Source organism: Coregonus lavaretus, assembly GCF_964263955.1.
Source record: "Coregonus lavaretus genome assembly, chromosome: 18".
NCBI classification, from domain to species: Eukaryota; Metazoa; Chordata; class Actinopteri; order Salmoniformes; family Salmonidae; genus Coregonus; species Coregonus lavaretus.
In genome coordinates, this window is record NC_140005.1 from 24,677,241 (window position 1) to 24,749,329 (window position 72,089).

At 44.7% G+C, this 72,089-nt stretch overlaps 2 protein-coding genes, 1 long non-coding RNA gene and 1 pseudogene across 4 annotated transcripts in view; 2 read left to right on the top strand and 2 right to left on the bottom strand.

The window, feature by feature from the left end:
- The window catches only part of LOC311145602 (nuclear factor 7, brain-like), a 730-nt pseudogene extending 545 nt beyond the window's left edge, over positions 1-185 (top strand). Inside the window, exon 1 of the transcript in view lies at positions 1-185. This exon is cut by the window's left edge and continues 545 nt beyond it. The product of the transcript in view is annotated as a nuclear factor 7, brain-like (transcript).
- A 29,822-nt stretch (positions 186-30,007) lies between these two features.
- On the bottom strand, positions 30,008-34,783 carry LOC311145744. The gene is made up of 3 exons (XR_014614626.1): positions 34,701-34,783; positions 33,846-33,919; positions 30,008-33,572 (listed from the first exon to the last, which is right to left on the bottom strand). It is a non-coding gene; the product is annotated as an uncharacterized lncRNA (long non-coding RNA).
- Positions 34,784-37,717: 2,934 nt separating this feature from the next.
- On the top strand, positions 37,718-55,056 carry LOC311145421 (uncharacterized protein). The gene is made up of 8 exons (XM_084181657.1): positions 37,718-38,171; positions 39,133-39,163; positions 43,709-43,795; positions 46,232-46,358; positions 48,877-49,016; positions 50,285-50,466; positions 50,574-50,700; positions 53,011-55,056. The coding sequence occupies exons 1-8, from the start codon at positions 38,019-38,021 to the stop codon at positions 53,214-53,216; spliced, it is 1,053 nt and encodes a 350-aa protein (XP_084037783.1). The 5' UTR covers positions 37,718-38,018; the 3' UTR covers positions 53,217-55,056.
- Positions 55,047-58,935, bottom strand: LOC311145422 (transmembrane protein 179-like). The gene is made up of 4 exons (XM_084181658.1): positions 58,602-58,935; positions 56,746-56,883; positions 56,458-56,536; positions 55,047-56,317 (listed from the first exon to the last, which is right to left on the bottom strand). Exons 1-4 carry the CDS (start codon positions 58,901-58,903, stop codon positions 56,135-56,137), a joined length of 702 nt encoding a protein of 233 aa, XP_084037784.1. The 5' UTR covers positions 58,904-58,935; the 3' UTR covers positions 55,047-56,134.
- Positions 58,936-72,089: the final 13,154 nt, after the last annotated feature.

Sequence of the window (72,089 nt, forward strand, 5' to 3'; positions counted from 1 at the left end):
CCAGCCTAAGACTTGAAGATGAAGGACAGAGTCTCCCAGACAACCCAGAGAGGTTTGATACATATTGTGTCATCCTGGGTTCAGAGGGGTTCACTAAAGGGACACACTTCTGGGATGTGGAGGTCGGAGAAAGTGATGACTGGAGGGTAGGAGTGGCCAGCAAGTCTGTTAGTAGGAAAGATTGAAAAAATATGTATAAATGGATTTATTTGTTCTTCAATTAAGGAGACAATGGGCAAATGTTTTCTATGTTTTGGGTGGTTAACTTCCATAATATGGTTGAATTTCAACACTCCTCAATGACCATTCCTGGTGTTGTTGGAGCCCTGGGGCATATAGGGATGAGGATGGCGAGACATGGAGAATCTGCTCCGTCACGCAGTTCTGCCTCACCTTGTCTCAATCTCTCCAGCCTGTCTTCTCTCCTTTCTCCACGGCCCAGTCGGCCTGATGGCATCAATAGAAATCCTATTCAAAACCATACAGAAGAAAAGCTGGAAATCAATGGCTTGCATATCACCTGATTAGATTGCTGTGTGTGTGTGTGTGTGTGTGTGTGTGTGTGTGTGTGTGTGTGTGTATGTGTGTGTGTGTGTGTGCGTGCACGGGCATGTTGTGAGAGACCAGGTGTGTGGGGCATTGGGCCCGGCCCCGCGGGCGGCAACTCCTCTACATGGGAGACGGTAATGATATTACCCCGGCCTGCAGGACCCCACACAGCAGACACAGTGATCAGATTAAGGAAAAGGACACTGTAACTTCATCCCTGTCTGTCTGTCTGTCTGAGAGGAATGGATCTCCTCTGGATTGGCCACCCTCTCTCAGGGTACTGTAACAACACAAGCCAAGTGCAGTAGGCCTACTGTTTTTTCTTGAGCCTTCAGACCCTGACTCTACCCTGACTTTAGCTCTCGTATCTCTCTGGCGACTCTGCGTCTGTGTTCCTGTGTGCCTGCCTGCTAAGCGAATGTGATTGCTTTGGGAATCGTGGCGACGCGGCTGTTGGGTGTGTGTGGAGACTGGTTGGTGTGTGTGGAGGCTGTTGGCTTAGTGTGGAGCCTGGTGGTTGTGTGTGGAAGCCTGCCCTAGCTGAAGGTGGTGGGCATGGGGGATTGCTCGTGTAACTTTGATGGATTAGTGCTCTCATTGCTAGCTCCAGTGATTAGGTCACCGGCCCAGGAGACAGAAAAAAACGTCTGCTGCGAAATGCTGATGCTAGACTTACTCACCGATTATGTCACTGCATCAATGCTAAGCAGAGCTCCAAAAAGTCAGAGGGCCTCCATGAATAAAAGGCCAGAGTCCCCTCAGAGAGGAAGGAAGCAGATTTCATGGAATCAGCGCATAGTTGGCTTGGTAAAATACTCCCTCTTCTCTCTTTTATTTATCTGAAGTATTCACTAGCAGGGTATTTACAACCCTCCTCCCCTTCAACACACAAACACACAAACACACACACACACACACACACACACTGTAGATCCCCAACCCAACTCTCTTACCACCAAGCAGTGCCCTCCCTCACTATAATGAGATTCCTCTCTTCACATGCAGCCCACCTTCATTTGTTCAGTGGTGAAGTCTCTGGCTGTTAAAATGAATTATTGACTGTACAGGTTGTCTGACTGTTATCTTTTTCCCTGATTCATGTTCAGGGAGAGGTATAACCAGTGTCTCTTGTCATTATTCCATCTGAGACAAACAGATCTAACCATCACCAGAGAGGAGAGGAGGCAAAATAGATGTATCATCATATGAGGGTCATCCCATACCTTCCCAGAGACATTACTGTACCAAGAGAAATGATTGCATTAGGGTTTATGGGCTATTACAGTAGAAGCTATGGCATCAGGTGAACACGCTCTCTTCATACAGCCAAACGATGCCATGGTGACATCCATCTATCCCACAACACTTTAGCGCTGGTTTCATGTTACATAAATGTGATTAAGGAGGGAATTTTGTTTATTTCTCTTTTATTACCACTTCTGAAAACACATAATATTGTTCTCTATGATAGCCCCATTTTCCATGAAGGGCCCATTTCATAAGTTAAGTGGTACGATTAAGAGCTCTCTATGTTAGAGAGGGACATTTGTGTTTTGCCGGTTTCAACATGTTCCTAATGACAGACCCAGTCAGATATCTGGAAATATTAACTTGCTATATTATATTGTGCATTGCCATCATAATCAGACTGGACTGTATGCCTAGCAGCAGCTTCAAGTTCATTATTCCCCTCCTTCGTCCTGTCTCAGGATCACTTATAGGTCACTCTTTTACAAATAGTTTCATGGAATTATTGATTTCTCTGTGATATGTAACCACAAATTTACTACTAATTTCAAACAGTAACTCTGACAATGTGGATACTCTTTGTACATTTTATCCAACTGTATTCTGGAGAAAGTTCATAGTATGTGTAAGGGATCGGGGGTTGGCTGGGTCTAGACAGAGTCTGACACTTCCCCGATCTACAGAGAGGGGGAGTCATCAGACTCGACCTGAGTTCTGAGCACACCTGTCAGTAATTAGTGTAGGATATAAGGTGTGCTCAGAAGCTCAGTCGGTGCGCGGTATTGTTCCATTGTGACTTGCTAAGCGTTTTGTTCCGAGAGAGAGAGAGAGAGAGAGAGAGAGAGAGAGAGAGAGAGAGAGAGAGAGAGAGAGAGAGAGAGAGAGAGAGAGAGAGAGAGAGAGAGAGAGAGAGAGAGAGAGAGAGAGAGAGAGAGAGAGAGAGAGAGAGAGAGAGAGAGAGAGAGAGAGAGAGAGAGAGAGAGAGAGAGAGAGAGAGAGAGAGAGAGAGAGAGAGAGAGAGAGAGAGTTTGTTGTTTTTGATTACCCGTGTATCCGACCTGTGCCTTGTTGTTCGACTCCCCGTATTGCTTAATCCTCTGCTTGTCTACCCCAGTGATTACCGTCCTCTGATCCTGTGTCTGTGACCTCGACTACGACTAAGCCCGCTCCCTTGGTACCTCTGCCTGTCTCTGCCTGGCCCGGTTTTGACCACAGCCCGCCCGACTACGATTAAGCTATTCCCTTGTCTGTACTCTAATAAAGCATCGCAATTCTGCGATTGGATCTTACCACTCTGTCCGAGTATTCATTACAGTGCATAATCACATTGATATTAATATCTTTAGATCACATTTGGTCAGACTGTAGTGTCTGCTCAAATAAAGCAGTCAGCCTTCCCATTTCCACATTGACGCCACAATAAACAATACCAATAGCAGACATAAACTGTGCTGGATAGGAAACAATGGGAGGGTATACATTAGCTGTAAACTAAAGGAAGAGGACCTCCAGATGTAGTAAAAGCCTGGGCCATGTGAAGCAGAGGCGGCAGCAGCATCAAGATAAGACTGGTGTTCTCTCTGTTCTCCATTCTCTGGCCTCCTGCAGAGTCTTTTGTCTGAATACATACACAACTGTGGATGGATGCTTTTTATAGCCCATGTCATGGAGAAATACACTCCTATTCTCACTGATTGCTGTTGCCTGCTGGGCATGCTTATCATGCTATTGTCATTGTTTTATTGGTGTAACGAATGGATCTGGTAAGAGGGCTTCTGCCAAAGCCCTGCACATGTCAGGTGGACATGTAAAATAGCAGGCTTTTGTAGTTCAATAGTTCAGGTATAGAAATGTACAATGTTGGCTGTTAACACAATAAAGAATCTTCCATTTTCAAGATTGTGTGTTAGAAAACAATACAGTGTTGACATATGCATAATAGTTGATGATCATTTCTTAGGAATGTTCCAGTAAATGAAATCAGTACTGCTGTAAATAAACTCCAAATGTATACACTTTTTTTTCCCAGATCATTAACCAAATGATTCATCACTGCTCTGTATATATTACAGCCTGCAATATAGATTTGTTCCGGAGCCCTCTGACTGTGATCGTGTTCAAATGAAGTCTCGTCTGCCCTCTTCAGGTCTAGTCAATGAATGAGAACAGAAATATCAGTACAGTAAAACGTTATGCAGATCCTCAAGGAGACTACTCTCCTGAACTCAAACCTTCTCCCAGGGCGCATGTGTCAAACTCATTCCACGGAGGGCCGAGTGTTTGCGGGTTTTCACACCACCCTTGTACTTGATTGATGAATTAAGGTCACTAATTAGTAAGGAACTCGCCTCAACTTCTGTAATCTCTGTCACCTGAGGCTGTTGCCCTGATCAAGGGCCAGTCCGCCCTTCCCCCTTTGAGGGGCTGAAATGTGTCTTATACAGAATGAAACATGTGTTAGAGTAATACTACCACATCCATGTTTGGTATCTATCTAAAGCTTGTCCCCGAGTGGCGCAGTGGTCTAAGGCACTGCATCGCAGTGCTAGCTGTGCCACTAGAGATCGTGGTTCGAATCCAGGCTCTGTCGCAGCCGGCCGCAACTGGGAGACCCATGGGGCGGCGCACAATTGGCCCAGCGTCTTCTAGGGTAGGGGAGGAAATGGCCGGCAGGGGATGTAGCTCAGTTCGTAGAGCATGGCGTTTGCAACGCCAGGGTTGTGGGTTCGTTTCCCACGGGGGGTATAAAAAAATAAAAAATGAAAAAATAAAAATAGTTATGTAAGTCGCTCTGGATAAGAGCGTCTGCTAAATGACTAAAATGAGATCTCTGATACTTTCTACATTATATGGATGTATGATCTCTGTGGTCATTTGTATTGGTTCAGAGTGAACTCTTAACTACTGTATGCAATATGTTATTGTCTTTCTCAGGAATTTTCCCTTATCTGCATTGTTCCCATCTCCCTCACACCTTTGGGAAGATGGGGTGTTGTGCTCACATCCTGTGTAGTAGTAATAATAATCATTTGGTGGGTGGTTATATTTGTCCTATTTCAAAGATGTACAAGTGTGTATTACACACGTTTTTTGCATATCCCAACTCCCCCTAAGAGTGGGGTCATGGCTAGGGTCTGCCATTGTCAGTGGTGACCCTGGAGCAATTAGGGGTAAGTGCCTTGCTCAAGGGTACATCGACAGATTTTTCACCTTGTCGGTGCAGGGATTTGAACTAGCAACCTTTCGGTTACTTGCCCAAAGCTCTAACCGTGGTCCAGTGTGGAGGTTGGCTTAGTTTGAGGTTACTGTAACTTGGTATCGTTTGATTGGTCAGTGGTGGTCTGTTTTGGTTTGGAAAAAGTCACACGTTCGGATGGATATAAAGGGAATGAAAAAGTCATTATTTTCTCTCTTGTTCTGTTATCCATATTGTTATCCGTATTCAAATGTTTCTCATGAGGGCTGCTTGGCTCTTGGCCTGAGTAGGCCAGATTTGCTCATGTTTGTCTTGTAACCGAGATTGCTAATGCTTTGTTAATGCCAGTAATGCCCTGTAACTTATGGTTTTGCCTTGTATTATGGAACTCGTTCATCCTACAATGTTAATTAAATACTTGCATTACCATTTCTTGATCTTAGTCAGCTAAACTCAAAATACTTGCACATTGTTTAACTATAATATTAAATGGAGTCAGATAGTCAGATGTATTGCATGTAGATTGTAAAATATTATTTAGCCTTACAGCTGTGTCTGTGGATGCCATCATCTGCATTTCCGACATGGCAATTCCCATCCAGGGGGTTTGATACTCTGGGGACTCCCAGAAAATGACACCTTTCCTCCATATCATTACATCTGCCGTGAGCCTTTAGCACTGCCCCATTACTCCACCACTGTGGTGTCTATCGCAAACTCTGCAACTGACACAATACTGTACAGCTACTGCACTGCTATACTACCAGAGCAGCACAGCCACTAAAATCACATTTTATTTGTCACATGCGCCGAATACAACAGGTGTAAACCTTATCGTGAAATGCTAACTTACAAGCCCTTAACCAACAATGCAGTTTTAAGAAAAATAAGAGCTAAGAAAAATGATATTTTCTAAAAAAACGAAAGTAAAAAATTAAAGAGCAACAATAAAATAACAATAACGAGGCTATTATTAGTCAATGTGCGGGGGTACATGTTAGTCGAGGTAATTGAGGTAATATGTACATGTAGATAGGGGTAAAGTGACTATGCATAGATAATAGATAATAAACAGCGAGTAGCAGCAGCGTAAAAAGGGGACGGGGGGGGACGGGGGGGTCAATGTAAATAGTTCGGGTAGCCATTTCATTAGCTGTTCAGCAGTCTTATGGCTTGGGGGTAGAAGCTGTTCAGAAGCCTTTTGGACCTAGACTTGGTGCTCCGGTACCGCTTGCCGTGCGGTAGCAGAGAGAACAGTCTATGACTAGGGTGGCTGGAGTCTTTGGCAATTTTTAGGGCCTTCCACTGACACTGCCTGGTATAGAGGTCCTGGATGGCAGGAAGCTTGGCCCCAGTGATGTACTGGGCCGTACGCACTACCCTCTGTAGCGCCTTGTGGTCGGAGGCCGAGCAGTTGCCATACCAGGCGATGATGAAACCAGTCAGGATGCTCTCGATGGTGCAGCTGTTTTTGAGGATCTGGGGACCAATGCCAAATCTTTTCAGTCTCCTGAGGGGGAATAGGCGTTGTCGTGCCCTCTTCACGACTGTCTTGGTGTGTTTGGACCATGATAGTTTGTTGGTGATGTGGACACCAAGGAACTTGAAGCTCTCACCCTGCTCCACTACAGCCCCGTCGATGAGAATGGGGGCATGCTCGGCCCTCCTTTTCCTGTAGTCCACAATCATCTCCTTTGTCTTGATCACGTTGAGGGAGAGGTTGTTGTCCTGGCACCACACGGCCAGGTCTCTGACCTCCTCCCTATAGGCTGTCTCATCGTTGTCGGTGATCAGGCCTATCACCGTTGTGTCGTCGGCAAACTTAATGATGGTGTTGGATTCGTGCTTGGCAATGCAGTCATGGGTGAACAGTGAGTACAGGAGGGGACTGAGCCCGCACCCCTGAGGGGCCCCCGTGTTGAGGATCAGCATGGCAGATGTGTTGTTGCCTACCCTTACCACCTGGGGGGGGGGCCTGTCAGGAAGTCCAGGATCCAGTTGCAGAGGGAGGTGTTTAGTCCCAGGATCCTTAGCTTAGTGATGAGCTTTGAGGGCACTATGGGGTTGAACGCTGAGCTGAAGTCAATGAACAGCATTCTCACGTAGGTGTTCCTTTTGTCCAGGTGGGAAAGGGCAGTGTTGAGTGCAATAGAGATTGCGTCATCAGTGGATCTGTTGGGGCAGTATGCAAATTGGAGTGGGTCTAGGGTTTCTGGGATGATGGTGTTGATGTGAGCCATGACCAGCCTTTCAAAAAAAAAAGCACTTCATGGCTACAGACGTGAGTGCTACGGGTTGGTAGTCATTTAGGCAGGTTACTTTGGTGTTCTTGGGCACAGGGACTATGGTGGTCTGCTTGAAACATGTAGGTATTACAGACTCGGCCAGGGACAGGTTGAAAATGTCAGTGAAGACACTTGCCAGTTGGTCAGCGCATGCTCGGAGTACACGTCCTGGTAATCCGTCTGGCCCTGCGGCCTTGTGAATGTTGACCTGTTTAAAGGTCTTACTCACGTCGGCTACGGCGAGCGTGATCACACAGTCGTCCGGAACAGCTGGTGCTCTCATGCATGCTTCAGTGTTGAAGCCGGTGACTGATGTGGTATACTTCTCAATGCCATCGGATGAGTCCCAGAACATATTCCAGTCTGTGCTAGCAAAACAGTCCTATAGCTTAGCATCTACGTCATCTTGTCTGGGACTTGCATTAATGGTTCACTATATTAGGTTTTACCCGTAATACACATCTAACCTAATATTCAGTGGCCTCAAGTGACCTCAGAGAACGGATGCAATTATGGCAAACCTAATGCCTTACTGAACAGCACTGTACTGTGGGCCTGTTTCAGTCAGCCGGAGAGCAGCCCTGCATATGCAGCACTGAACACACATCCCTTCATGATTGTATTTACAGAGTGACATCAGAGTATAAAAAGGGACGGTTAATGGCTATCAAATCAGAGAGAGATTGTTTCTCACAGAATAAACTGACACAAGCACTGCTCCCCTCAAATGTTCCTCTCACAGGCATACAGTCAGAGACCCCCATCATGCCAAACACAAATAATTGCCTTCTGAATCAGATTGACTCTGGGGTTCAATGAGAGTTAGGGGGAATGTGAGGGTGGTAATATCAGAGATACACCCATCTGATTCAGGATTACACACAGCTAGGGCCCCAATATGGAGTACTTAATATATGGACGGGCCCAGAGTACCAATGTCTGGTTGTGAGTTATGACTTCATACAGTAATCTGTGTAACTATATAGAGGACCTCCATAGAATAGAATGGACCAGGAGGATTAGAGAGGGACTCTTATTTCATTCCCTAGTAACATTATGAAGGGTTTATCCCATCTGATGCACCAGTCCCTTCTGACAAGGAGTTAATCAAGCCAGATCCATCCAAACCCCAAATGGTTGGTTTGGCGCAATGAATGTGAAGTGGCTTGGGAAGATGGATGCTTGGGTTTAGTCAACTCCATGTTGTCTTGGAATGGAGAGGGGTCTTCCTGTGATGGTCTAGGCTCTTCTGACAAAGAATCAATCAAGCGAGATAGCCTGAGCATTGTGCACCGAGTCCTCTCATCCCAATCAATCTACTGTGAAGAAGCAGAGCACTGGAGAGGAAGGATCAATGGTTTAGTGATGTCCATGGTGCTATAGAGGGTGCTTTCGCGCCTGTGATGGTCTATTTCCCTTCACAAAGAATTATTCAAGCGACATCTATCCAATCCATGTGTGGAGCTGTGTGGTAGTGGTAGTAGTAGCTGGGACGATGAATGCTTGGGTTTAGTTAAGTCCATAATGCCATTGAAGGAGTCCTTGGTAAAGAATGAATCAAGCAGCATTCTCCAGAGTAAATGTCACTCCAATCCAATCTACAGATATACACCCTAAACGGGATCACTGTGTTTGGAAAGATTAATGGTTGTCCAAACTGTCTGTCACTTAAAAAACAGGAAAAGGACCTTTCTACAGTCCTAGTGTAAATCCATACTGTAGTAGAGATGGTTGTGGGGACCTGGCTGTGTGGCCCTATAACTGGCCACTGTAGAGTTGGGTATCATCAAGCAAAAAAGGGCCATTGACACTATTGAAGATTCCATTGAATTGACTTTGAATGGTAAATTCAAGACAACACACTGAGAGGAGTTAGATATGCTTGAGGTGGTGTGAGTGGAAAGCTCAGAGTGCACACGCTAATGCTGGATGTTTGTTTTGTGTGATTGCTTCTTGGTTGTATTTCCCCCCTTACCTTACAGCACTGGAGCGATGAAAATGGAACAGAAAGCAGCATATTGTTGGGATACATCCGCCAGTGATAAAACTAATATTGCAGGATAATTATCATGGATTTTTACAATATGCTGAGCACATTTCTCCTGGAGGGGAAACTGTCAACCGTTTGCAGATGAATTTGGGCTTTTATTAGCACACAGTAAAATAAATGCTTCCAACTGGGGAATTAAAGCAATAGCCCAGCTTTATAGTCAAAGGAATCTGTAATATAAAAATGAACGCTTGAGTGGTGGCATACTAATGCACAATATGGGGGAAAATAGAGGTAGTGGATATATTTTGTTTTATTTGAAGCCATGGATTTAAGTCTACTGCTGCTTTTAAAAAAATATTTTAAGCTTTGCACGTTTTCCCTTTAGGTTTATATCAGGCTGAGAAAGCCATGAGGCTGACTTTTTGCTAAAACCTTATGTAGATGTTGTCCAATGTTTTTTCATAATGACATAATTGTGTTTCATTATTCATTACTGGACCGGCGAAAACCACAGCCACCCCATTGGATAGGACTTCCTTGTTGGGTCTTTGGGGAAGGGTTGGGACTGGCTCCCCAAGCTGAACTATATCTCAGATTGTGACATGATACCAAGAGTCCTGTGGTAGAGAGTCCACATCTTAGTAGATCCAGATGGGAGGTGTAGGAAATAAAAGCGTAGATCAATAAATCTCTGTGTGTTTTTAAACCGCTTCGGGGGTGTAGTGGTCCTCCCAGAAGAGGACGAGGTATGGAGGAACAGCCTTGTGGGACGGTAATCAAACATCTCTCGTTCCCAAAACAACAACAGATGAGCCGAGAGATGGGGGGATACGGGATTTAACCACAGAGAGACTGTACAATCCTTGTTTGTCTTTTGGCCTGTTATTGTATTACATATGTGATCTATTGCCTTTATACTGTTTCTGATTATTGCACATTCATCAGATATCATTATAATAATATATGCCATTTAGCAGACACTTTTATCCAAAGCGATTTACAATCATGTGTGCATACATATTTTACGTATGGGTGGTCCTGGGAATCGAACCCACTATCCTAGCGTTGCAAGCGCCATGCTCTACCAACTGAGAGACAGAGGACCAAAGCACTGTAGTGGACATAATGACGATATTGCAGATTGTGTAAATAAAAATACAGTTAGTGTAACCATTTTTTTTAAATATTATTTTACCAGGTAATTTGACTGAGAACACATTCTCATTTACAGCAACGACCTGGGGAATAGTTACAGGGGAGAGGAGAGGGGATGAATGAGCCAATTGGAAGCCATATTATATCTCCATTCTCCATCACAAATAGAGCAATCCCAGCAGAGGTGGTGGTGATCCTCCAGGATAGTCTCTCTGATTCCCAGTGTGGTGTGTGTCCTGTCAGCATGAGCCATGGCTGGGAGTGGGGGATTGTTCGACCAGAGAGATGTATGGATCAGGAAGCAGTAAATCCAGCCTGGGCTTCCATTTGTTTACACCACCTGTTTCCCGCCAAATAAACTCCTAGATTTCCCAGGAGAGCTCCTGGCCCCCACGCCGCGTCCTCCGTGGACATGCTTTACGGGCGGCTGTGCCAGATGATAACAGTTAAAACACCATTTTTAAAAAGGTGGGTGTGTGTTTGGGAAGAGGTGGTTGGGACTCAGACACAGCTAAATTAGTAGCACTGAACGAGAGGACATCCCATAAATCGCCAATGCCGATCATGCCATTCATTCTGTTGAATAACCTGGTGTGATTCATTTCACAGGCAAACTATTACGCTCAAATTTTACTTTAATCTGTCTCCTGATTCATTCATCAAACCCTGCATCAGCAAGTACAGGAGAGAGGAATCTGTTTTTCAAAGCAGCATCTAAATGCTGTGATTGATCATGAATTAATTACATTTACATTTAGTCATTTAGCCAATCATGTGTGTGAATCTGATGTGGCAGAGTGGAGTCCCATCCACAGAATAGCTGCTGGGAATGTGAGTGTAAATAGTAGTGCTGAGCGATTAGTGCTTTTTGAGGTCAGTTTCGACATTAAATGCACTATGCATTGTGTGGGTTGAATGCTGCAACAACACTGAATAAAACAATTAATAAAAGTCCCATGATGGTAGTGACTGCCCATTACTGCTTATCACTTATGAATCATAATTTATTCACATTACTTTACTTTAACAAAATATTTCAGTTGTTGTGTATATTACATTTGTTTTATTTGATGACTTTATTATTTAATTACAAGTCATCGCATCTCTTTAGAGCTGCTGCCTATGCTGTCTGACAAAATCACTATTTCTAGTTCTTCAAAGTAAATAAGGCATCCTTTTATGACTGCTGAATACCAACTATCAATCACTTAGATCTTGTATTTTCAGGTAGAGATACCTCGCGAAGTAACTGCTCTCTATCCCTCACCATCCCCTCTCCATCTTGCATTCTTCTGTCTCTTTTACATAGCAGGCGTAAAAGAAACACAGACCGGACATGTAGGTGCAATGGATTATGGTCATTGTAGTTAATTACCATGTTGTCTGCGTTAAACTATGTCGAATATTGGGCTGTTGGAAACTACAACTCCCTACTACATCGCACAGTTCGGGCTTTCTAGAGAAACTGAACGAAATAGAATTCAAATACTTGAACCAATGTTGTTAAATTAGTTGTTTAAAAACTGTAATTTCAGTTAATCGCTCAGCACTATTAAATAGGTTCCAACTCTACTTGAGCCCATGAGTACACAGTGACAAATGCAGCATTGTGTTTATATCAAATGGACTGGTTTTGAATCTATGAGCTGATTTCAATAGCTCCTATTTTAAATCCAAACCAGGCCTCACCACAGTCCATTTTGTAGCTCACAAGAGCATTTAATGAAAATCCTTCAAACATTTTTGTTTTATTTATATAACCTTCTTAAATTATGTAAGATTAAATCTTGACATTTATTTGGGATTTTATCTTAAAAGATACTAATTTGGAAGGAAAACATGCATAATTATTGGTCAGAACTTTAGCATCCAAGCTCCAAGTTAAATCAAGTTGTTTACTCTGCAGCTCCTGCTTGATTTTTATGTCTTTCTGTCCGAGTGTTTTACTAACTTGGTGGCTCACAGACAACATGACATATTTCACCAGTGAAGGACGTGACCCTGGTTGTTTATTTCCCATGATGAAATTGTCCAGAGTTTGACACCTTCGTAAATAACCCGTCCATGGAGCCACCAGCAGCAGCAGCACCCACCCTCTGGTGACCATTGTAATTATTACTGTGTAATCAAAGGTCTGCCCTGCAGTCAGCAGGTACTGAAGGAAAGATCATTAACTGCCAAATGTGCAGTCAAATGGTACAGCAATGGGATAGGACTTGCTCTATTGTCTATTTGCCAAGTGAAAATGCATTAACACTCAGATGTTTTCCTAACTAACTGCATCTTTGACAACAGGTTGACATTTATTAGGATGAGTCTTGTCCTTCAGGGCTGAACTGAGCGATTTCTGCTAGATGGGCCAGCTGCAAAGTAAAATATTGTAAAAATGCATAAAAACATTCATTTAAGGTTAGGGTTAGGCATTAGAGTTAACAGTGTGGTTAAGGTTAGGGTTAAGGTTCAGGTTAGAATCAGATTGTATGACTTTGTGACTGTGCCAGCTAGGGACCACTCTGCAGAGCTGCCTCCAGAACAAGTTCATGAAAGAAAACGCTAACCTGCTCTTTGACATAGCCTCAAGTATGTCTCAGTTGGAAGATCTACTGACCTGGTGGACAGAGTTAAACATCCTGGTCCTCTGGTGCTGGATGACCTTGTCCATGGTCCATGGTCTCTCTGGTCTAGAGACAGAGAGACTGAGCTTTATTGGACCAGAACCTTGGCTGCATGGGTTTCCTGGACATCTCTGTTCCCCCTGTGCTAATGCAACCAACCCCCCTTTCTGGAGCTAGGCCACTTGCTGCACAGATAGGAGCCTTTCACAAACCATATCCTAGGTTTGAGACGTCTGTTTCACCAGGGCCATGCTAATCTGATTAGAGTTCATTAGCAGACCTGGTCATACACAATTTCACAATTTTGATCAGATTTTCCATCAATTAACAGACATTAGCTGTCTGTCTGTTAACACCAGACCAGCTGAATGACCACAGTCACAGGAAATGTGGAAGCTGCTCTTGCATTGTTCTTGGATTCATTCATGTCTGGGTTCATGATGATCGATTTTTAATGTAATCTGGTTGATGCAATGGACTCATCGCATGCAAGCTCAATGACTGGACGGGTACAACAGTGAAGGTCTTTATATCCATGCATCCATCTACAACAGATAGAGAATGTACAGCAGAGCAATAGGAGTATTAGCCTATTTTATAACACTTCAACTGTATAGCCCTCTTCTTTATGATGATGCTGTACAACATGCTGTATTATCACAAAGTAATGACCCAAAGTATTGTCTTTTTTATTCCCTGTGAGATGTCATGTTGCTGTTCAGATCTGCCACCATCCCATGCTCTGTCAGCACAACTTACTGCCCCAATGCATCCACAGTATGGGCACTCTATAACCCCTTCCCCCCATGCCTCCAAGCCTGTAAGAACCCATGTTAGAAGGGAGAAATTAAAGACCCAAGCAAACGGGATCAATAAACATATTATGTGTGGTTGTTAATGGAAATGTCCTCAGCAGAATCCTCACAGCTCTATCGAACGATGAGCCAATATCGCTTACTCTCTAAACCACTCACATATAGAATAGCAGCAAGTTTCATGGAGTGTTAAGTAGGTTACAGTTGCATTAAAAAAGAAACTGACCAAATGTTCTAGCTGATTGAATTTAACTGCCCCTCATCTCAGGGTTGAGGAGGAGGATCAAAACTTGTTATGATGGATTTGGAGAAAGAGGGATTTGGGGAAAGAGGAGAGCTTAGAGGATGAGTAACACATAAACATTTACTGCGTGGGGTCTCGGGTAGCCACTAGCCTTCGATAATCTCCTCTTTATTGAGTTACCATAAAGCCAGGCGTGTTTCTCTGTAAATCCTGTATCAGTGGTTGATTGACCGTAACGCTGACCATATAGCTCCTGATGCAACAGCAATGCAGGGTCACGGTCATGTCTATGGTTCACTGAGCTGGAGGTGAGGCAACACTTAACCTTTCTATCACGTGTCTTCTTCTCTGTATCTGGCAGGGTGGCTGTACCTGTTTGGGCTCAGGCTACAGGAGCTCTTATGAGAAGTTTATGTTTGACTTGCCCCAATGAAGAGGAGGTGTACCTTCCTCAATGTCATAGCCAGTATATTAGGCCACTTATACATATAGTGATGTGAGTAATGTAGTATCTGCAACAGTACTGCCCAATCAGCAGTGCACCAAGCATTGTCTGTTATCTATGTGTCAAGTACAGTCACAGTGACTCTGGCTGACCAACTGTATGAGTGCTATTGTTACCACCTGATTTTAACTCTCAGCTGAAATTAACAGTATCACTCTTTAGTTCAGTTAAAGTCAGCTACCAATATCTTACAACAAACACTAAAGGGATTTGAAATATATGAAAACAGCTTTAAGTAAATTAGCAGCAGTAAAGTGAAGTAGATAATGTGCTCTGTGTATTCACACATTTCATGGATTCAGTGCAATGTGGAAATAATAATGAGGACAAGATATTTTGGTTGATTTAACAGAGAATTGTGCAGCCTACGTTTTAGATTACAGATATATTGAATTAGCACATCTCTGTGCTGGAGCACAGGGATTATCTCGTTAAACAGAGCCATGTATTTGAGAGCGATTGCTCTGAGGCTTAATTCCCACTGCAATAGAAATCCTCTAATATGCATAAAAGCTGTCGAAACAGATTCATCCTAAACATATTTTTTTATTTGACAACTCCTTATTAAGTCATTTAACAAACAATATGCACATAGGTGGAAAAGAGGGTTTGAGATAATCAGTTTGACAAATTAAAATGCAGTACTTCCGTGGGAGAATGGTTGCAGTTAAGAGATATGGGGCGGCAGGTAGCTTAGTGGGTAAGAGCGTTGTGCCAGTAACCGAAAGGTCGCTGGTTCTAATCCCCGAGCCGACTAGGTGAAAAATCTGTCGATGTGCCCCTAAGCAAGGCACTTAACCCTAATTGCTCCTGTAAGTCGCTCTGGATAAGAGCGTCTGCTAAATGACGTAAATGTAAATATACACTGAGTGTACAAAACATTAGGAACACCTTCCTAATATTGAGTTGTATCCCCTTTTGCCCTCAGAACAGCCTCAATTCGTCTGGGCATGTACTCTACAAGGTTTCGAAAGTGTTCCACAGGGATGCTGGCCCATGTTGACTCCAATGCTTCCAAGTCAAGTTGTCTGGATGTCCTTTGGGTGGTGGACCATTCTTGATACACACGGGAAACTGTTGAGCGGGAAAAACCCAGCAGCGTTGCAGTTCTTGACACACTCAAACCGGTGCGCCTGGCACCTACTACCATACCCCGTTCAAAGGCACTTAAATATTTTGTCTTGGCCATTCACGCTCTGAATGGCACACATACACACTCCATCAGAGGAGGCTGGTGGAAGGAGCTGTAGGAGGATGGGCTCATTGTAATGGTTGTAATTAAATAAATGGAACGGAGTCAAACATGTGGTTTCCATATATTTGATATCGTTCCATTAATTCCATTCCAGCCATTACAATGAGCCCGTCCTCCTATAGCTCCTCATACCAGCCTCCACTGCAATCCATGTCTCAATTGTTTCAAGGCTTAGAAATCCTTCCTTTAACCTGTCTCCTCCCCTTCATCTACACTGATTGAAGTGGATTTAACAGGTGACATCAATAAGGGACATAGCTTTCACCTGGATTCACCTGGTCTATGTCATGGAAAGAGCAGGTGTTCTGCAGACTACTCTGATGAGCAAAAACAGAGACTGTTATATCCAACATTGTACCCCTGGCACAGGATGTTGACATTGGACCAAATGTTTGGCGTTCAAGGTATCACACAGGTGCTGTACCACAGTTTAGACTCATTGAGGGGAGATTTTACATTTACATCATTTAGCAGACGCTCTTATCCAGAGCGACTTACAAATTGGTGCATTCAACTTATGATAGCCAGTGGGACAACCCCCAATTTTATTGTATTTTTTTTATGGGGGGTGAGGGAAGAAGGATTACTTTATACACTGCTCAAAAAAATAAAGGGAACACTTAAACAACACAATGTAACTCCAAGTCAATCACACTTCTGTGAAATCAAACTGTCCACCTAGGAAGCAACACTGATTGACAATACATTTCACATGCTGTTGTGCAAATGGAATAGACAACAGGTGGAAATTATAGGCAATTAGCAAGACACCCCCAATAAAGAAGTGGTTCTGCAGGTGGTGACCACAGACCACTTCTCAGTTCCTATGCTTCCTGGCTGATGTTTTGGTCACTTTTGAATGCTGGCGGTGCTTTCACTCTAGTGGTAGCATGAGACGGAGTCTACAACCCACACAAGTGGCTCAGGTAGTGCAGCTCATCCAGGATGGCACATCAATGCGAGCTGTGGCAAGAAGGTTTGCTGTGTCTGTCAGCGTAGTGTCCAGAGCATGGAGGCGCTACCAGGAGACAGGCCAGTACATCAGGAGACGTGGAGGAGGCCGTAGGAGGGCAACAACCCAGCAGCAGGACCGCTACCTCCGCCTTTGTGCAAGGAGGAGCAGGAGGAGCACTGCCAGAGCCCTGCAAAATGACCTCCAGCAGGCCACAAATGTGCATGTGTCTGCTCAAACGGTCAGAAACAGACTCCATGAGGGTGGTATGAGGGCCCGACGTCCACAGGTGGGGGTTGTGCTTACAGCCCAACACCGTGCAGGACGTTTGGCATTTGCCAGAGAACACCAAGATTGGCAAATTCGCCACTGGCGCCCTGTGCTCTTCACAGATGAAAGCAGGTTCACACTGAGCACATGTGACAGACGTGAGAGTCTGTAGACGCCGTGGAGAACGTTCTGCTGCCTGCAACATCCTCCAGCATGACCGATTTGGCGGTGGGTCAGTCATGGTGTGGGGTGGCATTTCTTTGGGGGGCCGCACAGCCCTCCATGTGCTCGCCAGAGGTAGCCTGACTGCCATTAGGTACCGAGATGAGATCCTCAGACCCCTTGTGAGACCATATGCTGGTGCGGTTGGCCCTGGGTTTCTCCTAATGCAAGACAATGCTAGACCTCATGTGGCTGGAGTGTGTCAGCAGTTCCTGCAAGAGGAAGGCATTGATGCTATGGACTGGCCCGCCCGTTCCCCAGACCTGAATCCAATTGAGCACATCTGGGACATCATGTCTCACTCCATCCACCAACGCCACGTTGCACCACAGACTGTCCAGGAGTTGGCGGATGCTTTAGTCCAGGTCTGGGAGGAGATCCCTCACGAGACCATCCGCCACCTCATCAGGAGCATGCCCAGGCATTGTAGGGAGGTCATACAGGCACGTGGAGGCACACACACTATTGAGCCTAATTTTGACTTGTTTTAAGGACATTACATCAAAGTTGGATCAGCCTGTAGTGTGGTTTACCACTTTAATTTTGAGGGTGACTCCAAATCCAGACCTCCATGGGTTGATACATTTGATTTCCATTGATAACTTTTGTGTGATTTTGTTGTCAGCACATTCAACTATGTAAAGAAAAAAGTATTTAATAAGATTATTTCATTCATTCAGATCTAGGATATGTTGTTTAAGTGTTCCCTTTATTTTTTTGAGCAGTGTACTATTCCAGGTATTCCTTAAAGAGGTAGGGTTTCAAGTGTCTCCGGAAGGTGGTCAGTGACTCCGCTGTCCTGGCGTCGTGGGGGAGCTTGTTCCACCATTGGGGTGCCAGAGCAGCGAATAGCTTTGACTGGGCTGAGCGGGAACTGTGCTTCCGTAGAGGTAGGGGAGCTAGCAGGCCAGTGGTGGATGAACGTAGTGCCCTCGGTTGGGTGTAGGGTCTGATCAGAGCCTGAAGGTAAGGAGGTGCCGTTCCCCTCACAGCTCTGTAGGCAAGCACCATGGTCTTGTAGTAGATGCAAGCCTCAACTGGAAGCCAGTGGAGTGTGCGGAGGAGCGGGGTGACATGAGAGAACTTGGGAAGGTTGAACACCAGACGGGCTGCAGCGTTCTGGATAAGTTGAAGGGGTTTAATGGCACAGGCAGGGAGCCCAGCCAACAGCGAGTTGCAGTAATCCAGACGGGAGATGACAAGTGCCTGGATTAGGACCTGTGCCGCTTTCTGTGAGATGAATTGGAGTTGATGAGGCCACAGTGTTGGGATTCGATGGCTGTTTGATTTGAGTTGTGATTGAGATTCTCCCTGGTACGTTCCCAGGGGTGGACACCTGTCAGTCCTGGCAAGCTCTGCTGACTGCATCCATTCTATTTAGCCCTGATCAGCTCACATTGCACAAACCAGGGGCCTTCGCTTTCCCAATGAAAGACTCCCAGAGTCATTATTTTTCCACTCGGTCACACTAACTGGGAGAAATAGGCCAAATCCACCAGCTTGAATGGGATGGCCGGGTGGGCCACACCTGCACCATGACGCAGAGAGAGGGGGAATGAGGGAGGGAGGGAGGAGGACCATCAAAGGATGAAGACATCCAGAACCTGCAGGTGTCTTGTTAGTGCTTGGCTGTGATTGGCTGGTGGAGTGTGGTCCATTTTGCTCATCTCCCAGAGGGAAAAGCAGTGGCCTGTCACACCACAAATGCCATCAGGTGACGACCTTCACTCCCCTCCTTTAGATAGAAAGTTCTAAAGTCAACATGAGCCCACCCAGTCTCAGATATGAGGTGGACTCGTGAGAGAGAGCCATTAACCCACTCTCAGCTAATGGCTAATACATGAGCTAAGAGGTCCAGTCAAAGATTAGCATAATGACAGATAAAATATGTCCAACTTTGGTTAATCTTACGTGGAGCATGGTTGCCCCATTCTGTATTGCCTTATTCTACAAGGTATAATTGATTGGTTTGCATGTCATGGGACTATACTGAGATGCATTTATCCCTTAGTTAAGTTGTGTTGTACATACAGCTTAGCTGGCACTGGAATGGTGCGATTCTACCATAAAAGGATTACATTTCCCCCTGGTTCTCACATCATTTTCTCCACTTGGGTCGAAGAGCTCACATAATCATGGTCATGAATTAGTGTGTGTGAAGCGCCGCAGGACAAATGGCAAACAAAAGGCACAGGTGCTTGCTGTTAATGATGCTGTGTGCAATATGATCAATCAGATCTCTAACCCTGTGGGGATGATGATTCTGACGTGATTCACCATCGGTCCCAACAGGCTGAAGAACACCTGTGGCAGTCTTTGTCCACTGTTCCCTACCAGGCTTTCATAGCAGGCCAATAGGAGCTGCTGTCACAACACAGCTGAGGGTCGGAGAATAGAGAGCAGGATATGATTGGCAGAGAGGAGAGGCTAATAGATACCACTGAGGGGAAGCATCAGAGAATGAGTGGGAGAGAGGAGAAGTACAGTTAATTGCCCCGAGCCTGATGCTGTCAGAAGCACCCAGCAAGCAGATCAGATAGGCTTTCACTAGTGTATTATGTAATTGTGTGAGACTGATTAATTCCACAGTGGGAGGGAAATGGCATCCCAGAACACTTCATATTGTCTCCCAATTAGCTCTCCACACAGCAACATTAAGCCCACGCAGTACGCTCTTCTAATGCCAGTCTGCACCATTCTCCTGGCTGTGTACATGGCTTGTCATTAGAAATAAAGAGCTGAGAGGAGCAGATATTATTCTACAACATGGAAATAACCATTATGAAATCTCCAAAAGTAGGACACATTTGCAGTTGCTCTAAACACTGCCTCTGTGTGTAGGTACTAGAGGGTCGGTTATGTGTGGTAGACGATTGAGGCCCACTGAAGCTGGAAGATGTTCCTCAATAATCCACTGGGGGGCACTAGAGTGGAGCAAAATATTAAACGCTCACTTCAATGCCTAGCAAATTAATGGGATTGGTATTTGCAGTGTAATGACAATGATCATCATTAGAAACACATTAATTTTGTTGTACTCAATGTGAACATTTACAGAGACATTGGGGCAGACCTCGGATGTGTACTAGCCATTATAATGAGACAAATGAAATGAGTGTGAAAGGAACAATTAGCCTGAAGCCAAAACTGAACATGATCTATGAAGAACAATAGTAAAGGGCTTGCTCCACTGTGCCCAAGGACGGGGTTTACTAGAAAAGCTGACTGGCTCTCAAAATTGACCAAAAAGTGAATGGATGATTTATGAATGTGTCATAGACATAGCTGGGATTTGTTTTACAGTACTTACCAGGCCAGTGTTTGTCAGTAAAAGTCATTGGGTTAGATAATTAAGTAAAAAGAGACAGATGGTGGCAGCATTTACTGCTGATTACATAGAGGTCATAAAAACCTCTTCAATAGGAAGGGGATGTCCGGGCCAAGCCTATAAAACTCCCCCAGCTTGAATCCTGAAGGGAATTCTTCTGCTGCCCAGCCCAGGGCTTGTAAGGCTGCTGCACCACAGTAGGGGAGACAGGAATGTCTACCTCTGCATTTCTTGATGGAATTAGAGCAAATATTATTCTTCATGATTTAATAGCATCCTCTTTCCTTGTACCTCCTCATGTCTTTGATCAATGGGGAAAGTAGAGGAGGCAACAGGAAAAGTACATTCTAGATCATCTCTAGGCAGGGTTGAGTGTATCTTATACATCCTCTTCATGTCAGTTAACTTGACATATTGTAACTTGGGACATATCCACTGTCATTTGCTGAATGTAACATTTTCCACAGCACAAAACCATTGGTTGAGAGAGGACTGCATACTGTAGTGTATATCTGTATGGTGCAGTAAATATGAACAGTATGTGCTGATGTAGGGACATGCGCAGTGATGTCCAACAACACAAGGACACTAGAGGAGCAGATTCCTTCTCTGAACTCACTGGACTATACAAATTGGAATTCTCCAACAAATGTTGTTCTGTATGAATTAGCTTTGGTTTATATCCTCAGGATTGATCAGACCCTGGGTCCACAGATGGCAAATGTTCGCTTGGATTAATAATAATAATAATAATAAGCCATTTAGCAGACGCTTTTATCCAAAGCGACTTACAGTCATGTGTGCATACATTTTATTTTACTATTACTAGTGTTTAAGTCAGTACTTATTGCACTATATAGCTAACACTACACACACTGATCACTGAGGACTGAATTCATAAAGGCTCAACACCTTGCCCTCCGATACTGTGCAGAAACTTTTCGTAAGGTTGCATCTGAGAAATGAGTGTACAAAACATTAGGAACTTCTCTTTCCATGACATAGACTGACCAGGTGAATCCAGGTGAAAGCTATGATCCGTTATTGATGTCACTTGTTAAATCCACTTCAAATCAGTGTAGATGAAGGGAGGAGACAGGTTAAAGAAGGATGTTTAAGCCTAGAGACAATTGAGATATGGATTGTGTATGTGTGCTATTCAGAGGGTGAATGGGCAAGACAAAAGATTGAAGTGCCTTTGAACGGGGTATGGTTGTAGATGCCAGGTGCACCAGTTTGACTGTGTCAAGAACTGCAACGCTGCTGGGTTTTTCACGCTCAGCAGTTTCCCGTGTGTATCCTGAAGTGGTCAGCCGGATCTGAACACAATCAGACCACATAGCGACTTTTGTGCGTCTAGACCCATCTTTTCAATGCGATCTTCATATTCTGATAGCAGAAGTCGCATGTAAGTGTTAAGTATAGACACAACTGGTCCACCACCCAAAGAACATCCAGCCAACTTGACACAACTGTGGGAAGCATTGGACAGTGTCTACTGATCACACTGATGTATTTGTCCAGGAACCTTGCAAGACAGACAGTCAATATTCCATTTACAGGTAGATTCCCATTGTAGGGCCATTGAACAGTTGAACATCAATTAAAGACCCTCATACTAGAGGTTGTATTCAGATCAACACCTTTAAAGACCCTCATACTAGATGTTGTATAAAGGTATCAACACCTTAATACGGTCATCAAAACAAGTTGCACCATACGTACAAAATAGGGTCTGGGACACTGCAAGACTTACAAATCTAAAGCATTGTATTTAAAATGACTGTTATACTGCATAAGAACTAAATTAACTAAATAGTATGAGACCACACAGATGTGTTAATGTAAAGGCTTTCTTTTTTCTCTCTTCATTATAAGCCCATGCAGTCAACAAGGAGTGGTCACCCTAGGGACATTGGAAAAGGCATCTGGCGTCTTTATTGTAAAATGGAGCCGTAGCCATTTCAATCAAGAGCGATATTGCCAACCCAACCTCTCAAAACGTGACTAGAATTACAGTATAAATGAGGTTGCAATAATACAATTAATTATTTAGGCTTGCAGCTTTCTCTTTTGCTATGATAGCATCCTGCTGTAACCTTATCAGAGGACAATGGCATGTAGTCACCTAGAATTACTTTGAACCTTTTCTGTGGGATAAATACAGTAGGGTCTTGTTGTTCTGATACATGGAATGTTAATGGTAGCCGAAAGCATGTAATGCTGGTTGGGTTTCCCATGGCATGGCTTTCAGCCTGTTGTTACATAAAAAAAAAAAAACATTTTAGTCATTTAGCAGACGCTCTTATCCAGAGCAACTTACAGTTAGTGAGTGCATACATTTTTCATAGAGAGAGGAACATCCAAGGACTCATCAGATCAGGCAGGTGTCTTTTCAGTTTGGTTGGACTCTAATTAGCAGATGAACCCTGTTCTGTTTGAATTTGGACACAATGGCCTCAACATTGAGAGTCCGAGAGCTGCTCTCCATCTCCATCACATCAGAGGCTCCTGCTCTGCCAGCTTACTGAATCGTCCCGCGTGGCGCTCCCTCCCTCAGTCTGACCTGCCCATGCAGCTTTAATGCTCTCTGATCCATTCACAGCCATTAAAATCCCATCCTGTGCAGCAAGATGGATCTGAGGTAAATGGAGACTGACTGGCCATTTGGTTTGTGTTTCCCCATTAATTCGGTTCCCAAGCCACCGTGGCTCTGCAGGGCTCTGCCGTCATAGAAGAGGACAGGCCAGGTCTGGATGTCAGGACCCATTCATATTCAACTAGATCAGGGATGAGCAATTTTGATGGGAGTGGGGGCCACAAGAAATCTGAACTCATCATGAGGGGTCGCAGTGGCTCGCAGGTCTGCGCACTGACATCTATACCCACACATGGAGTCAACTGATTTGTGCAGTTAATCTACTTAACTCAGTGAAGATGATATATGGCGTCATTCCGTCTCATAATTCAAAGAAGCAGATGGAATGTTGAGAATGCGGAGGATCATGTTGAGGAGCTGAGAGATAGTTGAGAGTTCAGAGAAAAATGTTGCGTGCCCAGAAAGTGGAATTGAGAGCAAGAAATTAAGTGTCGAGCTCAGCATCTGTTAGGCCTACTGCTGCTAGGTAGCTCTCTCTCTCTGCTCTCCCCCTCCCCTCTGTCTGTTCTTAATTGCAGGAGTGAAGTCTGGTGTGCGGGAGTCAGGGTTCCAGCTGCAGCTCATTCACCATAATCACCTCAGCCTTAAAGACCCGGTCAAACTTGCCACTCATCGTCAGATCATAGTCAAGACGACCATGTTAGTCTCGCTGCTGACTCAACATGCTTGTTTTCGTTCTTTGTGTTTTTGGCCTGTTCTATTTATATTTCTCCTGTGCCACAGATTATTGGAACCTGACTCCTGCCTCCGCTTCACTCCTGCCACCACCATCCTGCTTTCCACTACTGGACATCACATTTGGACTCACCACGGACACTAGGACGTTACGGTACCACTCCTGCTCAGAACCCTGGATCTGTTACCCTCCCTGTAGACCTGGACTTGCTCTTCCCCTATTTTTGGAAACCTGGACAATTTAACTTTGAAATAAACCTGTTAAACCTTCTCTGGCTCGGTGTAGTTGTCTGCATTTGGGTTAATATTCAGTTTAAATCGTGACAGTATGATCTGACCAAACATGAACCCAGCAGACAGTAGCTCAGATACCACCCCAGAGTTCACTCAAATTCGGACTGCCATAGCCAATCAGGGCATTTTACTTACCAACATGATACTTTGTTTAAGACTATTTCTGAGAACAGTCAGATGCTGCTTAATCAGGTTCAATTACTCACCAATCAAGTGTCTGCCCTTACTACCCAAGTTAATACTGCACCCCTCGTTCATGGCATACAAACTGCTCCTTCTCCCGCTCCGCCTGTTTTTCCTGCTCCTCCAGCCCAGATCAGAGAGCCTTTTGTTCCTGCTCCAGAGCGCTATGACGGGAACATGGGAACCTGTGGTGATTTTTTGACTCAATGCTCGTTAGTGTTTGAACAACAGCCACTCACCTACGCCTCAGAAAGATCCCGTATTGCCTACCTTATCAACTCTACTAGCGGTTCCGCTCGTTCTTGGGGATCAGCGGTCTGGGAGAGTCAGTCGGACGTTTGCAACTCTTACGTTGCCTTCACCACTAAGATGAGGAAGGTTTTCGACCACCCCGTACGGGACAAGGAGACTGCTAAACGGTTGTTTTCTCTTCGGCAGGGGTCTCGCAGTGTGGCGGAGATGGCAGTGGAGTTTCGGACTTTAGCGGCAGTGAGTGGTTGGAATGACGAGGCATTACAAGGAGTGTTCATTAATGCTTTGTCTGAGACTTTGAAAGATGAATTGGTGTCATATGATGAATCGCCTACGCTGGATAATCTTATTTCACTCACCATCAGGTTGGATAATCGGATTCGGGAGCGCCGCCGTGAGAGGAGTGTTAGTTCCAAGCAACCTGTCTGTCGTCAACCAACTCCTCCCCGCCTCTTCCCTACGGAGAAGGCCGAGTCTTCCCGAGTCAATACTAGGAGCACTGAACCCGAAGCCATGGAGGTGGGTCGTGCACGGTTGTCCTCAGAGGAGCGTGCACGTCGAATTCAGGCTCGTGTCTGCCTGTATTGTGGAGAAGCTGGTCATTTCGTTCCTTCCTGCCCAGTTCGTCCGGGAAAAGGGCCGGCTCATCATTAATGGGAGAAGTTTTGGTGAGCCGAGCAGCGGATTCTTCCTCTTCTCCCCGCATTCTGCTCCAGGCATCCCTCCAGTGGCAGTCCCAGAATTTCCCTGTTAGTGCGCTGGTTGACTCTGGTGCCGATGAAAGCTTTTTAGATCGAGAGTTGGCTCAACAAATGGATTTAGAGACTGTTCCTATGGACCGTCCGCTGCAGGCTAAGGGTCTAAATGGACAATTGTTGACCCGTATTACTCATCAGACTGTCCCTGTTTGTCTCAGAGTGTCGGGTAATCATCAGGAGAACATTCAATTTCACAGAATTGACTGCCCACAGACCCCCCTGGTCCTTGGTATCCCCTGGCTCATAAGACACAATCCACACATTGATTGGGTGACAGGTAGAATTGTTTCATGGAGCACATTTTGTCATGTTAACTGTTTGTGTTCTGCTCAGACCCCTGCCAACACTGTTCCTCAACCTCCACTGGAGTCCATGGATCTCTCTGCTGTCCCTGACGTGTATCATGACCTGGCATCCGTTTTCTGCAAACACAGAGCTACTTCTCTTCCTCCTCACCGGCCATACGACTGCGCCATTGACCTCCAGCCAGGAGCCCCTCTCCCTAACAGTCGCCTGTACAATCTCTCCCGCCTGGAGACGGAGGCTATGGAGAACTACATTCGGGACTCCTTGGCGGCAGGTATTATTCGTCCTTCCTCGTCACCTGTAGGAGCGCGATTCTTTTTTGTTGGGAAAAAGGATAAGACCCTCAGACCCTGTATTGATTTCCGTGGACTTAACAACATCACCATTAAGAACAAATATTCTGCCTTTAATTAATTCTGCTTTTCCCCTCCTTCATGGTGCAACTATCTTTACGAAACTGGATCTACGAAATGCGTATCACCTGGTGCGTATTCGTAAAGGCGATGAATGGAAGACTTCCTTCAACACACCCTTGGGACATTTTGAGTATCTGGTTATGCCTTTTGGTTTGTCTAATGCCCCTGCTGTTTTTCAGGCACTAGTGAATGATGTCCTTCGGGACATGTTGAATCGTTTTGTTTTTGTCTATCTGGATGATCTCCTGATTTACTCAAAGTCCTCCCAGGAACATGAACTGCATGTGCGCCAGGTGTTGCAAAGGTTGTTGGAAAACAAACTATTTGTGAAGATGGAGAAATGTGAATTTCATGTGTCTGAAACCTCTTTTTTGGGTTACATAATAGCTCAGGGGGAGTTGCGGATGGACCCAGCTAAGATCTCTGCTGTCACGGACTGGCCAGCCCCCTCCACCCGCAAACAACTTCAACGATTCCTGGGGTTTGCGAACTTCTACAGGAGGTTCATCAAAGACTACAGCCGCATTGCTGCGCCACTCACCGCTCTCACCTCCATCTCACTACCGTTCGCTTGGAATGAAGGGGCCGAATCAGCGTTCAAAGAGCTGAAACATCGCTTTGCCTCGGCTCCCATTCTGATGCAGCCTGACCCCGACCGCCAGTTTTTCGTGGAGGTGGACGCATCCGACACTGGTGTAGGTGCGGTGTTGACACAACGTTCACCTGAAGATAACAAACTGCATCCCTGTGCTTTTCTTTCACGAAAACTTTCTCAGGCAGAGAGGAATTATGATGTTGGCAATCGTGAACTGCTCGCCGTTAAGCTGGCTCTCGAGGAGTGGCGGCATTGGTTGGAGGGGGCGGAACAACCCTTCATCGTTTGGACGGATCATAAAAATCTTGCATACATCCAGTCAGCGAAGCAGCTCAATCCCCGTCAAGCCAGGTGGGCACTATTTTTTGGTAGATTCAATTTTTCCCTGTCTTACCGTCCTGGGTCACGCAACGTCAAGCCTGACGCCCTGTCTCGTGTTCATTCTGCTGTTGATACTGGTAGTAACCCTGAAACCATCTTGCCTCCTACCTGCAGTATTGCTGCCATTACATGTGACATCGAAGGAATTGTTAGACAGGCTCAACATCTACAAGCTGACCCTAGGAGCGGTCCTCCTAACCGGTTGTTTGTCCCTGAGTCTGTTCGCTCCCAGGTACTTCAGTGGGCTCACTCGTATCCCCTTACCTGTCACCCTTTGTGGTCCTCTGTAGCTCAGCTGGTAGAGCACGGCGCTTGTAACGCCAAGGTAGTGGGTTCGATCCCCGGGACCACCCATACACAAAATGTGTATGCACGCATGACTGTAAGTCGCTTTGGATAAAAGTGTCTGCTAAATGGCTCATTATTATTATTATTATTATTATTATTATATTATTACTCGGATCCTTGACTTTTTGCGACGGAAGTTCTGGTGGCCCAGGATGGAGGCGGACACTCGAGCCTTCATTGCTGCTTGTACGGTATGTGCACGAAGTAAGAACTCCACCCAGGCCAGCGCTGGTCATCTACGACCTCTGCCAATACCCAGCCGTCCCTGGTCCCACATTGCATTGGATTTTGTCACTGGACTTCCCCCCTCGTCTGGAAAGACTGTCATTCTTACTGTAATTGATCGTTTTTCTAAGTTTGCTCATTTTTTGGCCCTACCTAAACTGCCTACTGCCAGAGAAACTGCTGATATTTTGGTTGAATATGTGTTCCGCTCTCATGGTCTACCCACTGATATTGTCTCTGACAGGGGTCCCCAGTTTGTCTCCCAGGTATGGAAAGCTTTCTGTAAAGCTTTGGGCATCACATCCAGCCTGTCCTATGGATATCACCCCCAGACCAACGGGCAAGCCGAGAGAGCGAACCAGGAGATGGAGACCGCTCTCTGCTGTGTCACAGGGTCTAACCCTGGGTCATGGAGCTCCATGCTCCCCTGGGTGGAATATGCTCATAACACCTTGACTAACGCTTCCTCTGGTTTGTCTCCCTTTCTGTGTGCTCTTGGTTATCAACCTCCCCTGTTCCCTTTTCAAGAGAGGGAACTGGCGGTACCCTCGGTGCAGTCCCACATGCGCCGCTGCTTCAAGGTCTGGAGGAAGGCCAGGGTAGCTCTGTCCCGAGCTTCGTCGTACATGCAGAGGCAAGCCAACCGTCACCGGTCCCAGGCTCCCGGTTACTCTCCTGGTCAAGAGGTATGGCTTAAGTCACGTGATCTTCCATTAAAAGTGGAATCTAAGAAGATGGCGCCGCGTTTTATAGGACCGTTTAAAATACTGTCTATTGTTAACCCCTGCGCGGTTAAACTACAGCTTCCTGCCTCCCTACGGGTTCATTCCACTTTTCATGTGTCCCAAATTAAGCCTGTGTCTGTTAGCCCTCTGTGCCCGCCCTCTCGTCCCCCTCCTCCGCCCAGGGTCGTGGGTGGGGGTCCTGTCTACACTGTCCGGCGACTTCTGGATGTTCGCCGCCGGGGTCGTGGTTTCCAGTACCTGGTGAATTGGGAGGGTTATGGTCCTGAGGAACGTTCCTGGGTTCCCAGGAGCTTCATTGTGGATCCTGCTCTGGTCCGTGATTTTCATCGGTTACATCCTGATAAACCCTGTCGGCCGCCGGGTGGCGTCCGTAGAGGGGGGGGTACTGTTAGGCCTACTGCTGCTAGGTAGCTCTCTCTCTCTGCTCTCCCCCTCCCCTCTGTATGTTCTTAATTGCAGGAGTGAAGTCTGGTGTGCGGGAGTCAGGGTTCCAGCTGCAGCTCATTCACCATAATCACCTCAGCCTTAAAGACCCGGTCAAACTTGCCACTCATCGTCAGATCATAGTCAAGACGACCATGTTAGTCTCGCTGCTGACTCAACCTGCTTGTTTTCGCTCTGTGTTTTTGGCCTGTTCTATTTATATTTCTCCTGTGCCACAGATTATTGGAACCTGACTCCTGCCTCCGCTTCACTCCTGCCACCACCATCCTGCTTTCCACTACTGGACCTCATTTTTGGACTCACCACGGACACTAGGACGTTACGGTACCACTCCTGCTCAGAACCCTGGATCTGTTACCCTCCCTGTAGACCTGGACTTGCTCTTCCCGTATTTTTGGAAACCTGGACAATTTAACTTTGAAATAAACCTGTTAAACCTTCTCTGGCTCGGTGTAGTTGTCTGCATTTGGGTTCATATTCAGTTTAAATCGTGACAGCATCTCCCTGCTCATGGTATACTTGCCTGCGCTCTCTCGAAATTAACCTGTGCTTGCGTGATATGAACTCTGTGTGCTTGACATGTTACTCAAATATGATTTGCAGCCTTATTGACCAATCATAGCACTGCTTTTTGTTATAGTGCCATCACTCAATTATCTAGCTAATGTCGCCCATATAGCTACTTTCACACATTGCATTCATGATTGCTACTGTAGTATCAACTGGCTTGCTATATTAGCCAGCTCTAGATGCGAGGGGGAAATTAATATTTTTATATTATCTATAAAGATGATAAAAAGGCCATTAGGCAGCTAGCTAGGTTGAAACTCCGGGGGAAGAGATAGTACGAATTAGTTATCTAGCTAGCTATCAGCTGAGTTCATCAATGTAGCTAATGATAGGTTTCTAAAAAAAATAAACTATATATTTGCTAGTTATATTTTAAAGACTTAAGCACATCACACCCAAACAGATGTAAAACTTTAGGGACCTCCCGAGCACCAGGAAAATGTCCTTGTTTTACATTTACATTTAAGTCATTTAGCAGACACTCTTATCCAGAGCGACTTACAAATTGGTGCATTCAACTTAGGATAGCCAGTGGGCCAACCACCCTTTTTTTATGAGGGGGGTGTATTGAGGTTTATTATGGAGTTTATTCAGGAAGGTGCAATATGTTAGATACAAATACAGGTAACTGCCAAAATAATGGAAACACATGGGTAAATGAGGGAAACAAAGTATATTGAAAGCATGAGCTTCTACACCGGTGTGGTTCCTGAGTTAATGAAGCAATTAACATCCCAGCATGCTTAGGGTCATGTATAAAAATGCTGGGCAGGACATTATTTTGGCTACCATGGCTATGCCCCCATAGGATGACAATGCCCCCATCCACAGGGCACGAGTGCCTGAACGGTTTGATGAGCATGAAAACGATGTAAACCATATGCCATGTCTGTCTATCACCAGATCAACCAATTGAACACTTATGGGAGATTCTGGAGTGGCGCCTGAGACATTTTCCACCACCATCAACACAAACGGATGGAATTTCACGTGGAATAATGGTGTCGCATCCCTCCAATAGAGTTAAGACACTTGTAGAATCTATGCATCATTGAAGCTGTTCTGGCTTGTGGTGACCCTACTAAGACACTTTATGTTGGTGTTTTTATTTAGGCAATTACCTGTAGATCCACACGTTGTCTATCATGCAGAATTGTCATCTCATCAGACGTGGGTGATTTCTGTCCCAGGTAGCTGCAAAAACCTGGTGCCTTTCTCAAAATTCCCTGGTTTTCCAGAAAACCTGGTTGGAATATTTACAGAATCATGAGGGAATAAGCAGGAAATCTGGATCCTCCAACCAGGATTTCTGGAAAATCTGGGGATTTTCGCAATCCTAGTCCCAGGGGACAGAACTGTGTGTACGCTTTTATTCCTGCCTAGCGCAAACATCTCATTAAACTAATCATGGTCTTAAACTTAGACCACAATTAGTTGAGTGAAGTGTTTGTAGAGTGCTAGAACAAAAACCTGTACACTCCTGTTTAAAAAAATGTGGCTGTCTTGACTACAATTGTCTAAATACAGGTACAATTATATTTTGCTAATCCATGATGGTTTGTCATCTGACTTTCAAGGTGCCTGGTGGAGATAGATGTAACCATACGCCAAGGCAGGTCATTTCCCCACATACAGGTTAAGGCCTGCTACCAGCAGGAACATGGAGCACCCCATTTCAGTGTCAGTAAGTCATGACGGCACACATCACTCACAGTTAAGGCAAGCACAGGGTCAAGCTGCAGTGCAGCGCCCCTGGATGGAGAGCATGTTGTGCTGTTAATGGCCTTGCTCAAGGGCCTGACAGTAGGGAATTATCTTTAGGATGTGAACCCAGCAGCCCTTCAGTTGCCAGATCAATTCCCTCCTTTTTTCCAGCGCCTGGCCCGGGATTCGAAGCAGCCACCTTTCAGTTATAGGTCCTACTCCTAAAGGTGCTCCCTACCGATCCTATTTGAAGAACTAATACTCCACTCATATGAGGAGTGGAGAAGCCTTATGCACCATAAACCTGCCTACTGGATTAACTTCCTGTCAGAGAGACTGTGATTAGAGGGTTAGACCGGAGGCCCTGGGCCAAAGGGAGGTCACAGGTGAGGGCTTAGGGGTCAGAGAGTGGGCCAGTTCATTTAACATGGCCCAGTGCCCCGGGTGGGTGGAGTTTGTACATTTTAGACCATTCCATTGGTCCTTAAGTGAAATCTCCACCCCTGCAGGGCACCGGGCCATGCAAAACAAACTCGCCCAGTAAGAGGGGACGTTTTACATTAAAATACAACTTGAAGCACTTAGTAAGTTTGCCTTCAAATCAAAATGCATGTCCAACGCAGCAGTGTGGTGAGGAGAAACACTGCTTTAAGTTAATGGATGCATCTTTGCAACTTTTCTGACAGACAGCGCAACACAATGCTAGGGCCTCCCCAACACACTCCTCATTGAGTTGCTGCGTCTTTTACACATCCATGTCTGATTTGAAGGCCCCCTTAGTCCGCAATAATCAACAATATACTTGTTAGATGTTAACTCTTGCTCTTTCAAGCACACTCAGTACTTCTATCCATCCCTCTCCAGGCGCTACAGAGACAGAATATGCCAAGGACCTCCAGAGCCTTCTGAACAACTACCTGCGATCTCTCCAGAGCACAGAGAAGTAGGCTCCGCTCGTAATAGTATACTTATGGCACCTTCACTATTGCTGTCCGTGTATCTGTGTGATATAGCATATAATGGTCCTCTGTAGCTCAGCTGGTAGAGCACGGCGCTTGTAACGCCAGGGTAGTGGGTTCGATCCCTGGGACCACCCATACACAAAAATGTATGCCTGCATGACTGTAAGTCGCTTTGGATAAAAGCGTCTGCTAAATGGCATATTATTATTATATTATTAATCAGGATCACTGGTTGGATTTACTGTACTCACTTCAAAACGTATAAATAATGCTCTCTCCTCCCTCTAAAAAACAAATATCTTTCCCCCTGTCCCCAGGTGAGTCTGCTGGGCAATTGAACTCTAGAGCAGCACATAAAAAAAAAAATCATGCCACCCTGTTGTCAGCAAGCCGTTCCCTGAGGAAGGAACGTTCAAGGCTTTCAATGGCCATTGAAATACATTATTTATTTAACAATAGCTAAAAGTCCCAAGTGGACAAGTCCAAAAAGATCAAATGGGAAAAGTCCTATTTTAAAAAGTATTTGAGGACTGTTCCATGGTCACACCACTGCAGGCTCGCTGAGGGATCCAAGCCAGTGTTCGCAGCAGTCCTCTCCTGGGTTGTGTTGTACTGAGTGAAAGAAAGATTCTGTCAGCAGATTGTGCTGAAATGCTGTAGGGCCAATTACAATAAAACTCCACAATAACTCTCCAAAAATTATTAAACAAAATTACAATAAGCCACAATAGAACTAAGGAAAGGAGTATAAAGGTCATGGGGAAATAGTAAATAGATTTAAACAAACTTAAATGGGAAATCAAAAAGGCTTGATACAGTAATTTAAACCAAACTAAATGGAGGCAGGGGATAGTGGCTCAAGTAATGTTATCTAGTCACGAAAGTTAAGGTTTTCTATTGTCGTTGGGGGGACACTAGTGACTCAAATAGTTCAGATGTGAGCAGTGAGTGTTCAGGAAGAAAAGTCACTATAATCGATAATGACTTGTCGAGTGCGATCGAAAGGAATTCGCCCCGAATTGTGCTTCACCCTTCCAGTATCCCAAAATACCTCCTCTCTGGTTCACAGTAGGCGCACTACTGTACTGGCTGTGTGTAGCACACAAAGCAGTAGAGAATGTTGGCAGGAAGTGCTAGCAGGTGAAATGTTGGAAATGGAATATGGAGCAGTACTTAGCTTTTGGGAAGGGTGAAGCGTTCACCCTCCCAATTCCCAGAAAGGCCTTCTTGCTCAGTTTCAACACTGGTCCCGGTCTGCTCCAGCAACAGCACACGTTCTCCTCAGTCACCTCAGCTCCGGCTCTGCAGCCTCGCTGCTCCCAGCTCACGTCGATGGCGTGCTGCTTCTGGCATTGACTTTAAATAAAGAACAGGTGCAAGCAACTCCCAGGTCCCAATCAGTGACGTGTCAATTAATTACTCCTGTGATCAACAGGAGGAAGAGTTACAAGGGGCAAAAGAGGTACGCACCTTATATTTGTCTGGGTGAAACCCGTACCAGGTGAATTGGGTTCTGGGCATATAATGCAACGTATGGGGGCAGCTTTTAATAGATACATAGTCACCTCCATGACATACCTTTCATCACCAAAGCCCTGTTAGCATTTACTGTTCATGTTGCTGAACAATCCAACCCAATGATATAAATGGGCAATTCACACACAATATTCAGTTCATAAGCATTGACTGTAATACCTCTGCCGTGCAACAACAGCTTTCTTCCTGGTCTGTCAGCATGCTCCTTTGTAGTAATCTTACTCCCTCTCCACCTGGAATGCAATAACAACAAAAACATGAATAACAATGTACCTACTCAGTCAGTAACTTAGCTAACTAATGAATCATTAATAAAAATAAATAAATAAATAATAAATAATAATTAATGTGTACATATACAAGCCTATTCTTTATTAGCCAAATTGTACCAAAACAGCCTCTTTGCTACTTTTTCAGTTACCAATTCATCAATAAACAGTAACGAACTCGTTTGGCAAAGAGTGTTCTATAGTCAGTAGCAGGTCATTAAAATATAGTTAGCAAATATATAGTTTTTATTTTCTAAAATAATTAGCTAGCTACATTGATGAACTCAGGTAATGGTGGAAGTTAGCTCTTCCCAAGCAGTTTCAATGTAGCTAGGCTCATCCAACAGGCTTAAGCTGCAGTGAAACAAAGACAATACCAGACCAGACAGCCTGACCATGATCCTATTGCGTTTAAACTAGCTAACGTTAACTACCTAATGGCCTTTTTATCATCTTTATAGATAATATAAATATTTGTTTTCCCCTCGCATCTAGAGCTGCCTAATAGCAAGCCAGTCCGGTAGCTAAGATGCATACAATGTGTGACATTAGTTGCTATATGGGCGACGTTAGATAAATGAGTGAGATGAAATCCGAAGGAATGACATCACATCCGAAAAATATTTTTAGCTGGAATTATTGAGTCTACCATTACAGATATCCACTGGCAAATCTTTACATAAATGAGATAATCAAAAACACGTTGAAATAGCATTAGGATGAATTAGCTAGCTAGCTTTCTTACCAAAAATAAGTGTGTGTTGTGTGAAGTCCTCCATGTTGCAATGTGGCTACTGGTTAGCTAGCTACCTGGGATGTAAACATCACGTTGGTCCCACCTTTCATTTAGCTAGCTAACCAATCACTGGCATTGTAACAAAACTCAGTGCTGTGATTGGTCAATAGGGCTGGCAATCATATTTGAGTAACACGTTATTGTAGATTTGCGACCACACAAGTGCATTTCGAGAGAGCGCAGGCAAGTACAGTGGGGAAAAAAGTATTTAGTCAGCCACCAATTGTGCATGTTCTCCCACTTAAAAAGATGAGAGAGGCCTGTAATTTTCATCATAGGTACACGTCAACTATGACAGACAAATTGAGGAAAAAAAATCCAGAAAATCACATTGTAGGATTTTTAATGAATTTATTTGCAAATTATGGTGGAAAATAAGTATTTGGTCACCTACAAACAAGCAAGATTTCTGGCTCTCACAGACCTGTAACTTCTTCTTTAAGAGGCTCCTCTGTCCTCCACTCGTTACCTGTATTAATGGCACCTGTTTGAACTTGTTATCAGTATAAAAGACACCTGTCCACAACCTCAAACAGTCACACTCCAAACTCCACTATGGCCAAGACCAAAGAGCTGTCAAAGGACACCAGAAAGAAAATTGTAGACCTGCACCAGGCTGGGAAGACTGAATCTGCAATAGGTAAGCAGCTTGGTTTGAAGAAATCAACTGTGGGAACAATTATTAGGAAATGGAAGACATACAAGACCACTGATAATCTCCCTCGATCTGGGGCTCCACGCAAGATCTCACCCCGTGGGGTCAAAATGATCACAAGAACGGTGAGCAAATATCCCAGAACCACATGGGGGGACCTAGTGAATGACCTGCAGAGAGCTGGGACCAAAGTAACAAAGCCTACCATCAGTAACACACTACGCCGCCAGGGACTCAAATCTTGCAGTGCCAGACGTGTCCCCCTGCTTAAGCCAGTACATGTCCAGGCCCGTCTGAAGTTTGCTAGAGTGCATTTGGATGATCCAGAAGAGGATTGGGAGAATGTCATATGGACAGATGAAACCAAAATATAACTTTTTGGTAAAAACTCAACTCGTCGTGTTTGGAGGACAAAGAATGCTGAGTTGCATCCAAAGAACACCATACCTACTGTGAAGCATGGGGGTGGAAACATCATGCTTTGGGGCTGTTTTTCTGCAAATGGACCAGGACGACTGATCCGTGTAAAGGAAAGAATGAATGGGGCCATGTATCGTGAGATTTTGAGTGAAAACCTCCTTCCATCAGCAAGGGCATTGAAGATGAAACGTGGCTGGGTCTTTCAGCATGACAATGATCCCAAACACACCGCCCGGGCAACGAAGGAGTGGCTTCGTAAGAAGCATTTCAAGGTCCTGGAGTGGCCTAGCCAGTCTCCAGATCACAACACCATAGAAAATCTTTGGAGGGAGTTGAAAGTCCGTGTTGCCCAGCGACAGCCCCAAAACATCACTGCTCTAGAGGAGATCTGCATGGAGGAATGGGCCAAAATACCAGCAACAGTGTGTGAAAACCTTGTGAAGACTTACAGAAAACGTTTGACCTGTGTCATTGCCAACAAAGGGTATATAACAAAGTATTGAGAAACTTTTGTTATTGACCAAATACTTATTTTCCACCATAATTTGCAAATAAATTCATTAAAAATCCTACAATGTGATTTTCTGGGGAAAAAAATCTCATTTTGTCTGTCATAGTTGACGTGTACCTATGATGAAAATTACAGGCCTCTCTCATCTTTTTAAGTGGGAGAACTTGCACAATTGGTGGCTGACTAAATACTTTTTTTCCCCACTGTATGCTGTGAGCAGGGAGATGCTGAGCTCGACACTTAATTTATTGCGCTCAATTCCACTCTTGGAACGCAACAAAAAAAAACGGCGCGCTTTACACTTTCTTTTAGCTCCTCAACATGATCCTCTGCGCCCTCAATATTTTTTATCTCAACTCTCAACTCTCTCCACCCGTGCTCATTTTTGTGTGCAATTTTATAACACATTTCATGCAATTTTACTAATTTTGTCATAGGGTGGAGAGCAGAGGAGGCTGGTGGGAGGAGTTATAGGAGGATATGCTCATTGTAATGGCTGGAATTGAATAAATGGAACAGTATCAAACACATCAACATATGGAAACCACTTGTTTGACTTTTATTCCATTCCAGCCATAACAATGAGCCCATCCTCCTATAGCTCCCCCCACCAGCCTCCTCTGGTGGATAGACAGTTTTGCAGTTTTAAAGCTAATTTCCTGCATTTCTACACATTTTGCCCTGACTTATGCCATGTAAATATCATATCTGAGTGAGAGTGACTAACAAAATCAATATCACACCCTCTCCCTGGGCACAGATTGTCCTTGGTTTAATGTTGAAGGAAGAGCAAACATCTGAGGCAGCCGGGCCGGTGGATAAATAAATATTAGTTGTCCTTGTTTGGACAGTGGAGTACTCTCTGTCTACACATACAGTGGGTGTTACTAATGACTCTGTGTTTACACTTACTGTTTGTCACGCATTACTAAAGTGTATGGAGACCATAATGGGTTCCATGTGCTTATGTTACTCACAGGGAAACATGTAGACACTGCATTTTTAGTCAAGCACTTGTTTATATCTATGTAAGGGAAAAATTGCTGTACCAGTGCACTAGACAAATTAGGTCAGAGTGTATCCTGAAATTAAATCAAATGCACAAATCTAATACATTAAACATGTGCTGCATTTACAGTAGTGAAACCTTGCAGAAGCATAAAGCTCTGCAGTTTGGTTTCATAAGGAGAGCCAACCACAGTGAGAGAGCCAGACTGCTCAGTGAGAGAGCCACAGTGCTCAGTCGACAGTTCCGTTTCCTACATGCTGTGACTGCTCACACACGGGGGCTGGACTACTGTACGTGAGTAGAGCAGTGATTGGACCAGGGCTCTGCCAGTGAGTGAACAAATCCCCTCTGGCTTCCTCTCCTCCTTTCCTGATGCAGCGTGGGAGGAGAGGGAGGGGAGTTGATCTGTCTTCTCTCAGCCACTGAGCCTCTCTCAGCCTGCCTCAGCTCGCCACCTGCCCTTGAGTTACTGTGGATAGACGAGACAGAGAGGAAGTCGTTCTGTAGTCTGGCTCTTCTAAACCATATCTCTGCTGTGTTTTTATCCCTGGGTTGTTTAGATTTTTTCCCTCTCTGCTCTGGGGCTGTAGTGGAGTGGGGTGGAGTGGAGCGTTTGTCCCTGGCTAGCGGAGCTCCGATGGGAGGCAGTGCTGCCTCTGGCTGGGACTGGGGATGCTGAACGGGGGAAGGGAGGGCCTGTTTCAGCTGGGACAGCAGCTCCAGCAGCAGGGGGAGTACCAGGCCGCCCTCCACTGCTTCCTCAGCTCTCTGCTGGGGTTGAGGCACGTGCAGAGCTTCACCTCGCTGCCCAACTGCCTGCACCAGGTGAGCCAACGACCTGATGGCCAGACGATCACTCACTCTCACACCCATATGTATACATGCAGGAACAAACATGCACACGCATACTGTAGACAGATGTTTGCACACACAAATGTCCATTCTACAGGCACATGCACACAGTTGTGGTGTACATAAACATGAGCACAGACACAAAACCCATTCACCACAATACTGATACCATACCTACAGTACTGACACTGTGTATGCCTGTTACTCATACATTAGCATATAATATACACACACAAGCCACACACTACACATACCAATACAACCTTGCCATCACCAATACCAATGTCAAACATCATGTTGCCACTCACAGCACAGGATCAGCATGTTTCCTGTTGACAGTGCATGTTGCATGGTGATGAGAGGGAGTCTGTCTGTCTCAGTAATATGCCATATTGCAAACCTGTGAATATGTTAGCTACTGTACCTCAATATGAGTGGTGGAAGTGGTCCATGTATAGTGCATAACATAATACAGTATGTCAGTAGCCTATTACCAGAAACTCTACTGTATCTGATGGATGCAAATAGCCTCAGATTACTGGGAGTCATTTCATGTGCATGCCTGTCTCCCAGGACAGAATATTGTTGTTTTGATCTTGTTTTGTTGGACCAGATTACATACCTAAGGCCCCTGGATAACAATATGTATCAAGTGACCTACGGAAAATGTCTTAAATGTACAAACATAGCCCCTTACCCAATATCCCAGGAATGTGGCATGATGTTGAACAGACCAACGGCGAGAAAGAGAGAGAGAGAGAGAGAGAGAGAGGGTGGAGTTGTTCATTCCCCTCCACAATACAGTAGCTTATACGATAATAGTGGAATGTGAATGATCATACATGGTAATATGAGTAGAATGCAGACAGTCAATTCATTTTGTAGCATATTCATATCACACAATCCTAATATGTGTTCTCCTTTGTGATTACAGATAGCTGAACTCTTCATCTCCGAAAATAATTGTATCCTTTACACACAAACAGAGGCCTTGTGAGACCAAACCCCTATCCCTTATCTGACCCCACTTCCAGAGAACTATTAGTACTATCTTTGCATGAAACCTGTGACTATGCTAGGGTGGCAAAGATTGTTTCCTTTTTTGGTGGCAGTGGCCTGCGGGCATGGTGAATTCCAGTACAAAATGTAATTTGGCTGTACAGAGAAAGCTCTGTAGAAAGAGGGAATTTGTGTCCATGGGACAGAATATAATCACAGCTTTGTCCCAAAATGCTCAAGGTTTTGAATGGGGCTCAAGCCTTTATCTTAAGAGGATTTGTAAGTGCTTATCTCCCCATAACACAGAGTATGAGAAAGCTAATGAACCTGTATTCTGCAGTGGCTGTGTGTGTCACCACCACCACCACCATTATCCACTACAGGCCAGAGCAGTATAGGGCTCAGATAAGAGGGGTGTAGTGTTGCAGGATATATAACCTCTTCCCATTGCACTCTTCTCTGTTACTGAGACATTGAAACACTTTTCACGCCAGCTCAAGTTATCTGCCTCAGCAAGACCCAGCTCTTCACAACCCATCTCCCAATATAGGTTGATTTACTGGGCTCACTTCATCAATAGATATCCATAGTCTCCTCATCTTCTCAGAAGTCATTTAGTTAAGAGGCTCATCGGTCATGAGAGGGTTAATTAAGTCTTTGGACATGAAACAGACACATAGCATCATGAATAATTATGGAAGAATGGTGTCATGTCATGTTAATAGTAACATATAAGCTTTATAGGCACAGGTCATTACCACCATAATGATTTGAAGTAGATAGTTTTAAACTATTCACAAAGTAATTTGAGTTTTTATCATGGAACTTGTTACGTGGAACTCATACAGTTGTATGATCCAGACATGTATTTTTGTCAACACAGAGATTAGGCCAGAACAATGGGATACATGACAGAGTCTGATTGTCCCAGTTAAAGTCACTGCCCATTGGGCAAAATCAACATTGTTTCCACGTCATTTCAACCGAAAAATTCAATGTGATGACGTTGAATCAACGTAGAAAACTGATTGGATATGAAAAAAGTCATCAATGTAAGGGAATGTTGTATTTCTTTCACCTAACTTTTAACCTAAATCCAATGACATGGTGAATTATTTTGTTGATTTCACATTTACTTCACATGAGTTACCAAATGTAAGTCAAAACTAGACGTTGAACTGACATCTGTGCCCAGTGGGTGGTCCCTGAGGACAGGTTAAAACAGGATATTTATGTTACTGGGCAGAGCCAGAGTTGAACAGGCTATTAAAGTGCTCTCTGGGTTGTATTTGGGAAGGTTCCCTGGGGAGTGAGGGAGGTGAAGAGTCAGCCTAATCTAACTGACTCTGATGGGAACTCATAGTTTCACACGCACAGACTAAAAAGCATCAACTCTCAGCATCAAATGCCATAATAATAACTCCCAGTTGCTGGAATTCTTCTCAGAGCTGCCAGAATTCAGAAGTGACCTCTGGCCTCTTGGCTCGCATTTGTTTATTGACATTTCTTTCATGGAAAGTGTATTAATCTATCCATTCAATTTGTCTCTCAAATTGCTCAAATTGGGCCTCCTGTAGCTCAGTTGGTAGAGCATGGCGCTTGCAACGCCAGGGTTGTGGGTTCGATTCCCACGGGGGGGGCAGTATGAAAAATGTATGCACTCACTAACTGTAAGTCGCTCTGGATAATAGCATCTGCTAAATGACTAAAATGTAAATTAGAGCAGTAAATAAGCCAATCAAACTGAACTATCAGTCTCAACATGTTTTCTGTTACAGTTTGATGTTTGTATAGACATTAATCAACACAATCAAAAACATTTATAGTCTGTTTTGTGGTATAGTGCTGACTGCATGAGAATAGTGTCACAAACCACATATGCTTCAGAGCGCTTCCTTTAGAAGGTCATCTCAACCTTGACATTCTCCACATCACGTGTGCTGCATGTGCTCTAAACTGAGTTCACCCTGCTGTTGAAAGGGGGTCTCTGTCTGCTTTAATGGAACTTGTTGGAACATGGTTCAATCACCAACTGAGGGTGGAAGACTTAGTACCTTCTCAGTGTGGGTTCGCTGCATTGTTGTTGTTGTCCTGCCAGGTTATAAATACCCCAGACCAGCAGATGTAGTGCTTTGACCTCTGTGGTCTGCCTGTGAAGTAACCTTCTATCCCAGATGGTCCTCGTCATACTCACCTCACTGTTGGCAGGCAGCATGGGGCTTTCTATGGTAGTGATATGGACTTAATGGGCCTCTGATCATAGTGGAATGATCTCCAGATTTCAAAACACATTAGACATTTCTCTTTGGGATGATTTTGTAAAAACATTTTTGAGGCATTAAGTGGTATTGACAGTTTTTTCATGAAAAAGCATTTTGATGGATCGAGTGGGTACTGTTTATATGCCAGAATATCCGAATGTATCAGTTGTGAACGCCTCTCCAGCCATCTTATTGGCATGTGAAAAGTGTTGTGTCTGTAATGGCCATCAATACTGGTACCGGTACTCCCTGTATATAGCTCCATTCTTATGTATTTTATTCCGCATTACTATTTTTCTTTTTATTATAATTTTTTTTTACTCGGTTAAGTCTACACCCATTGTATTTGGCACATGTGACAAATAAAATGTGATTTGATTTGAACAGTCAACCCTGGAGTTAACCCACAACTGTATGTCAGTAGCCCAATATCTCTACCTCAGCTGGCTATTATATACTGTCAACAAATAGGAATGAGGCACATTGCAGGATATGCAGGATGCTTAGAAGAGAACCATAGTAAATAAAAAAAAATAAAAAAATGGATGTCTACTGGAGTCATAAAGTATGCATGGCACTGCATACACTGTGTTTCCTTCTGGCTAGTGTAGTCTATTAGGAGTGTGTGTTAATGTGCTTCTCGTGTATTTTACTAGTCATAAAAGGTAGCCTCTTTCCTTTCACATGGACAGTTATGACAGGGTTTATAGGCTACTGTCATTTAAAGATGCACTATGCAGAAATCGCTCCGCCATTTCCTGGTTGCTAAAATTCGAATGGTTCGCCTAATTTCAGTTTATGTGACAAAACAAGCAAGTATAGTGTAGAGAATCATTGTACCATCTAAACCGCTGTGAATGATCATTTCCATAACCAAAAATATTGTATTTTCAGCTGTTTGAAGCTGGTGTATAAAACCAAAAGTAAAAGACACAAAAACGGAACTTAAGAACGGGAAGCATGGAAATAACGGACATAGCCTTTATTCACTGTATATAATACATACTTTTGTAAAGCTTTCAAACTGTGCTACTTTAACGGCAATCAATCGGTCACACACAAGCATTCAGAAATAGAACTAAGCAAAGTCTGGTCTCACATGCTACAGAGAGTTCCTGCTTTTGAGAAGGCCATTTACGCCAGGCTGTATGTCAGTGTTTATTTTAAGCACATTTTCCTTGTCAAGCAATGCTCTTTAAATTCACCTGTAAAGTGTTAATGGTGTCAACATACAAAAGGATGCATTTATTTCAGTATGAAGAATGACTTTGACAAAGTGAACCAACTCGGCTCCTGAGTCTATTTTTAGGGACACATATTTAGTGTCTTAGGGACAGATCTAAATTTAATGGGTTGTCAAACTTTTTATTTGTTGCTTTGGGGAGGGTAGTGTGTTTTTATTGGGCCCAGGGGAGGGTAGTGCATTTTCCCCCTGGTTTACATTCGCTCTTCTGCTCGTATTTTCACTATAAACAATGGCTGGACTTACTTTTGATATTGCCCTAATAAAGTTTAGAAACATTTGTGAAGGTTTGGTGTGGCTATTATTAAGCTTTAGCTAGTGCAGGCCTATGATACTGTATGTCCCTGACTTTATTGTGCAATCCCGGTCACTTAAAAAAATATTTGTGTATAAATGTTTTTTTTAAACGGACAAAAAAAATCAATCAATAAATTAATACAAACTGTGCAGTGGCCAATTGATGAATGGAAAGCGACATCTGTTACAAAACACCAAAAAGTTCAACATTCGGAGATTGTCAAGCCAAGCCTTCGATACTGGGTAAACCTACAAGGTAGGGAGGGATGTCTATTTATTGTGGTGTTGAAAACGCAAACCATGATATTGAAGTGCCCGAAGTCGGTATGCTTTGTTTATTGGTTGTGTAGTGCATTGGCACAGAAACCTGTCGGTGGACACCTTGAGTTGGAACAGCCCCTCCCCCCAGTAAATTTTGATCTGTCCATTACGGAATCAGGTACCCAAAATAACTCTGGCACATCAACATTTACAAACAAAAGACTGCACTGGAATGCCCAGATTATTATAGTCCAGGCCTTCACAGAGACTATGATTTGAGCTGTCTGTTTAGAATGTTGGTTATGAGCCTGTTAATTGCGGAGGTCACGTTCAGGAGCTATAAAAAAACAACACATTGCAGTTGAGCCTGGCAAGAACAATGTTTCTGACTGCTACAACTGACTTAATCCCTGTGACAACTGAGCCTGATCCTTCACCTATATAAACAGACAGCAAGGCCCTGCAGTTCATTCAGGCTGAGAAGATGTTCTACGAGGTTGCTCTGATCGAGCTCACTGCTGTTCAGGGGAGCACAGGCAAGTACATTTGCATCTATAAAAAGGGGGCATTAAGGATGCATCCACAAGTTCAGCTTCTCGCCATCTAACAAACATATCAGAAGGCGTAATAGTTGGTAGAGTTTAGGCATGGACGGTAGTCGTAGAGCTGGGCCAGCACACCAGCCCCCAGTCATGGACCATTGTGCAGAAGTACAAGGAGTGACGAAGGATGCCGCTGAAATACTATGAGGGTGGTTGATGAAGCAATTTGATTCAGGTGAGTGAGGCGGGCTTGTGGCTAATGAAGATTGGATGCAGGTGAGCAAATTGGCATGGTTACTGCTCTATGTCCATATATGGAGTATCTTGCTGCACTGCAGCCTTCCATTATGGGTGTCTGGGCACATATATGGAGTTCCTGCTACAGGGCCGCATTCCAATATGAATGTCGTTACCAATGTATGGAGTTCCTCATTCCAATATGGAAGTCTGAGTCCATATATGGAGTTCCTGCTCTAAGGCTGCGTTCCAATGCAGAAGAACAAGCCCATATATGGTAGTTCCTGTTGTGGAATAGGCGTGTCATCTGAAGCTTAAAGCTCTCCTCCCAAAACTGTGTTATGAACTACACTTAGCACTCTAACTGGGTGATTAGGGGGTGCACTAATGAAATGCCATTGCTGTAAGCTACCAATTGTGGTATACAATATGGTATGCAGTGTATTTGTAGGACCTTTGTTATTGTAATATACCAATCTGAAATGATACCAGTGCAATGTGCGATTCTGTACAGTCGTGGTCAAAAGTTTTGAGAATGACACAAGTATTGGTCTTCACAAAGTTTGCTGCTTCAGTGTTTTTAGATATTTTTGTCAGATGTTACTATGGTATACTGAAGTATAATTACAAGCATTCCATAAGTGTCAAAGGCTTTTATTGACAATTACATTAAGTTTATGCAAAGAGTCAATATTTGCAGTGTTGACCCTTCTTTTTCAAGACCTCTGCAATCCGCCCTGGCATGCTGTCAATTAACTTCTGGGCCACATCCTGACTGATGGCAGCCCATTCTTGCAAAATCAATGCTTGGAGTTTGTCAGAATTTGTGGGGTTTTGTCTGTCCACCTGCCTCTTGAGGATTGACCACAAATTCTCAATGCGATTAAGTGTTAATGAGAGAATCACTGACATGATGTCAGCTGGTCGTTTTGTGGCAGGGCTGAAATGCAGTGGAAATGTCTTTTGGGGATTAAGTTCATTTTCATGGAAAAGAGGGACTTTGCAATCATCTGATCACTCTTCATAACATTCTGGAGGATATGCAAATTGCCATAATAAAAACTGAGCCAGCAGACTTTGTGAAAATTAATATTAACATTCTCAAAACTTTTGACCACGACTGTACAATAGAGAAACAAACCTCAGCCAGAGAGCCTGGTGTATCCCTTACAACCCAACAGGGACCATGTGATTTGTTTAACCTAGGTCCATCTTTATTTGCTGTAAACATGGTGCAGCTCTGAGACATTTGATTTGATTTGATTTGTTCACCGCAGAGGCCAGTCATCTATCACCTGCTGCCTCTCCTCTCCAGACATCTGCCTTCATCTCTGTCTCTCTCTCTCTCTTTCTCTCTCTCTGTCTGTTTGGAGGCTACTGATTCAGCAGCAGCTCAGTGTCGCATGGGCAGGAGGTAGCAAGAGTTATGGGATGGACAAGGAAGACAAATGGCCATGCTAGGCATTATCTCATAAGGAGTTGTGTGGCGCCATTGAATACTGAGGCCCCTGATTCAGCACTGTGCCAGCTGCTCTGCTTCTCTCTCCTGGGGCAATGCTGGCATCACAATCACTCCACCAGCCTTTTCTCTCTCTTCAATCTCCTGTTCAAAGCTCGTCCCGTTTCCACATGATCTCATTTTGATTACCTGACAGATATTGGACCTACCCTGTTTTCTATGCTTTCTATTCTTTTCCCACATCCTGTTCAAAGTGTCTGTCCCCTTATTGCCATTTCTGAACTACTTTACTTTTCTGTTTACCTCTCTCCAACATTAGGCTGGAAAAGCTTTTATGGACGCTAATCTCCACTCCCACCAGGGTCAGCTCAGGTGTTTGTGTCTGTGTGAACAGCTAGCTGTGCCACTGCTCTTGTGGGTGTGGTGCGTGTGCTGTTTGCACTCACAGTATCCTCTCCCTTCCCTCTTCCCTCTGCTCTCTATCTGACGTCTCCTGCTCACTATCCTGTTGGTTCCACTGTACCCTGCTGTTCAGACTCCACTCTCATCTCCACACTGCCAGCCCTGCCAGAGACCACATCGCCAGCCTTTTTCTGATTCTGTTTGCTTGCTGTGTAGAGAGACAGAGGGGGTTCAAGGGATATAAAGAGCGAGAGAAGGATAGAGCGTGAGAGAGAAGGATAGAGACAGACATTAGCGGGCGGCTGATTACACGCCCTGTGTGTGTGTAACAGGCCCCCATGAGGAGGCTTTGCTGGGCTCGTCTGGGACAGGATGGGCATCCCCAGAGGAGCTATCGGATCAGACCTACCAGGCACAGCATTTCGAGCGGCTGGCCCAACTTTGCATCGTGAGTAAAAGGTACGTAGAGTTAACAAGAATAACGCAAATGTCCTCTCTTTCAATAAGGGCAGTGCTGTTTAGTACTGTTGGTCTTCCTCTCATTAAATGAGACGTCTTTGCTGTTTCTGTTCTGCTGACCTTTCTGAACTTGTGTTGGTAATTTCTGGGTTTCAAGTAAGGATGGGATGAGAAAGTAGATAAGAGAATTATGCCTGATATAGATAGCATAATATATAGACTGATACTGTAGGTGTTGTTGTTTGCTGTTAAAGGCTCCAAAATGCTGTAGTTATATTTATTAGATGCTGTACTTTGATATTTTGGCTAGCTCTGTTCCCCAGTTATTGCTTTTGAAAGGATGTATGAGTGTATAATATCTTTACAAGATGAAAAACAGTGATATTATTAATCAGGCATGAGGCTATCTCACTGAGGAATTGTTTGCATTCTGTAGTTTAAATTGGACATTTCTGAAATTGTTTCCCCCGATTGTTAGGGGAAGACGGGTTATATATGCTTATAGTGCTTTGAAAATATGGCGTCAGGGTGAAAATGTAGTGTTTGCATCTGTGGCCCTCATGCAAAAACCACTGAGTTGAATTTACCTGTGTAGGTGGAGAAAAGGGACACCATCCGTAATGGGAGTTTCAAGTGTTACCAGAACACATTGATCCAATGTCCTTGATCCTAGGCCACAAAGACAGGAACATCCACATGTATTTGCCCCTCTTGTCATTGGTTGGAAGATTAGAGTATTTAGCCTGATTTGCTTGAGAGGGTGGAAGGGGGGAACAGGTATCCTGACAACTCACGCTGAATTATTCCACTGCTCTGTCGTTCGCTACATATTTTAGTCTGAGACTGCCGTCATTGAAGTCGTTTGTGGTGATGAGGGGCACGAGGAGTGTTGTTCAAAACAAAGTCATCAGCGATTAGATCGTCTCTAACCAATCAGAGTATCAAAGCCAATGACACATTTTCAAACCACCGCTTTACCGTGTTCTGGCTCTGGCCTAAACAATCGGTTTCTGGACCAATCAGATGGCCCCGAATGTGTTCACATTCGGTAACCTAACCTAGCAGGTATAAAAAGACGGCTGAGTGGAGTCCCCACATCCATTTTGCAGGGGAAACGGAAGTTAGGTTGAAAATACTGTATCCCTGAAAACCGGAAACATCTGCTTTCTTGGTTTCTGCTGTTTGATCTCTCATTCTTGTACTATACTTTTAGTTTAGGGTTTCTCTAGTATTATGCTTTTAGCCCTAATGTTTGAAAGAAACATGAAATGTACAAAATGCCCCAAATTCATCCACCCATTAGAGGCTTCCCAATCCAATGGACTTGTTTGGGTGCAATATTTTATTTACAGGGTTTTAGAAGACTATGAAAATAAAACATTTAGGTGAACTCATCCTACTACATCACTGGAGCTTGGGGGCAGTTTGGAATTGGGAGGATGTCAGCCTCTCCATCTTTACTGGGTCATAGTCATTTTTGTAGGTGTTTATGAAAAGTCTATGAGATTAACATTAACCTTGGACACTGACGGAGTAATGAGGACTACCAAGAGATAACTGGAAGAGATGGACAGGAACTTTCTTTTGACTCATATAACTGTCTTTAGTAGTCAGTGCTAAGTCAATGCCAGCCCCCGTCTTCTCTCCTGGACAGGACGTTATCGTGCTTCCTGAATCTTTCAGCGCTGTGGCAGGAAGTACTTCGGCCGTTGAAGGGCTTTGCTGTACTTTGGCGATCGGATGTCCTCAAATTACGTTCTAAAACAGTGCAAACAGACACCTGGCCATTACTAATTGAAGGGAACCATGGTTTTAGAACAGCGATCGTGACATCTGCCACACTACACAGGGCTTGCTCTACATCTATGGGCACACGTAAGGGCCGGAATCTGTCGTGCCATGCTATGCCCACCTAGCTCCGTGCCAGAGCGGAATAGCTGTGGAAGGGTGCACAGTAAACCAACCTGTGGGGGCCATGGCAAAATGGATAATAAAATGTATTTTATATGTCCCTAAAGTACATGTTTGTTTGAGGTTGCTTTCTATGGGTTGGAGGTTGTTGTTTTAATTGGTGTTGGTTGTTTGTCTGGAATTTCTATTGTTGGTTTTAGTTTATTTATCAACCGTTAGTGGTCACATAAAATGTCTCATGGGCTGCTTGTAACAGGAAGGACTGTGAACTATTGACACAGCCCACTGGGAAAAAACTTGTTGCATCAATGTTGTTTCCACGTCATTTCAACAACAAAATTCAATCTGATGACGTTGAATCAACATGGAAAACGGATTTGATTTGCAAAAAGTCATCAACATAAGGGAATTTCATATTTTTTTCGCCCCCCTTTAACCTAAATCCAATGACATGGTGAAATGTTTTGATGATTTCACATTGAATTCACGATAGTTGAAATCTCAACCAAATGTAAATCAAAACTAGACATTGAAATGACGTCTGTGCCCAGTGGGAGTAATAATCCATAAAATGTTAATTATCTTGTGTTCCTGTCCTTTATTTTAGACCTCATCTCGCTTTAGAGTACAGTGGGAAAGCCACTAAGATCCATCAGAGGGCCTTTGGCAACAACCACCCCATCACAGACAGGAGTCTGGAGCTGCTGGCCACCGTCTACGCAGAGATCGGCAAGACAGAATACTCAGGTAAAACCCATAACACTTTAAAGGCCATTGTCATGCTGAAATAAACATAGATGAATACTTACAGTAGGTTAACTCAATAGTCCTGAGTGTTCCACCATGGCTTAGTGTGTCAGCATGTTCTTCTCAGTGTGACAGGCGAGCACAGGCCGTGGAGAGTTTATAGTTGACAGCTTGTAGTTAAACTGGACCCTGAGAGGGAATTTAGTGTAGACCTTGTCACCAGGTTGACATAAAGCACTATCTTGTGGCATGACAAACCGGAAAACAGCTGTTAAGCCCAATAACAACTTAACTGCTTTGCTTCAGCGCACACATTGCACTGTAAGTGGCTTACAGAATTCCAGTTAGCCCTCCTACTGTATGATGTCTGCTCAAAGAAATGTTAAATTAAGAAACACACACACTTAGAGGAGTTTTATATAGAGCTGAACAGAAAATACTTATTGTGAAATTGACAGTTTGAGGCCACTGTATTGGTGTGCTCATGCGTCACTTGTGTGAAAAGGAAGATGCATTTTCTATTGTTTTCCAAAGTTGCCGTTTTTAGGGTAGAGAGGTCTGCTGAAGAAGGCACAGGGTAAAATGTGCCCTAGATGTTGAGATCAGTTGTTGAGTCAGCGCTCACAGACAGGGGTGCTCAGTAGAGCAGGATATGTGTAGGACCTGGGGTGCGAAGACAACGGTTCACATTGTACGTTCCTATTCATGCCAGTTGACCTTCTTGGCCATATCCTTGGTAAAATGAATGTCAATAAGTACAGAAAACAGCTGAAGCATGGACACAGTTTGTCCTTGCAATGTAAGCCAGGTCACTGTCAGGGTACACATTTAATTAATGTGTTTCTGTTTGCTCTCTGTGTAACCTCAACTTTCTTTTGTATGCAAAGCATGATTTCTTTGTGACCTAAAATGGCTGTCATAGAGTTGTCATTGTGGGTGTGTGCTGCACAACATTTATTGATAGTTGGACAGTCTACATGTTGCATATTCAGTCTATTGCACATCTATCATAATACAAAGCCAGTGCAGTGCTTTTGTGATCTGGAAATGTGTGTGTTGTAAGTACCCATTGCACTGTAACTGTGCATATAGTAAATGGCCATGATGGAGCCAACACTGATGTTTTTCACAGAAATGTTTGTTTTTGTATTTTGAACTTTAATCTTCAGCTCTATCTACACAGTAGCTGTCTGCATGTTTACTGGTACCTTGGATCCAGGTTCCATCGGTAGTCAGAGACTAATGTTTACTCATGGTTAACCCCTTAGACTCCCTGGGCCAGTGTGTGTCAGCGCTTTCCAAGAGGTTTGCTGCTGCCGAGTCCTTCAGAGACACACTCAACAACGGTCTTCCCCATTCCCACTCCCATTCCCATTCCCACCGGGATAAACGCTCCGAGGTCCGGCACAGGAAAGACCCCCGCCCACTGGAGGACACACCAAAACCCAAGGTGACACTCTATTTTCAAGAAGAATACTTTTTTTAAATGACTGAAATGTCCTCAAAACTGATGTCCATTGTGTCCTCACTTCTAAAGTTATCTCACCCTCTCCTCAGGTCACTAACGCTAAAATCCCCATGTCCATACTGAAGAGGTCTGGCTCAGGATCAGACTCAGAGCCCAGCCATAGACGGAAAGGCGAGCGGCGGGTCCGGTTCAGGGAGCCTGAAACCACTGTGCATGGTGAGAGAGACATCAGGATAAGAGATCAAACATATGGAGGCCATGAGGACTAGATCTTTCCGAACTTTAAAAGTTTGAGCCCATTCAGTGCATGTAACGATCCGAGGAGAGATGACGTGTTGCCCTCTGGTGCATTCTCACCTCTACCCAGTCACTCTCACTCCTCTCTACTGCACTGGAAGGCCCTGGTCTGCGGAAACACATTAACAGTTGAAGTCGGAAGTCTACATACACTTAGGTTGGAGTCATTAAAACTAATTTTTCAACCACTCCACAAATTTCTTGTTAACAAACTATAGTTTTGGCAAGTTGGTTAGGACATCTACTTTGTGCATGACACAAGTAATTTTTCCAACAATTGTTTACAGACAGATTATTTCACTTATAATTCACTGTATCCCAATTCCAGTGGGTCAGAAAATGAATTTACATACACTAAGTTGACTGTGACTTTAAACAGCTTGGAAAATTCCAGAAAATGATTTCATGGCTTTAGAAGCTTCTGATAGGCTAATTGACATCATTTGAGTCAATTGGAAGTGTACCTGTGGATGTATTTCAAGGCCTACCTTCAAACTCAGTGCCTCTTTGCTTGACATCATATAGACCTCCACAAGTCTGGTTCATCCTTGGGAGCAATTTCCAAACGCCTGAAGGTACCACGTTAATCTGTACAAACAATAGTATGCAAGTATAAACACTATGGGACCACGCAGCCGTCATACTGCTCAGGAAGGAGACGCGTTCTGTCTCCTAGAGATGAACGTACTTTGGTGCGAAAAGTGCAAATCAATCCCAGAACAACAGCAAAGGACCTTGTGAAGATGCTGGAGGAAACAGGTACAAAAGTATCTATATCCACAGTAAAACGAGTCCTATATCGACATAACCTGAAAGGACGCTCAGCAAGGAAGAAGCCACTACTCCAAAACCGCCATATGGACAATGACCCCAAGCATACTTCCAAAGTTGTGGCAAAATGGCTTAAGGACAACAAAGTCAAGGTATTGGAGTGGCCATCACAAAGCCCTGACCTCAATCATATAGAACATTTAGGAGCAGAACTGAAAAAGCGTGTGCGAGCAAGGAGGCCTACAAACCTGAATCAGTTACACCAGCTCTGTCAGGAGGAATGGGCCAAAATTCACCCAACTTATTGTGGGAAGCTTGTGGAAGGCTTGACACAAGTTAAACAATTTAAAGGCAATGCTACCAAATACTAATTGAGTGAATGTAAACTTCTGACCCACTGGGAATGTGATGAAATAAATAAAAGCTGAAATAAATAATTATCTCTACTATTATTCTGACATTTCAGATTCTTAAAATAAAGTGGTGATCCTAACTGACCTAAGACAGGGAATTTCTACTAGGATTAAATGTCAGGAATTGTGAAAAACTGAGTTTAACTGTAGCTGAGGTGTATGTAAACTTCCGACTTCAACTGTATCATTGGACTGACTCAGCTCTATTCCACTGGGTTTTAGAGAAATAAACACTCACTATATCAAAATGTATAAAACAATGCTTAGTAATACATTGGTGAGATATACTGCTAAATCTACTGTTCTCCTAATTCTCTATGGGGCACTACTATTGAACCTCACAAAGGGATCTGCGTTGTTATGGCTTAGCTGTAAAAGAAAATGAACAAGATACAGTTGAATCCTGTGATTAGATCGTGAAACACTGTCCCTTGAGGATACTGTAGTATTTAATGTAACGCTGAATTTACAAAAATAACAAACATGAGCAAGCTATTTACACTTCATGATTAATTATGCATGCAAATGAGGCAGCCTTTTATTTATTTATTTACTTGCTTCTTGTCTATCGGTTTCGCAGACATTCCATACTATGACCGTTTAGTTGGTAAGTCTGTCTGACAGTGGTCCCAATTATTAACTCACTAAGAGCATGGAGCAAGTGTCACCCTCATTGACTGGTCATTAGTGACTTGTTATACTAAATCTGTGTAGGGAAGACTGTTGTGTGGTGCTTAATATGAGAATATGCAATCATAGACATTTTAATATTGCACTGTGATGCATGGGTATTCCTCCCTCAATTGTACCCACTTTTGATATTGCATATTCCAGTTCAGTATCTGGTGTATGGCACTTTTTATACTGGTAATAAAGAGACAACCAAAAAACTGAAAATCAGGCCTTTAGCTACAATGGGGTGGAGAAAGGTCATTTTGGCATCAGGAAGACGACATGCCCCTCCCTCCTGAACGTGCAGACTGGATGAGCCTTTACAAATCATAAATCATTCAACAGTTTGTTGTTGGTCTCTTTTGGTTCACAGCCTATGACACATCACCGCCCCGCCCCCACCTGGCCCTGTTCACCTGCCTGTTCCTGCTGATGTCACTGCTGGGCGTGGCCATGTTCTGCACAGAGCGCCGGCGCCCACAGCGTGTTTGTGAGGAGCTGGAGGCCTTGCTGGCTGTCTACCTGATACACATAAAACAGCTGCTGTGGGGCTGCTGGATCTGGATAACCATGCAGTGACTGGGACCCACCAGAGGGGGAGACGTGGAGGACTGCATTCACTCTCTTCATTACATGTCCCTTGAGGTGCCCTACCTTGCCTGGTCCACGAGCACCTCAGTCATACACACTGACTATCTATCTATGGTGTTGAGATGTGCACCCCTACTGCTATGCTCACACCCATATATGGAGAAATGTGTAATCCCAGAGATATTTAGCCTCCATGCCTGCATACTGTATGTACTTAGGTGGTGGGTTTGCTGCCATGTTCGTTTTGTTGATAAGACGTTTTGCACATCAGCAATGTCGACGCTCACTGGTTATGATCACTTAATCGCTACAATAATTTACATTTTCCATTCTTGACACAATCTATTGTGACTGTATGTTTCATGGAATGCCAAATTAATTGTATTTATTTAATTACAATACTACGTCATTTGTGTACTTAAAAGCTAACTACAGATATGAATGTGTATATACCGTATACTAAGGACTATCACAATATTACGCCTTGTTATTGCACATAATTGAATGTATAAAGTGTGAAAAACTGCTTTGAGTTGGCACAAAACACCCTTACCGTCTAAAATAAGGATTATGGATTGAGTCCAGCACAATGTGACCACCTTTTGAAAAGGATTGCTGAAACAGGCACGGGACTGCTTCACTTCACAGTGCCAGGTTGAACTAGCAAATTGACAACACCATCTTTCTTTTACAGCATAAATACTGCAGTCCAGCGTTTCCCAATCTACACAGATTATTCAAATGATCAAAGCTTGATGATTAGTTGATTATTTGAATCAGCTGTGTAGCGCTTGGGCAAAAACCAAAATGTGCACCCCTTGGGATCCCGATGACCGAGTTTGGAAAACCCTGCTGTAGTCTGACCATTTTTAGGTCAGATCAATGTTGGGTTCCCAGTTGGACAAAGATGAGAAAACCTTCAACACAATAATATGAATAGTCTCTTTCCTGGGAATGTACTCAAATTCAATGAGTGCTTATGATGTTGACAGTGTACCTCTTGGTAAATGCTAAAATGCCTCAAGTAATATCCTCTATCCTCTAAATGTTATTTATTCTTCCATACTGCGTATCTACATCTACTCAAATATCAAGTACTTTTATTTTCTTTAGAATACATTTTGTAAGGGCTTTTGTTACATTTCTATTTTTTGATTGCGCCGATATTCAGGTTTTAATCTTGATGTCAAATGGTTTTAAAGTTTAGGATTATTTGGGAATTGAAAAGTACTTCAAATTAGAGCAAATGTTAATGATGCAAAGTAAAGAAAGGAATCTACATTACATTTACGGTCCAATTTGCAGCAACATTATGACACTAATTGAATCTTCACTGTGGGACCTTCAGTAATTGGAACCATTCAAATATAGAAATTAAAGTCTCTTCTATAAATGGGTCGAGCTTTAAAGGACAATGTGATGCTTATCATATACCTCTCAATCCGAGCAATAAAACACAAGACATTGTTTCCATTAATACATATTCTTTATACAGTATAACAGGTTTCAGGGAACACAACTATAAGAAAGAGTTGGTGTTGGAAAAATCTGAGCAATACGATGCAACCAAAGTCTGAATGGAGGAGCTACTGAGACTGAAGGTTCCCTTTGCACAATCAAACGGAACTACTGTCATTAGCAATACAAATACCCAGCAAGTCAACATGGCCTGTTTCTGCACATTTTGGTTAGTAGCTGCATTTCACTGCTGACAATATGTATGTGGTCACTTTGAAAGAAGTGCCTTTTAGAAGGATTTTATAGTTTCTATGGTTTTGTTATTTATTTGAATTATTTTAAATAAAACTGTCATTGCATACCAAAGTCAGTGAGGATGGTGAGTGGTGAGTAGTGTGTGTGTGTGTGTGCAAAAAAGTGATGATCCTTCTTTCCACACTGCGGACTACATTTCCTCACACACAACAGCACAGAACTGGCCTTGGATAATAGGTCATCCCGTCTATTTTACTATTTGTTCACCCACTGTCAATGTTTTTTGGGGGCGAGAGGTTTGAGGAAGATGGACCCTGTGCCTCATGACATGTAAAGTAAAAAAGGCCCGCCTGAACTTTTAGGATTTTCAAGATGATCAGGTAGACTGATTTATCTAGTTATGTGACTCTGGCATTTCATCCTGAGTTCTGTCCCAGTCAATTTAGGGAAAGTTCATTGACCATACATGTCTCTTACATAGTACAGTTTTAATTTTTACAAAATACTGTTTGGTAATAGTAGATACTCTATAATACACAGCAAAAGCACACATCATACTCTGTTGCTGCATGTAGTCAAGGAAGTCACACATTACTGAAAGCCTGCACAATCTGAATGTATTGGATTGTTACAAAAAAGATATTGCCCAACATCAACAACTACAACTACATCCTGCTCACACCGTCTACATGCACACAGTAAAAAATTAAATAAAAAAGATTTTCACCGTCCTTTAACCACCCTATGTGAGTCATCATCTATGTGCAGCTAAATAGGGAGTGATGTAAAAAAGTCTCAATGCACCATCTCTATCCTCATTAAATGGCCTTGATTCTCTGAGCTCATTTACGCTCCAGTGTGTGCCTTGAAGGGAAAGACATTTCAGCAGTAACTCATTAACAAATATAAATATAGCAAGTGGACAAGTGGATTGAATCAGCTCCACAATACAGCCGGAAACTCTTTACCCTACAGCGCTTTGCTGTCAACAGCAGCATTTTTCAACTGGTAAATCAGGCAGCATATATCTAAGGAGGAGTATATGCAAGCATGGCATAACAATGCACTCTAATCACAGTTAATGGAATTTCAGTTGATTGTTTATAGGTCGTCAGGGGCTGGGCCTATCTATGATGGCAGTTAGGGTAGGATAGGAGGATATGTGTCAGTGATGTGCACGTGTCCACTGGGTGTTAGACCATGCCACAATTCATCTGGTTGACATTAGAACCCCGGCGGGACGAACGTCCCAGCAGCAGCTCCTTCTCGTGGATCAGACTGTCCAGAAGGTCCTCCTGGCGGTAGTTGTGGTAGACCTTGAGGAAGGCCATGATCGTGATACCCAGCCACGTCAGCCACGCTGACCACAGACCAAACTGCAGGTAGGAGACAGGTTTAACAGATATAATATAGCCACAGGGTTCAACCAGAGCTGGGTCAAATTTGGACAGAAGACTCTGGTACAGTATCAAGTATCAACACAGTGTATGACTCTACACATTCGTCTGACCCTTACCTGGGCAATGGCAAACTGGTCATAGAACGAGGAGTTGTCCAGGCCTAACTCCAGATCAGTGTCCTGCAGGTCCTCACAGCTGAAATACAAGTAAAGAGTAAGGTGAGCTTAGGAGAAGATCTGCTCATAATGTTACTTTGGTCACTGAGGTTAGGGGACATGATTAGCCACATGATCATAGGTATATGGTCGGAACTCAATAGTATTTCTAAATCTTGCCACAGACAATCGAAGAGCTTGTGAGACATGTAAGACAGTGTGAGGGACAGAGGGTGTTTTAAGTCTCACCTGCTGGACATGCTCCCTCCCTCTGTGATGGCATCACACCACAGGTTGAAGCCCACACTGACAATGGTGCTGGAGAGGAACACTGTGAACACCACCAGGGAGCTGATCACCAGATTCAGGAAGGCATTGAACAGGGAACTACACTCAAAGAGAGAGTGAGAGACAGCGAGACAGAGAATATACACTGAGTGTGCAAAACATTAGACTGACCATGACATAGACTGACCAGGTGAATCCAAGTGAAAGCTATGATCCCTTATTGATATCACATGTTAAATCCACTTCAATCAGTGTAGATGAAGGGGAGGAGACAGGTTAAAGAAGGATTTTTAAGCCTTGAGACAATTGAGACATGGATTGTGTATGTGTGCCATTCAGAGGGTGAATGGGCAAGACAAAATATTTAAGTGCCTTTGAACAGGGTATAGTAGTAGGTGCCAGGCGCACCGGTTTGAGTGTGTCAAGAATTGCAATGCTGCTGGGTTTTTCACGCTCAACAGTTTCCCGTGTGTATCAAGAATGATCCACCACCCAAAGGACATCCAGCCAACTTGACACAACTGTGGGAAGCATTGGAGTCAACATGGGCCAGCATCCCTGTGCAATGCTTGACACCTTGTAGAGTCCATGCCCGACGAATTGAGGCTGTTCTGAGGGCAAAACAGGGTGCAACTCATTAGGAAGGTGTTCCTAATGTTTTGTATACTCAGTGTAAGACAGGGTGAAAAATGTGATTTCTTTAATACCATCCTTGTCACGTTTCCTTAGTGTTAAATTGGATTTGATTAGAAGATGTCTGTGGAGATTGTGGTGTTTTTTTTTTTAACTTAATCCAACCATCTTGTCAAATGCATGAGTGATGGGTTTTAGTTTTATTGTGGCTATGTTGCGTTTTTTAATGGATGATATGACCAATAGAAAGAGATTTGTGGTGTAGCTGTATCACAATAATTCATTAATTCTTAGTTTTAGATAGGCCTACGTTTTTTAAGTGGATGGGTAGAATAACCAATCCACCCAATGTCAGAATGAAACAATGACAGACCAATGAAAACGTCTGCATTGCACAGTAGTAAAACATGTTTGTCACGCCCTGGCTCTAGGGACTCTTTTATGTTGAGCCAGGGTGTGTAGAGTCTATGTGTTGTGCTCTTTGTTTTACATTCTAGGTCTTGTATTTCTATGTTGGCCAGAGTGGTTCCCAATCAGAGGCAACGAGTGTCAGCTGTTGCTGGTTGTCTCTGATTGGGAACCATATTTAAACAGTCTGTTTTCCCTCAGTGTTTGTGGGATCTTGTTCCGTGTTACTAGTAGGTTTTGTTTGAGCTAAGGACGTCACGTTATCGTTTTGTTGTTTTTATTCGTGTTATCCTTCAGATTTAATAAATATGTTTGCATTCAACGCTGCGCATTGGTCCTCTGTTCACGACGATCGTGACAATGTTATTATAAAGATTGCAGTAGCCTAATCCATAAATGCAGTTTCTGTGATTGCAACTCTGTTGAAAAGGCAGAAAATTGCATTTCCTGATTAAACATATTGATTATGGAGCTACGCACGGTGATGGGCAAATTGTGCAATAGCAAAAACATAATTTGTCTTATTCTGTGGGGCCTAGAGCTGTAGAATAGACTCAGATAAATCTATTAAATTAATGGCTAGCGGATTTTGTTTTTCCTGTATTTATTCAAGCAGCATCACTGATAATTTGGGCGTGGGAGTGGACGGGCTGCTTGAAACACACCCAATCTCTTTTTCTCTCTTTAAAAATAATTAAGATAGAATAAACACGCAGAAAACATGCAGAAAACATGCAAAGTAAGGCAGAACAACCACAAATGATTAGGACACTCACTCGTCGTGGCCTTTGCAAAGAAAGAACAGCAGTCTCCATGCCTGCACTGCGGATAGGATGAGCGATGCTATCCCGACAAAAGTGATGAAACTGCAGGAAGACTCCGGTCCCCACTCCTCAACGATGAAGCGCTGCTTTGAGACCGTGATGTTCTCATTCTGCCACATACCACGCGTGAAAAGCAAGCATTTTCCATGAAAATCCTCCGTGTTTTCGGAGAGAGGCACTACGGCAATAAAGCCAAACACAAACGCCAAAAAATAGAGGATGCATTGCGCGAAGATTAAATTATCGAGGGCCATTTTCCCATTTCTTTTCTCTCACTGCGTCCGTTGCATCCGCGACTGCGCAGTAGACACTTGAGCGTGGGCGCAGCATCAGCACCATTCACGCTGGAGCAGGCAGCAGTCTCAATTAGCCTAAATGATCTAATAGCCTACTAATCGGGTCATTCCATGAAACCGGTACGATTTGAGTCCCTCTGACCTTTTTAAGTATATTTAGTATTGGGTCACCAAAATCCAATTTCATATATATTGAAATGTACATTTACATTTTAGTCATTTAGCAGACGCTCTTATCCAGAGCGACTTACAGTTAGTGAGTGCATACATTTTCATGCTGGCCCCCTTGGGAAACGAACCCACAACCCTGGCGTTGCAAGCGCCATGCTCTACCAACTGAGCTACGCTGTAAATGTACGCTGTAAACATTACATTAATTTCATCTTTAATGTCAGAAAATAGCTAGTTTACAACTGACACCAAGCATTTTGTCATGTCCTTCACTGAATTTGTATTGCGGATATGACTATTAAAATTGACATATAATGCATACATTTTGCCATTGATATAAACATCTACATGTGCTCTTCTGCTAAGAATGTATTTTTTCCAAATAAATGATGGATTATTGATTAAAATCACAAAATATTGTTGGGTACCTCAGTCTACCACATTACACCAACCAATACCCTCAATGCACATTCCATGCTCGAACGTTCCAAACTCTCTTTATCCAGGAGCAGTTTCGTGGGCATTGCCAACAGGGAGGAGATCTCCTTAAATTTTGATCAAATTCGTTAAAATTACTAAATTACATTCTCATAATTTAAAAGCTACAGCAATGCAGTTGTGCGAAAAATGTAAGAACATTTGAAAACCAGTGATTCAACATAATATAACCACTACAAAGCTGATGCTAGCTAGCCTCTTCCATAGACTTGACTGCAGCTAGCTAGCATCAGAGCCTTCTGGCTAATATCTTTTGGCTAATATCATAGACTGGATCTATCTTTGTTTCACAGAGAAGGTCTATGTACTTGTCATGTTAGTTGAAGCTAACATTAGTTTACAAAATGATTGTTTGCTAAGGTGTAATTTTCTATAGGATTGAGGTCAGGGCTTTGTGATGGCCACGCCAATACCTTGACTTTGTTGTCCTTAAGCCATTTTGCCACAACTTTGGAAGTATGCTTGGGGTCATTGTCCATTTGGAAGACCCATTTGCGACCAAGCTTTAACTTCCTGACTGATGTCTTGAGATTTTACTTCAATATATCCACATCATTTTCCTTCCTCATGATGCCATCTATTTTGTGAAATGCACCAGACCCTCCTGCAGCAAAGCATGATGCTGCCACCCCCGTGCTTTACGGTTGGGATGGTGTTCTTCGGCTTGCAAGTTCCCCCTTTTTCCTCCAAACATAACGATGGTCATTATGGCCAAACAGTTCTATTTTTGTTTCATCAGACAAAAAAATGTGGTCCCCATGTACAGTTGCAAATCATAGTCTTGCTTATTTATGGCGGTTTTGGAGCAGTGGCTTTCTTCCTTGCTGAGCGGCCTTTCAGGTTATGTCGATATAGGACTCGTTTTACTGTGGATGTAGATACTTTTGCACCTGTTTCCTACAGCATCTTCACAAGGTCCTTTGCTGTTATTCTGGGATTGATTTGCACTTTTCGCACCAAAGGATGTTCATCTCTAGGAGACAGAATGCGTCTGCTTCCTGAGCGGTATGACGGCTGCGTGGTCCCATGGTGTTTATACTTGCGTACTATTGTTTGTACAGATGAACGTGGTACCTTCAGGCGTTTGGAAATTTCTCCCAAGGATGAACCAGACTTGTGGAGGTCTACAATTATTTTTCTGAGGTCTTGGCTGATTTCTTTTGATTTTCCCATGATGTCAAGCAAAGAGGCACTGAGTTTGAAGATAGGCCTCGAAATACATCCACAGGTACACCTCCAATTGACTCAAATGATGACAATTAGCCTATCAGAAGCTTCTAAAGCCATGACATCATTTTCTGGAATTTTCCAAGCTGTTTAAAGGCACAGTGAACTTAGTGTATGTAAACTTCTGACCCAATGGAATTGTGATACGGTGAATTCTAAGTGAAATAATCTGTCTTTAAACCATTGTTGGAAAAATTAATTGTGTCATGCACAAAGTAGATGTAATAATAATGTACTAACCTACTTGCCAAAACTATAGTTTGTTAACAAGAAATGTGTGGAGTGGTTGAAAAACGAGTTTTAATGACTCCAACCTAAGTGTATGTAAACTTCCGACTGCAACTGTATCTACACTGAACAAAAATATAAATGTAACATATAAAGTGTTGGTCCCATGTTTTATGAGCTGAAATAAAAGATCCTAGAAATGTTCCATACGCACAAAACGCTTATTTCTCTCAGATTTTGCACACACATTTGTTTACATCCTTATTAGCGAGCATTTCTCCGCATATCAAGAAGCTGATTAAACAGAATAATCCTTACACAGGTTTACCTTGTGCTGGGGACAATAAAAGGCCACTCAAGTCTCAAGTCTTGCGGACACCGACATCTTGCGCCCGGACAAGCTAAACACCTTCTTCGCCCGCTTTGAGGATAACACAGTGCCACCGACGCGGCCTGCTCCCAAGGACTGTGGGCTCTCGTTCTCCGGGGCCAAAGTGAGTAAGACGTTTAAGTGTGTTAACCCTTGCAAGGCTGCTGGCCCAGACGGCATCAGACCTAGCCACGTCTTCAGAGCATGCACAAACCAGCTGGCTGGAGTGTTTACTACGGACATATTCAATCTCTCCCTATCCCAGTCTGCTGTCCCCACTTGCTTCAAGATGTCCAACATTGTTCCTTTACCCAAGAAAGCAAAGGTAACTGAACTAAATGACTATCGCCCCGTAACACTCAGATCTGTCATTATGAAGTGCTTTGAGAGGCTAGTTAAGGATCATATCACCTCTACCTTACCTGACACCCTAGACCCACTTCAATTTGCAGACCGCCCCAATAGGTCCACAGACGATACAATCGCCATCCCACTGCACACTGCCCTAGCCCATCTGGACAAGAGGAATACCTACGTAAGAATGCTGTTCATTGATTATAGCTCAGCCTTCAACACCATAGTATCCTCCAACCTCATCATTAAACTCGGGGCCCTAGGTCTGAACCCCGCCCTGTGCAACTGGGTCCTGGACTTCCTGACGGGCCACCCCCAGGTGGTGAAGGTAGGAAACACCTCCACTTCGCTGATCTTCAACACAGGGGCCCCACAAGGGTGCATGCTCAGCACCCTCCTGTACTCCCGGTTCACCCATGATTGCGTGGCCATGCACGCCTCCAACTCAATCATCAAGTTTGCAGACGACACAACAGTAGTAGCCCTGATTACCAACAATGACAAGACAGCCTACAGGGAGGAGGTGAGGGCCCTGGTGGAGTGGTGCCAGGAAAATAACCTCTCCCACAATGTCAACAAAACGAAGGAGCTGATCGTGGACTTCAGGAAACAGCAGAGGGAACACGCCCCTATCCACATCGACGGGACCGCAGTGGAGCAGGTGAATAGCTTCAAGTTCCTCTGTGTACACATCACTGACAATCTGAAATGGTCCACCCACACAGACAGTGTGGTGAAGAAGGCGCAACAGCACCTCTTCAACCTCAGGAGGCTGAAGAAATTCGGCTTGGCCCCTAAGACCTTCACAAACTTTTACAGATGCACAATTGAGAGCATCCTGTCGGGCTGTATCACTGTCTGGTACGGCAACTGAACCGCCCGCAACCACAGAGCTCTCCAGAGGGTGGTGCGGTCTGCCCAACGCATCACCGGGGGCACACTGCCTGCCCTCCAGGACACCTACAGTACCCGATGTCACAGGAAGGCCAAAAAGATCATCAAGGATATCAACCACCCGAGCCACGGCCTGTTCACCCCGCTACCATCCAGAAGGCGAGGTCAGTACAGGTGCTTCAAAGCTGGGACCGAGAGACTGAAATACAGCTTCTATCTCAAGGCCATCAGACTGTTAAATAGCCATCACTAGCCAGCTACCACCCGGTTACTCAACCCTGCACCTTAGAGGCTGCTGCCCCATATACATAGACATGGAATCATTGGTCACTTTAATAATGGAACACTAGTCATTTTAATAACGAACACAATTGCATTTTATCGATGGCAATTTGAATGCACAGAGATACCTTGATGAGATCTTGAGGCCCATTGTCAAGCCATTCATCTGCCGCCATCACCTCATGTTTCAGCATGATAATGCACGGCCCCATGTCACAAGGATCTGTACACAATTCCTGGAAGCTGAAAATGTTCCAGTTCATCCATGGCCTGCATACTCAACAGACACCATAGGAGCATGTTTGGGATGCTCTGGGTCGAAGTGTACGACAGCGTGTTCCAGTTCCCGCCAATATCCAGCAACTTATCACAGCCATTGAAGAGGAGTGGGACAACATTCCACAGGCCACAATCAACAGTCTGATCAACTCTATGCAAAGGAGATGTGTTACGCTGCATGAGGCAAATGGTGGTCACACCAGATACTGACTGGTAATTTCACTCAACAACTTTTTAAAAAGGGTAGTAGACATTTACAGATCATAGTCTAGCCCAAAATTAATGTTTCAGAATCTACAAAGTAACAATACATAATTTTAGCAAACATTTAAAAAGGCTACATAAATATGTCCAAGTGACTTGTGACTGTATATATATTTCATAAACATTCCAAAACAATACATTATAGACCTGCTAAATGACTCCATCTAGCATAAAAAATATTAGAAACAAAATGGATTCTGTATTTATTTTAGAAGATGCAACAATTGTTCATGTAGCAAACATTGGATGACTTGGTGAAGGTGTGGTAGAGAGAAGCTGTCTGTTTTCCTCCCCTTCCTTCATCGGTGGTGCTCGTTCAATATAAGATTTGGAGAGTCCTGTGAACATGAACAGTCAGGAACATGTCCTTCTGAACAGCACCATCTTCCTAATTGAGAACCTTTACATAATATATGAAATCTGATAGGCAACAGCATCACCCCCATATAATCTATAGACATGTTTAAAATATTTTCAGTCCAGCATGTTGCCATGATGTATAGAAGCTGTTATTGACAAAATTGAATATTAATCATAAATACATAGAAAAGTTTGATGATCTGTCACGTTCGCTTACAGACGGGACGGACCAAGGCGCAGCGTGATATGCATACATGTTTATTTATACTGAATAAACACCATGACAAAACAATAAACGAAACGAAACGTGAAGTCCAAGGTAGACACAACAACATACCTCACACAGAACAAGATCCCACAACCCATAAGTGCCAATAGGCTACCTAAGTATGGTCCCCAATCAAAGACAACGAGCGAAAGCTGCCTCTGATTGGGAACCAAACCGGCCAACATAGATCTAGACGATCTAGATCTAAACCTAGAAAATACAACCTAGAACATAACCACACAGAAAATACACACCCTGACTCAACAAATACCAGTCCCCAGAGTCAGGGCGTGACAGTACCCCCCCCCCCCCCCCCCCCAAAGGTGCGGACTCCGACCGCACAACATAACCATAACAGGGTAGGGGCCGGGTGGGCATTCTGCCTCGGAGGCGGATCCGGCTCAGGGCGTGACGACCTCTTACTCTCCGCCTCCCTGTTGCGCCCCTGGTCTGGTCTGGACCTCGGCGCGCTGCTTCCCCTCTCCTTCCTCCCACGAAGTACCAAGCCCTGTCTGGACCCTGGTGTAGGAGACCCCGAACCTGGAGAGGGGCTGACGTCTGGGTCTGGACTGGAGCCGCTGACCGGAGCTGGACCGGGCACCGGTGGAGCGGACTACTCTGGCTCCGGAGTGGAGCAGCTGACCGGAGCTGGATCAGGCAGCGGTGGAGCGGACTGCTCTGGCTCCGGAGTGGAGCCGCTGACCGGAGCTGGACTGGACCCCGGTGAAGCGGATTGCTCTGGCTCCGGAGTGGAGCAGCTGACCGGAGCTGAACTGGGCACCGGTGGAGCGGACTGCTCTGGCTCCGGAGTGGAGCAGCTGACCGGTGCCGGACCAGGCACCGGTGGAACATGCATGGGCCGTGCCGGACTGGACACACGCACCACTGGCTTGGTGCGGGGAGCAGGAACGGGCCGGACCGGGCTAGCAACGCGCACCACTGGCTTGGTGCGGGGAGCAGGAACGGGCCGTACCGGACTGGCGACGCGCACCACTGGCCTGGTGCGGGGAGCAGGATCAGGCCGGGCCGGGCTGGCGACGCGCACCACTGGCTTGGTGCGAGGAGCAGGAACAGGCTGGACCGGGCTGGCGACGCGCACCACTGGCTCGGTGCGGGGAGCAGGGACGGGCCGTACCGGACTGGCGACGCGCACCAATGGCCTGGTGCGGGGAGCAGGAACGGGCCGTACCGGACTGGCGACGCGCACCACTGGCCTGGTGCGGGGAGCAGGATCAGGCCGGGCCGGGCTGGCGACGCGCACCACTGGCTTGGTGCGAGGGGCAGGAACAGGCTGGACCGGGCTGGCGACGCGCACCACTGGCTCGGTGCGGGGAGCAGGGACGGGCCGTACCGGACTGGCGACGCGCACCAATGGCCTGGTGCGGGGAGCAGGAACAGGCCGGGCCGGGCTGGCGACGCGCACCACTGGCTTGGTGCGAGGGTCAGGAACAGGCCGGACCGGGCTGGCGACGCGCACCACTGGCTTGGTGCGAGGGGCAGGAACAGGCGTTGCTGGCAACCCGCACCACTAGCTTGGTGCGAGGGCCAGGAACAGGCCGGACCGGGCTGGCGACGCGCACCACTGGCTTGGTGCGAGGGGCAGGAACAGGCCGGGCTGGCAACGCGCACCACTGGCTCGGTGCGGGGAGCAGGGACGGGCCGTACCGGACTGGCGACGCGCACCAATGGCCTGGTGCGGGGAGCAGGAACAGGCCGGGCCGGGCTGGCGACGCGCACCACTGGCTTGGTGCGAGGGTCAGGAACAGGCCGGACCGGGCTGGCGACGCGCACCACTGGCTTGGTGCGAGGGGCAGGAACAGGCGTTGCTGGCAACCCGCACCACTAGCTTGGTGCGAGGGCCAGGAACAGGCCGGACCGGGCTGGCGACGCGCACCACTGGCTTGGTGCGAGGGGCAGGAACAGGCCGGGCTGGCAACGCGCACCACTGGCTCGGTGCGGGGAGCAGGGACGGGCCGTACCGGACTGGCGACGCGCACCAATGGCCTGGTGCGGGGAGCAGGAACAGGCCGGGCCGGGCTGGCGACGCGCACCACTGGCTTGGTGCGAGGGTCAGGAACAGGCCGGACCGGGCTGGCGACGCGCACCACTGGCTTGGTGCGAGGGGCAGGAACAGGCGTTGCTGGCAACCCGCACCACTAGCTTGGTGCGAGGGCCAGGAACAGGCCGGACCGGGCTGGCGACGCGCACCACTGGCTTGGTGCGAGGGGCAGGAACAGGCCGGGCTGGCAACGCGCACCACTAGCTTGGTGCGAGGGGCAGGAACAGGCCGGACCGGGCTGGCGACGCGCACCACAGGCTTGGTGCGAGGGAAGGAACAGGCCGGGCCGGGCTGGCGACGCGCACCACTGGCTTGGTGCGAGGGGCAGGAACAGGCCGGGCCGGGCTGGCGACGTGCACCACTGGCTTGGTGCGAGGGGCAGGAACAGGCCGGGCCGGGCTGGCGACGCGCACCACTGACTTGGTGCGAGGGGCAGGAACAGGCCGGACCGGGCTGGCGACGCGTACCACTGGCTTGGTGCGAGGAGCAGGAACAGGCCGGGCCGGGCTGGCGACGCGCACCACTGGCTTGGTGCGAGGGGCAGGAACAGGTCGGGCCGGGCTGGCGACGCGCACCACTGGCTTGGTGCGAGGGGCAGGAACAGGCCGGGCCGGGCTGGCGACGCGCACCACTGGCTTGGTGCGAGGGGCAGGAACAGGCCGGGCCGGGCTGGCGACACGCACCACTGGCTTGGTGCGAGGGGCAGGAACAGGCCGGACCGGGCTGGCGACGCGCACCACTGGCTTGGTGCGAGGAGCAGGAACAGGCCGGGCCGGGCTGGCGACGCGCACCACTGGCTTGGTGCGAGGGGCAGGAACAGGCCGGGCCGGGCTGGCGACGCGCACCACTGGCTTGGTGCGAGGGGCAGGAACAGGCCGGGCCGGGCTGGCGACGCGCACCACTGGCTTGGTGCGAGGGGAAGGAACGGGTCGGGCCGTACTGGGAACACGCACCACTTGCTTGGTGCGAGGAGCGGGTCTGGGTTCCTTTATTAACCCCCGCTCCTTCTGCTGCCTAACCAGCTCCTCTCGCCGTGCCTCTACACTTTCCTTCTCCCTTATAGCCTCCTGTAGCGCCTCCCTCTGACCGAATAACTCCTGCTCCCTCTGAACCAATAGCCCCCATAACATGGTGGCCTCCTCTCCTAACCTGCAGATCCGCCCTGTCGCGGCCTCCTGCTGCCTCGTCGTCCACACCGTGTGCCCCCCCAAAAAATTGTTTTCTTGGGGTTCCCTCTCGGGTCTCCGTCGTCGGCACTGTTGGCGCCGTTTCTCCTCTCCTACCTGGGCATCCTCCTTCATCGCCTTCCGGTAACGGACGGCCTCCTCCTCCGTAATTCTCCCCCAACCGAGGAGGACATCTACTAATGTAACCTCCTGTTGAATTCCCAGCGTTTGCTCTTGAACACGCTGCTTGGTCTTCGTTTGGTGGGATCTTCTGTCACGTTCGCTTACAGACGGGACGGACCAAGGCGCAGCGTGATATGCATACATGTTTATTTATACTGAATAAACACCACGACAAAACAATAAACGAAACGAAACGTGAAGTCCAAGGTAGACACAACAACATACCTCACACAGAACAAGATCCCACAACCCATAAGTGCCAATAGGCTACCTAAGTATGGTCCCCAATCAAAGACAACGAGCGAAAGCTGCCTCTGATTGGGAACCAAACCGGCCAACATAGATCTAGACAATCTAGATCTAAACCTAGAAAATACAACCTAGAACATAACCACACAGAAAATACACACCCTGACTCAACAAATACCAGTCCCCAGAGTCAGGGCGTGACATGATCCATGTACAATATGCTGATTGAGGAGCATATTGTACATATTGTACCCCTCCCATAAAAATTGTGAACTTATCCTTATGTGACATCATCAACTGGAAGTGATATCATACAAGTCTTCTGAACAACATGGTGCAGACAGGCAATTTATCACATTCTTTTAAATCTATATTGCAAAGAAAAAGCCATATCTCAGACTGCCCATCTTAATCTTTTCTTTTTATTGGCCAGTCTGAGATATGGCTTTTTCTTTGCAACTCTGCCTAGAAGGTCAGCATCCCGGAGTCGCCTCTTCACTGTTGAGATGTTTTGCGGGTACTATTTAATGAAGCTGCCAGTTGAGGACCTTTGAGGCGCCTGTTTCTCAAACTAGACACTATAATGTATTTGTCCTCTTGCTCAGTTGTGCACCGGGGCCTCCCACTCCTCTTTCTATTCTGGTTAGGGCCAGTTTGCGCTGTTCTGTGAAGGGAGTAGTACATAGCGTTGTACGAGATCTTCAGTTTCTTGGCAATTTCTCGCATGGAATAGCCTTCATTTCTCAGAGCAAGAATAGACTGATGACTTTCAGAAGAAAGTTATTTGTTTCTGGCCATTTTGAGCCTGTAATCGAACCCACAATTGCTGATGCTCCAGATACTCAACTTGTCTCAAGAAGGCCAGTTTTATTGCTTCTTTAATCAGCACAACAGTTTTCAGCTGTGCTAACATAATTGCAAAAGGGTTTTCTAATGATCAATTAGCCTTTTAAAATGATAAACTTGGATTAGAAAACACAACGTGCCATTGGAACACAGGACTGATGGTTGCTGATAATGGGCCTCTGTACGCCTATGTAGATATTCCATTAAAAATCAGCCGTTTCCAGCTACAATAGCCATTTACAACATTAACAATGTCTACACTGTATTTCTGATCCATTTTATGTTATTTCAATGGACAAAAAAATTGCTTTTCTTTCGAAAACAAGGACATTTCTAAGTGACCCAAACTTTTGAACAGTAGTGTACGTTTTTTCAATAACAGGTTATGGTCAATAATATCATTGGGGAAGTCCAGGGCTGCTTGAGCAGTGGTGTAGGCTCAGATTCAACGAAGACCTATATCCAGGCATCATCCTTAACACAGATGAAACGCATTTCAAATTAAAGTGGATTGCGTTGGATCAAACAGATTCTTCTGGCCTGCTCGTGATGACATCCACTGGTACCTGTTTGAGGATGTCCTTGAAATCATTCCACCCCCACAGTCTTGACATCTCGCCACGTAGATATGTTGAAAGAGGTGTGGGCCAGACTTTCAAGATGAATGCCATGAAGTAAGAGGCACACACACACACAAGCACACACCAAAAGTATCTACCTACCTGTGAGACCTGCTCCATGGTGCCCCTGAGAGTCTCCATGTACACACACACACACACAAACAAACACACACACACCACAAAAAGTGTCTACATACCTGTGAGACCTGCTCCATGGTGTTCCTGAGTGTCTCCATGTCCTCACACACATGCACACACACACACACAACATACCCTAAAACCTCAGAATGCCAATAGGAAGTGTACCCAGTGGGAACCCAGCCTGTGGTGTTTCTACAGGCAGGCCCAGCTCTCTTCAATGTTATTCATGTCTGCTATGTATATATATTTTTTCTTTAACTGCAGTTGGGTTAATAAAACTCTAATTCAACTTGATATCTATTGTCCTCATTACATGGTTATATCTATGAAATACAATGTTTATAGAAAATCTTGGAGTGAATTTGAGTAAACAAAACCAATTTATATGGAAGCCCTATGTCTCTTCAACCCCGTTACCATCTTCAACCCCGTTACCCTAGTCTCAAACCTGTTACATGACAATTTTGTGAATTTTGGGGGGGAAAGTTATGAAATATGAATTTTATGTTTGTTGAGCTCAGTCTGAAATATTTAGAGCAATCATGAGAATATGGATCTTTGTTCAAATTCTGAAGCGAAACCATCTTTTTGATCAAAAATGATGAGGCCGCTGACACACAGTGTCCATTTCATGCTGTACTAGAAAAGTGTGCGATTTTTACACATTTAATATTAGCAATTATTGAATTAGTTTGAGGGACATATGATTAATAGGGAAATGTTGATTTTATTACAAGTATCTTTTATAATCATATTCAGACAATCTCCATAGTGTCCATAACGGGGTTGAAGACAAATGGTGTCCATATCAGAAGACAATGGGCAATAATAATAGGGCTTTGATGCCTGAGATGGGAGAATATGTTTTCTTGGAGGTTAAATATGTAGTTCATGTCGTGGGGTGTTCAGATTGTTTTTCTTTATTAAGGTAAATAAATCTAAAAATGTCAAAGTCCAAATCGTACCGGTTTGGTGGAAGGACCCAATCATCAATGTGAATTCACTTGATAATTATCGCTTTAATAATACCATTGTTTTCCATTGGACTGAAGTAGCCTACGAAAATTCAAAATCATACCTACCATTTGCATTCATGTGGCATGCATGGTTTCCTAAATGACTGTACCTCTAATAACACACACACACAATAGTTTCCTGATACATGGTGACAGCTCTCAAGGAGGCGCAGGTAACTGTCTGACTCATTGGTCATAAAACAGTGAAGCCATCTGGTAAACAGTAAACCCACAGCCAGCCCAGCGAAACCCAGGTACTGCTCCCTCCCCTCCGCTCCATCCTAATCTCCGTCCTCATCTCCTTGTCAGCCACCAACCCAGCTCCATGTCCCTGCCCAGACACTGCCCTCCAGTGGGCATGGTACAGTCTTAGATAAAAGGGTTCCAAAAGGGTTCTTCAGCTGTCCCCATAGGAGAACCCTTTTTGGTTCCAGGTAAAACCCTTTTTGGTTCCAGGTAAAACTCTTTTGGGTTCCATATAGAACCCTCTGTGGCAAGAGTTTTACATGGAACCAAAAAGGGTTATTCAAAGGGTTCTCCTATGGGGACAGCTGAAGAACCGTTTTAGGTTCTAGATAGCACCATTTTTTCTAGGAGTGTACCTGATGATCTGCCTCCTCTCTGGCCCTAACCACTGCCTTCCCTTTCCCTTTATGGTACTCCACTTAACATCAGGTAGGATGCCCATGAAACTGCACTGTTTACTTCCCACTCTACCTAGGCTACTGTTGATGATGATTTCAAGCCCTTGAATGCAGATGACATATGGAGAGTTTCATTCCAGAAATGTTGGTAAATTAGCTTTTATTGTTTGCTGTTTTTTTCACTATCTAACCATGGCATGGGGTTGTTCAATGACAGACATGTATTTGAAAAATAATCATGTTTTTTGCTAAATGCTATATATCCGCCTCACTCAGAGAAATAAGTAGTCCTGCTAGGTTTCACACAGTCAAATGTAACAAATAACTACATTTTTAATTAAGAAATGTACAAATAATACATTTGTGACATGAATATTAAAAAAATATTTTTTAAAGTAATTCAATACAGTAATGTGAGATCTGTATGTAAAACATTTACGTTTGACATTTTAGTCATTTAGCAGATGCTCTTATCCAGAGCAACTTACAGTAAGTGCATTCATCTTAAGATAGCTAGGTGAGACAACTACATTTCACAGTCAAATATACAGGATATATGGATGGATATATAGCGTTTTGTAAAACAATCTCATTTTCATACACATCTAAAATCGATGAATAAAAAAAATCTGTGAACAGTAACATTTTACACACACATGAAGGTACCCATAAGAAATAATTTTTGATGAAAAAACACCAAAATTGGTGGATATAGTGTTTTGAAAATAAGTTGCAAATAATTTCCATATTATGGAAAGTAGCTGCCATTATATCTGCATGTGAAGGTATTTTGTTTTATTGTGCTAAATCGGTGGAATATTCTATATCAACCCCCTACAAAGATGGGGCTTACTGTGGCCTATATGAGTCTACACTTGGGAAGGTTAAGGACGCTCGTTTTGAAGATGAAGAAATAGATGAAATAGCAATAAAAAGTACATTATAGGGGTCAGAAAGGGTACTCACATGGAGAGTTTTTCAATAGCAAGTATTAATCACCTTGCATTTTCCAGAGCGTGCCTCCA

What these genes read in the sequence shown, in the direction of transcription:
- LOC311145421 (XM_084181657.1), top strand. Translation starts at nt 38,019, where the DNA reads ATGCTGAACGGGGGAAGGGAGGGCCTGTTTCAGCTGGGACAGCAGCTC. An exon ending in CTTCATCTCCGAAAATAATT is followed by an intron (nt 39,164 to 43,708) that starts GTATCCTTTACA and finishes CTATATAAACAG; the next exon opens with ACAGCAAGGCCCTGCAGTTC. An exon ending in TGCTGTTCAGGGGAGCACAG is followed by an intron (nt 43,796 to 46,231) that starts GCAAGTACATTT and finishes TGTGTGTAACAG; the next exon opens with GCCCCCATGAGGAGGCTTTG.
- LOC311145422 (XM_084181658.1), bottom strand. Translation starts at nt 58,903, where the DNA reads ATGGCCCTCGATAATTTAATCTTCGCGCAATGCATCCTCTATTTTTTG. An exon ending in CTTTGCAAAGGCCACGACGA is followed by an intron (nt 56,884 to 58,601) that starts GTGAGTGTCCTA and finishes CTTTGAGTGTAG; the next exon opens with TTCCCTGTTCAATGCCTTCC. An exon ending in GGAGGGAGCATGTCCAGCAG is followed by an intron (nt 56,537 to 56,745) that starts GTGAGACTTAAA and finishes CTTGTATTTCAG; the next exon opens with CTGTGAGGACCTGCAGGACA.